Source organism: Nerophis lumbriciformis, linkage group LG13 (assembly GCF_033978685.3).
Source record: "Nerophis lumbriciformis linkage group LG13, RoL_Nlum_v2.1, whole genome shotgun sequence".
Classification (NCBI taxonomy): Eukaryota; Metazoa; Chordata; class Actinopteri; order Syngnathiformes; family Syngnathidae; genus Nerophis; species Nerophis lumbriciformis.
The window spans coordinates 27,598,425-27,665,420 of NC_084560.2; the positions used below are offsets into that span (position 1 = coordinate 27,598,425).

Genomic DNA, 66,996 nt, shown 5'->3' on the forward strand with positions numbered 1-66,996 from the left:
ATCACAACATCCTTTATAAATTCAGGAAATATGTCCCTGGACACATGAGGACTTTGAATATAACCAATGTATGATCCTGTAACTACTTGGTATCGGATTGATACCTAAATTTATGGTATCATCCAAAACTAATGTAAAGTATCAAACAACAGAAGAATAAGTGATTATTACATTTTAACAGAAGTATAGATAGAACATGTTAAAAGAGAAAATAAGCAGATATTAACAGTAAATGAACAAGTAGATTAAAAATTCATTTTCTTCCACTTGTCCTTAATAATGTTGACAAAATAATATAATAGAAAATGACACAATATGTTACTGCATATGTCAGCAGACTAAATTAGGAGCCTTTGTTTGTTTACTTACTACTAGAAGACAAGTTGCCTTGTATGTTCGCTATGTTATTTAAGGACAAACTTGCAATAAGAAACATGTTTAAAGTACCCTAAGATTTTTTGTAAAAAAATAAAGCCAATAATGCAATTTTTTGTGGTCCCCTTTATTTAGAAAAGTACCAAAATACTGTTTTTTAGACAACACTAGACTAGTGTCACTCGCTGTTATGTTATTGTTTTTATGAATCAGATTGACTCGCTGACATTGCAGTGCACATGCTCTGATGTCGTCTGGAACAGTCAAGATGTCACATGATATGCAGCCTGTTGCTATGCTTCGAAAAATGACATTTTAAAAAGGAAAGACATGCAACAGCAATGAAAGGCTGAGAAGTCAGGATGTGTGTGTGGTGTTACTGGTGCAGGTCTGTTCCTCATTATGGAGGTATAGAAAGGATTCAGAGAGGAGTACAAGTCTGCCAGTTCACTTTATCTCCCCTGACTCCCTAAACCATCATCCAAAGACGCTTCTGGACCTCCCAGCCACACCGTCCATCTCTGCCTGTAAATATGAAGGCTTGCATCAGGCTGCATGTAGCAGTCACTCCATACATCAGAGCCTAAGTGGAGCCCAGGCAGGCATCATGTCCATCTATCAAAACTAAAGCGGCAGGCCTTCCTTGCCTGGATCCTATCAGAGCCAGTCGACCTGAGTCAAGTGCCTGTTATGGGAAGTTGGGGTGTGGGGGGGGGGGGGCTGACTTGTGGAACTGCTTGGGGGTGTGGAACATGCCTCCACTGCACACTGAAAACTCTAATGAGCAAAAAGTGTGTGAAAAGCCTGCTCGTGGAAAAAGGTTTCCTGTGTATTTTCAAACAAAAGAAGGATGGAGACGAGGATGAAAAGGCTTGAAAGACACATCCTGCGCCAGTGAGTGGAAGAAGAAAAAAAAAGGGAAGGAGGCTGTGATTGTTGTTATTTTTTTTTCACACACTGTGGAACTTGTATTTGTAGACCTGTTCCTCCGCAGCTGCCGAAACATGTTTTTTTTTTGGTATCATTATTCTATCCAGCTGTTAAGTTTGCCATCACAATATCTTATCATCACATCCTTTTCCACATGCAATGTGTCAACATGGGGATTTGGTGAAAAAAAATAAAGCCATTAACATGTGTTACATCCTTTCCCACCAAAAACATGTATCAAACTGTATCAAATGTTCCAATGCCTTCTTTTTAGCTTTCTGAACGGGGACACTTTTCTTCCTGTTAAATATCTGTGCTGAAAGTTACGGTTTTCATCAAACAATTGCGGCACTAAAGCAGTGTTTTTCAACAACTTCGCCATGGGATGCAGTCTGGTGTGCCGTGGGAGATTATGCAATTTCACCTATTTGGGTTAAAAATATATTTTGCAAACCAGTAATTATAGTCTGCAAATGATGTGTTGTTGTTGAGTGTCTGTGCTGTCTAGAGCTCGGCAGACTAACCGTGTAATACTCTTCCATGTTAGTAGGTGGCAGCCGCTAGCTAATTGCTTTGTAGATGTCGGAAACAGCGGGAGGCAGGGTGCAGGTAAAAAGGTGTCTAATGCTTAAATCAAAAATATACAAAAAGGTGAGTGCCCCTAAGAAAAGGCATTGAAGCTTAGGGAAGGCTATGCAGAACAAAACTAAAATTGAACTGGCTACAAAGTAAACAAAAACAGAATACTGGACGACAGCAAAGACTTATTCACTACCATGAATTGATTTACTTGGACCCCGACTTAAACAAGTTTAAAAACGTATTCGGGTGTTACCATTTAGTGGTCAATTGTACGGAATATGTACTATACTGTGCAATCTACTAATAAAAGTTTCAATCAATCAATCAATACTGTGGAGCAAAGACAATGTACATCCGAACATGACATGACAATCAATGTCCCCACAAAGAAGGATAAAAACAACTGAAATATTCTTGATTGCTAAAACAAAGTAGATGCCGGAAATATAACTCAAAGGAAGACATGAAACTGCTACAGGAAAATACCAAAAAAAGAAAGAGCCACCAAAATAGGAGCGCAAGACAAGAAGTAAAACACTACACACAGGAAAACAGCTATAAGTCAGGGCGTGATGTGACAGGTGGTGACACTACACCTACTTTGAGACAAGAGCTATATTAATGCATGGTTGGTTATGCTTTAAAGTCATATCCAACAATTGTGACGACGACTTTTTACTGTCAACTGAGTTTTGTTTTTTAAAGATTTCTGCTGGTGGTGTGCCTCCCGGATTTTTTCAAGGCAAAAAATGTGCCTTGGTTTAAAAAAGGTGGAAAAACACTGCACTAAAGCAGTGGTTCTCAACCTTTTTTCAGTAATGTACCCCCTGTGAAAATGTTTTTAATTCAAGAACCCCCTAATCAGAGCAAAGCATTTTTGGTTGGAAAAAAAGAGATAAAGAGGTAAAATACAGCACTATGTCATCAGTTTCTGATTTATTAAATTGTATAACAGTGCAAAATATTGCTCATTTGTAGTGGTCTTTCTTGAACTATTTGGAAAAAAAGATATAAAAATAATTAAAGACTTGTTAAAAAATAAACAAGCGATTCAATTATAAATAAAGATTTCTACACATAGAAGTAATCATCAACTTAAAGTGCCCTCTTTGGGGATTGTAATAGAGATCCATCTGGATTCATTAACTTAATTCTAAACATTTCTTCACAAAAAAAGAAATCTTTAACATCAATATTTATGGAACATGTCCACAAAAAATCTTGCTGTCAACACTGAATATTGCATTGTTGCATTGTAATGAATGGAATAGCCTACTTGATTTGATGTTCAGTTTATGAACTTACATTCCTATTTTGTTGAAGTATTATTCAATAAATATATTTATAAAGGATTTTTGAATTGTTGCTATTTTTAGAATATTCAAAAAAAAATCTCACGTACCCCTTGGCATACCTTCAAGTACCCCCAGGGGTACGCGTACCCCCATTTGAGAACCACTGCACTAAAGGACAGATACAAAGATCTTCTGTTATGGCTCTGTGCAACCATTGAGTTGAATGATACAAAAACACAGGTGGACCAGAGATGGTGCCTTGGTGCATACCAAAATTAATAACCCCTTTCATACTGTCTGTATAAGACATCATTTTCCTCCTTTTATCCGTTCTCCTTCCATTGTTGTTCTTCACAAACATTGCTGACATGGAATGGGGAGACAGATTATCCCAGCACAGTGCACACGCACTGTTTGTAGATCACCTGCAACACGCCCACTCGTAGTACACGCAATTTTATTTTTTGCACATGCTTTCTAGCGCATGGTATTTAGATCTTAGTTAAACAAGCCCTAAATGTTCTATTTTCATCAGAAATGTTCTTTTTTGATCTGTCCAGTGTTAGCTCACCAAGGGTGGACCGCTCAAAACAATACAATTGCTTGGCAGCAAAAGATGACGCATAAGGGATGTGACGTACATTTCCATCAGCAAAATATTAAAATATGTTTTATTTTTATATTACAAGATGAGAGAACTCTGCAAAATAACAACTGTTACATCAAAATAAAAAACTAACTACCGTATTTTCCGGACTGTAAGGCGCACTTAAAATCCTTTTTTTCCCCCTCAAAACTCGACAGTGCGCCTTAAAGCTCGGTGCGCCTAATGTACGAATTAATTCTGGTTTTGCTTACCGACCTCAAAGCAATTTTATTTGGTACATGGTGTAATAACTGTGACCAGTAGATGGCAGTCAAACATAAGACATACGTGTAGACTGCACTATGATGGCAATATGACTCAAGTAAACACCACCAACATTTTATATGTTCCATTAAAATATAGAACATTACACACGGCTCTCAAAAATCTATCAAAATGTTTTAGTGCGACTTTGGTAGGCTATGAAGCTGCACCGCTTGATGTGCTTCAACATACGAGTATTATTATGGCGTGTGTATAAGGTAAGACATTATCTGGCATTTTGTTTCACAATATTATGCAAAAGAAACTTTTCTTACCTTCTGGTACCTGCTGATCTGCATTTGGGGTCTGCATAAATCCTGAAAAATTGCGCAAGTCCGCCTTTGTAGTCCGTGACGACTCCGTAGTCGATAAGCTTCTTCTTTTTCTCTATCTTCTTGTTATGTGACATTCATCCTCCGCTGTTGCCATTTCTAATATAAAGTAGTGTAAAGTTCTTACTTATATCGGTCAGTAAACTCACCATGAAAGCACTAAAACATACCGGTGTAGTGAGTTTACATTATTCACGCAAGGAACTTTAGTTATTAGAGTTACGGTCGGACAGTTTTTCACGGGACACATGTCCGGTGTTTCCGGGTGAGAAGTTGCTGCTCCGTTATTGATTTAAGTAAAGTCTGAATGTCATTAAAATAGTTAGCTCCATCTTTTGACACTTCTTCCACATCCGTCCTTGCACGCTACACCGCTACAACAAAGATGACGGGGACAAGACGCTGCCGAAGGTGAGCCACGTAAATAAGACCGCCCACAAAACGGCGCATCCGGAAGCGACTGTCAGAAAGCAGCTTGAAGATGATCTGTAAAACATAATCTATGCAACATTTTGAGCAAAGAACAACCATTACATGTTATGTAGACCACAAGGAAGTGTTTTACATTTAGAAAAAAATAACATGACTCCTTTAATGCGCCCTATAATCCGGTGTGCCTTATATATGAAAAAATATCAAAAATAGACCATTCATCGGCCCTATATGCCCTATGGTCCGGAAAATACAATAAATGCAATTAAATTAATTCAAATTAAATAGCCAATGTTTTTTGACATTTTCGTTTCAAAGGCAAGCCAAAGGGAACCAGGGCGGAGGCATGAAAGAGCCGCATGCGACTTCAGAGCCGCAGGTTGCAGACCCCTGTTGATTAACTCTCACCAGCTAACAGGGGAAGCAGCAGCTCACCGGCTCAATATGTCAATATAGCAGCATAAGCTAGTTAGCTCTCTGTGATTACGGCGCCACTAAAAATAGGTAGTCTGCGTTAGAGCCTATAATAACAATATCGCTCATACTTGGTTAATATTCAGGTCATGACATGGTAATGGAGTATTATTGGCAGTTTTTAGATTTTTTTTAATTTTTTTTTTTTAAAGGGGTTGTGGACGCAAAAGAGTATTCCTGGTGAGCCAACTCATACTTGCCGTATTTTACAATATAAAATGCATTCATTAAGTACATTTTATTTATAAAGCGCTTTTCACAGATAAAATCACAAAGCGCTGTACAAAACAAAGGTTAAGTAAAACAACAATTCAATTTAAATAGGGGCAACATAAAAATGATAAAGTGGATTAAAAATTATAGTTAAAAAGGTGCATTAACTAAAAGCTTTACTAAAAAGAGAAGTTTTTAAATGTTTCTTAAAAGTTTCAACACAGTCAAGACCACGGAGGGACTGGTGCAAATTGTTCCAGAGTCTGGGAGCTATAGCCCGGAATGCCAGGTCTCCACGGGTTTTAAAATGAGTTTTTGGGATCTTTAGAAGACCCTGGCCTGAAGACCGGAGGCTGCATCCTGAAGAGTAGGGGCATAGCAAGTCAGTGATGTACTGAGGGGCCCCACCATGCAACGCACGGAAGGTCAGGACTAAAATCTTAAACTCAATGCGGAATTTAACCGGAAGCCAATGAAGACTGAATAAAACGGGGGTGATATGGGCTGTTCTGGTTGCACCGGTCAAAAGTCTGGCAGCCGCATTTTGTACCGTCTGAAGTCTCTTTAGCGTTGACTTGTTGAAGAGAATGAAAAGAGAATTGCAATAGTCAATGCAAGACAAAATGAACGCGTGAATGATCATTTTGAGATTAAAAAAATACATACAAATGTATTCTTGTCTTGCAGAGGGATTGTAAATTATAGGCAAAATTCCAAAAAAAAAGTGCAGTTGCACTTTAAAGGTTAAAAGCACAAAGACACAAAGGTTGCAGTGACATTTGGGGGCATTTGCTTTTTGCCAAAAGGTAAACAAGGAGCTCAGCAACGGTGTTAAATACAAGCTACAGGTGGCTTGGAAATGAGTAAAAAAATAGTACATTTTACGAGAAAATAAGAGCCCCAAATCGCATTTTCCAATATTTCTTAATGTGACATGTGCGTCGTTTCAATTGTATCATTTGAAAAGAATACATCTATTACAAAGTACAGAAACTGAGAGGTGAGGTGAGGTCTGACTAATCGATTTCATCACGTCGAGCAGAGCCAGATGTGTTCTGAGCTGGTGGTAAATGGGTCTCTGTGTTTGCGCCACATGTCACAAGGTTAACAACAGACCGGCCATTAAACAGCGAGACCCGCAGCCGGGAGAAAGTGTGACTGAGATGCTAAAATGAAGGGGGAACCAGAGGTCGGCTAAAAAAAATGAAGTGAATTATGTCCTATGGTCTATCGTCGCCGTCTCGTAAACCTAATCTATTACAACTTGGGGTTATATTAAGACTGGCGGCAAGAAAGGTTTAGAATAAAGCACCACAGTGGTGCTCCTAACACCACTTTATGTTTACTGAAATGCCCCCCTTTTACCGCCGTGTCACAGTGCGACCATTGTGTGCTCGCCATCATTACGGAACTGAGGAATTCACTCTGACATCTGAGCACAGTGCTCCCCCCCGAAAACCACACCATTTGCCGTAGCCTCTCCAGTCAAGTTTATCCCTTAGCCTGCGGAACCACCGTCCTCATTTCAAGTCTGTACCCTGCAGCAAGTAACTACCGCCTCTTTGACAGCGAGGTCATACACATCCGACAAAATTCACTAATATGGCCTTACAAATACTAATGATTCTACATACTGTATGTAAAATATTCCTTCAAAAAAGGTATGCACAGTTGACGGCTCGAAAGTTTAAAACATGTTTGTTTACATTTGGTGGCGGTCCATATCAGAATCAGAAGTATTAATCCCCGAGGGGAAATTAAGATTTTCAGCAAAATTCCATTCAAGAGCAGACAAACATTACAGGGAGACAGAACAGGATCGCTGACGGGTCTGCCAACTTCCGGTGGCCCTTACAAAAAAGGTGAGAAACAAGTAAACGCTGGGGAGGGGGGCCGAGAAAAAAAAAAGTTCCGTCTAAGCCTGGGCCTCTGGAGAGGGGGTCCATACTGAGGCCAATGGAGGGGAAAAAAAAACTCAGAGCCATAGCACACATAAACATGTGTGTAAGTGGGAAACATCAAAGAACACAAAGGACATTAAAGACATTAAAAGAGCAGAACTGATGCAACCAGTTGCCACTCCAGCAGTGCCACTTCTACACACAGCCACATAAGTAAAACAACCACCAAAAAAAAAAAAAAAAGATAGGGAGCATGGCCAGAGACAGGAGCAGACCCAACAAAGCAACCAAGAGATAATAATAAAAGAACGGAGATAATCCATTATGATTGGTTGGTTTAGAAATGATGAGTCACGATTGGTTAAGGTTAGGGCGAAACATTACGGACTGGCCAATCAAAGGCGAGATAGGGCGGGTCATGAAACCAGGAAGCAAATTCATAACAGACACACGACAATGAGTGAGTCAGATACAGAGGAAGGCTTTAAACTGACGATTGTTGTTTACGAGTGGCGTGTTTTCCCCAATATAACTATCGATGTCAACATTGTATGTGCTGAAAGCTTCATTTATGATTGTTGCATTTGGTAAAAGCTTAACTGTTTCAGGTTTTGCTGACATTTGCTTTCTTTTATCGAGACTCGCCAAGTTGGTGCTTTTCGAAACACTCGTAACAAAAGTGAGTTTAATAAATACAAATAATATCAAGATAATACTCAAATGGTACATCAAACATACCTTTAACGAAGTGATCACTGCAAACTCATGCATTCTTTGACTCTGCTCCCTTGGACTGAAGTGAAGTGAAGTGAAGTGAATTATATTTATATAGCGCTTTTCTCAAGTGACTCAAAGCGCTTTACATTGTGAAACCCAATATCTAAGTTACATTTAAACCAGTGTGGGTGGCACTGGGAGCAGGTGGGTAAAGTGTCTTGCCCAAGGACACAACAGCAGTGACTAGGATGGCGGCAGCGGGGATCGAACCTGCAACCCTGAAGTTGCTGGCACGGCCGCTCTACCAACCAAGCTATACCGCCCCAAGCTGCATGCTTTTCTCGTCGTCGTTTTTTAAAATCTTGCACTCTTCTGCCCTTTTTGATTACCTGTCGAGGAACTCTGAAGAAACGTTTACTTTTTTTGGTGATTTGAATGATTCGTACAGGCGAAAACAACATTAGCGTAGGGTATTATTCAGAGGTGTGGACTCGAGTCACATGACTTGGACTCGAGTCAGACTCGAGTCATGAATTTGATGACTTTAGACTCGACTTGACAAAATGTAAAAAGACTTGCAACTCGACTTAGACTTTAACATCAATGACTTGTGACTTCACTTGGACTTGAGCCTTTTGAATTGACATGACTTGACATGACTTGCTACTTTCCCAAAAACCCAAAGATGAAAAAGTTTTTCGGGAGCGCTCCGTATTTTTCATTGTGTACTTGTCTATCAGCGTTGCGTGTGTCAGCTGGTGTGGTCTCAGTACAACAGCCAATCAAATTAGATCTACTTTGTTTTCATCACACAGCATTCATCCAATCAAATTGCAAGACAACCAACGAAGAAGACATGTCCAAACCACACGCCAGTGAACAAAAAATGATACCTAAAATAATTTTGTTTGGGTATAAAAATTACGAGGTGGTCAACACAAAACGGTTTGCAGTATGCAACACATGCGGTTCGAAAATTACTGATGGAGAGGCAACAACTTCCAACTTCGTCCGGCATTTGAAGTTGCACAAAGAACGGTAAATTTTGAATGTAAGATAACGTTTATTGGCTAAGTAACGTGACTTTTATTTGCTGTGTAGTTAAATCAGTGAGGCTGTAAACTCACTGCTAACGTTATAACGTTATTGCAAACACGGGAATCTGTTGCAGTTCACTACCTTATTCATACTTTTTGTTCAGTGATTTTTTTTAAGCAGGGTTACGTTAGTCAATATATCACACGTAACGTTAGACGGCGGTCAGCAGCACCGCGTATTTTAGCCACCTAAAAAAAGACAAAAATAGTAAAATAAAGGTCAGTTAAAATGTATACTATATTATGAATATGTGTACCGTTTTAGCTAGCTTTCTGACATACTGTTGGTTGTTTACCTCAGTGGTCCCCAACCACCGGACCGCGGCCCGGTACTGGTCCGTGGATCGATTGGTATCGGGCCGCACAAGAAATGTTTTTTTTTTTCTTTTTTTAATTAAATCATCATAAAAAAACACAAGATACACTTACAAGTAGTGCACCAACCCAAAACAACTCTCTCCCCCCTTTTGTTCTGGGCATTGAACATGAAGACTCTTCCTTCACTGTTCCGAGTGGCCATGAGAGTCTTGGCAGTGCCTGCCTCCAGTGCTCCAGTGGAGCGAGTTTTCAGCCATGGTGGCATCATACTACGCCCCCATCGTGCACAAATGACTGACAGACTCTTGGCTAATTTGGTCTTTTGCAAATGCAATGCAGCCCTGACATATAAAAAGTACAACTTTTTTGTTATGTTCACGTATATGTCATGTTTTTTCAATGTTAACACTTTTGTACAAATAAGTACATTTGCACTTTATTTTTCAATGTGTTTGTTCTATAAAAGGAATGAGTTAATGTTTAAAATGACTGGTTAATAGTGCTATTATAAAGTGCAATGTCAGCACAATTTTCTTTCCTGCAATTTAAAATGCACTTGTTTTAATAAATAAATACAGCGTTTGAAAAGCATACACAATCTGTGTTAATATATTAGTCTGTGGTTAAAAGGACTTGAAAGGACTCGAAACTCAAAATGCAGGACTTAGGACTTGACTTGAGACTTTCCAGTCTTGACTCGGGGCTTGCCTGTCTTGACACGGGACTTGACTCGGACTTGAGGGCAAAGACTTGAGACTTACTTGTGACTTGCAAAACAATGACTTGGTCCCACCTCTGGTATTATTTCTTCGAAAAAGGCTAAATGGCGCCTAATACCCATTGAGAACAGAGCTAGCTTGACTACTACCACGCATATTTAATGGAAGGGGCGTGAGCCGGACGTGACGTCATTAAAATCCAAGCAATTAACAATTTCATTTTATAATTTTATAGCTGCTAGAGAGAGGACTTAAGGGGCTGATTAAAACAAATTAAATTGATGTTCTGTTTTTTTTTTACACGTAGAATATACATTAAAATATTTCTAATATGAAAACATTTCCTAATGTATGCATTTTTTTTTCATCTTATGCGGAATAAGTGCATGTGAGCACTGTAAAAAAAAAAAAAAAGTGGTTTCAATGTACAAAACCCAAAACCAGTTAAGTTGTCACGTTTTGTAAATTGTAAATAAAAACAGAATACAATGATTTGCAAATCCTTTTCAAACAATATATATTCAATTGAATAGACTGCAAAGACAAGATACTTAACGTTCGAACTGGAAAACTGTTACTTTTTGCAAATATTAGCTCAATTGGAATTTGATGCCTGCAACATGTTTCAAAAAAGCTGGCACGAGTGGCAAAAAAGACTGAGAAAGTTGAGGAATGCTCATCAAACACTTATTTGGAACCTGGCACAGGTGAACAGGCTAATTGGGAACAGGTGGGTGCCATGATTGGGTATAAAAGCCGCTTCCATGAAATGCTTAGTCATTCACAAACAAGGATGGGGCGAGGGTCACCACTTTGTGAACAAATGTGTGAGCAAATTGTTTAAGAACAACATTTCTCAACCAGCTTTTGCAAGGAATTTAGGGATTTCACCATCTACCGTCCGTAATATCATCAAAAGGTTCAGAGAATCTGGAGAAATCACTGCACGTAAGCAGCAAGGCTGATAACCAACATTGAATGCCTGTGACCTTCAATCCCTCAGGAGGTACTGCATCAACAAGCGACATCAGTGTGTAAAGGATATCACCGCATGGGCTTTGGAACACTTCCAAAAACCACTGTCAGTAACTACAGTTTGTCGCTACATCTGTAAGTGCAAGTTAAAACTCTACTATGCAAAGTGAAAGCCATTCATCAACAACACCCAGAAACGCCACCGGCTTCGCTGGGCCCGAGCTCATCTAAGATGGACTGATGCAAAGTGGAAAAGTGTTCTGTGGTCTGACGAGTCCACATTTCAAATTGTTTTCGGAAACTGTGAAATGTTGTGTCCTCCGAAACAAAGAGGAAAAGAACCATCCAGATTGTTGTATGCGCAAAGTTGAAAAGCCAGCATCTGTGATGGTATGGGGGTGTATTAGTGCCCAAGGCATGGTAACTTACACATCTGTGAAGGCACCATTAATGCTGAAAGGTACATACAGGTTTTGGAGCAACATATGATGCCATCCAAGCAACGTTATCATGGACGCCCCTGCTTATTTCAGCAAGACAATGCCAAGCCACGTGTTACAACAGTGTGGCTTCATAGTAAAGGACTGCAGGTACTAGACTGGCCTGCCTGTAGTCCAGACCTGCCTCCCATTGAAAATGTATGGTGCAATATGAAGCCTAAAATACCACAAGGGAGACCCCGGACTGTTGAACAACTTAAGCTGTACATCAAGCAAGAATGGGAACGAATTCCACCTGAAAAGCTTCAAAAATGGGTCTCCTCAGTTCCTAAACGTTTACAGAGTGTTAAAAAGAAAGGCCATGTAACAGTGGTAAAAATGCCCCTGTGCCAACTTTTTTACCATTCAATTCTAAGTTAATGATTATAAATTCTAAGTTAATGATTATTTGCCCTAAAAAAACAAGTTTCTCAGTTCGAACATTAAATATCTTGTCTTTGCAGTCTATTCAATTGAATATAAGTTGAAAAGGATTTGCGAATCATCGTATTCTGTTTTTATTTACGATTTACACAACATGCCAACTTCACTGGTTTTGTGTTTTGTAGATGCAATGCAGCACGGTGTCTAAAATGCCCATAAAAAGTGGTACATGTCTCCTGCAAGTTTGAAAACAGCAAAATGTCACAGGTAGGAGCATGATAACATGAATGTGCAGTAAATGAGTGTCTCCTTGGTGATGCACCGTATAGTACACGCAAAATCCTCATTTAAATAATGCTGCCTACACCATTTTACAATTGCACACGCAGTGTTAGTAGATCACACACACAACACGCCCACTAACAGTACACGCTATTTTATAGATTGCACATGCTGTTTAGTGTGTGGTGTTTGGATCTGAGTAAATCAGGCCCTAAGAATCTTGGAAATAATGAGCTTTTTCTGTAAAGAATAGTGTGAATGGGAAGAATTGTAAACACGACTCCCTGCGTCGCAGTGACCATTATGTGGCTCAGTTGTGTTTGAGTGTGTGTATTTGGGTTTCCAAAAAGAACAGGACTGACCTTTCCGGAGTGGTAAACCGATGCCCATTTCCTGCCATTGAAACATCTGAAAATGGCTCTGCATTGCCCGGCTGGTGGGAGAAGTAGATGGACAAAGGGAGAACAAAACAGACAATAGCTCAGAGACTGTCGACTACAGTCGTCACAAGTAAACACTCTGCACTTCAAAACCCGGCCATTCTAAGACCATGTCTACATTAAGCCGGATAACCCCTTAAACTAATAATTATTTAGCCTAAGCCCTGTGTCAGCCACACTAAACAATCATTTAAGGTCCCCCTCCTTGGATAATTTTTTACACGGGTGAAGTATTTTTCATGATTCTACGGCTCTTAGCTTTGTATGGACTCTTTGATCGTTTACAAACTGAGTCCGGAGTGGAAGTGAAGTCAGAAAGACCGCGCCCCACACAGGAAGTGACATCAGAAAGAACGCACCAAAACCAGCTTCATAACAACCGGAGCTAACCACTGGAAAGATGGAGGCGAGTCATCCAGACATGTCCGTGTTTCTCCTTCTTCTACATGTACAGACGCTTGTGGAAATCACACATGAATAACTTAAGAGAAGGAAACTCGTAATTGCAGCTATTTGAGATACAACACATCCCAGACGGCAAGAGAACTTCTGAATGTCCAGGTCAGCTGTGATTCTACTTTGCCGAAAAACTTCGTCCATTTGTCGAAGGAGAGACAACGAGAATGCGGGCTCCCGTGGATGTGATAAAAAAGGTAGCCTGGCCGTCGAGGGAAAACTACGGAAAACAGCGAATACTTTTGGACTGGCAAAGCAGACTGTATCAGTTATTGTCCGCCATGTATGTCGCGGACTCAACGTCTAGGTCCAGAGTATATAAAGTCACCATAAACGTAAAGAGTGAGGAGTGTCCTGACCAGATATCTAGATCCCTAGATTAATTGTTGTAAAATGTTATATATCACATTGTTTACTTGCACCTGTTCATTAAAGATTTGATTAATTTATGATAACTCAGCTGTGATTCACTACAACAGGGCACCACAGCACACTGTATTCCAGTTAATTGAAATACCACAACACTGGATATTGTTCAGATAAGTTACATTTAAGAACTTGCACACAAAGCAACACTGGAGGTGACTATGATGGGGGGGGGGGGGTCTTAAACGACCATTGTGTGTGTGTGGACAAGGATAAGGTTAGGTGGGATTTACCCTGGATAACCTTCGTGTAGAAGGGGCCTAAATCCAAAAAGCATTAGACAATGTTGTAACGTTCATCATGATTAATGCTTTTTAGCAACATACTGTATCAAAAAAGCGAGGCATTTTGTAAAGGTGTGATTCATGACAATAGAAGCACGAGGCTAAAACAAAACACTGACTCACAATAAAGTCTTGTCATGTTGCTGCACGTCTCATTTCTTCCATACCAAAATAAAAGCGTCTCCTCACTCGTCCACTTTTGATTTGTTGAGGAACACCGCCAAGCCACTTAACAACACACTCTCTGCCTGCAAACGAGGAAAGGACGCTTGAAACCAGATGGCGAGAGAAGATGATTTGTTCAAAGTGAAGCGCCAACATGAATTTGACTCATTCCGACGTTCAACTTGAGGCCCGGAAAATGAATTACAGGCGCCTGCCTCGCTGTGGGTTTCGGAGGACCAAGAGAGCTTTGTTCACCATGTCCTGCAGCTTTTGGTTCCTAATGAAGATCAAACTTTGTTCCTATCGGCTGTTAAAGTGTTCCCCAGGGCAGCCATTGCAAGTGTTATGACTCACTGAAGTTCACAAAGTGAACTTGGGCAGTCTGTTGATTGACATCCGAGTCCTTATACGAGTTTATTACATCAACTAAAATAAAACAAAACAAAAATAAAACAGAAATCGTCGTATTTGGTCAAACAAACCCGCTGCAAGGACATGACAATGCTATTGGTCCTCTGTCCTTACATTGCCACGTATCAGCAAAGAGTCTTGGACTTATTTTTGACTGATTGCTTAAGCTGGACAAACAAATTAGCTCTGTCATTAAATCGAGCTTCTTTCAGCTATGACTCCTTGCAAAAATAAAACAGTTTCTTCCCCAGGCAGACTTTGAAAGAGCTATCCATGCACTTGTGACGTCACGCCTGGATTACTGTCATTCTTTGTACTACAGTTGTACAGTATACCGGTATTAGTATAGTATCGAGATACTAATGAATCATATTCGGTACTATACCGCCTCTAAAAAGTACTGGTCCCCCACCCGTCGTCACGTCGTGTCATGCAGACGAGCATGTTTGGCAGTGCACAATCACAGAGTACTTACAAACAGACAGTGTTTAGACAGAAAAGGGACGCATTTTGACTTAAAAACTAACAATATAGGTGAAGTTATAACACAGAAACGCCCCCAAGAAGAGGTGCTTTAAGACATGGCTAGTTAGCTAGCTAGCGGCTAATGTCTATCCGTAGTGTTACAACTACTTCTAAATCACTAATCTTTGTCTCCTAGGCAACAAATATAGTACATTTATTTCAAGCATCATCCCTGTAGGACGAGTGATAGCTATTCATACTTCACTACAAACCACAGTTCAACAGGGTCATAGTATTTGATGTGCTAAAAAAATAAAATATGCCCGCAACAAAAACTTTCCATCATAAGTGAGCATCTTCAAATCGTTTTTTTCTTTGGCTTGTTTTGTGACATCACCACAGAAAACTGCCAGGATGGCAAAGAAAAGACAGAAAAAAAATAGCATGGTGATGACAGTACAGGGAAAACTGTCCGGGCTGCTCAGTAAAATATGGCCAAAATAACAATACTTTGTTTCGATACCAACGGGTCCCCCCAAAACACGTAAAAAGGCTTTACCTAGTGCAAACCACAGGTCAAAGATGTCACGGTTGGGTCTCATGTTTATGCGTGGGTCGTTTTCCCAGGATGCAAACGGAAACTCCGGAGGAAAAATGCAGGTAAGGAAAATGATTTATTCCTCATAAATCACCCAGGATACAAAAATACAAGATACAAAACAAAAGAGACGCGTGCCGATCGCAAAAAAACTTAGCACGGGAATACAGAGCAAAGAAGCAGCAATTCATCCAAATAAGAACGCCAGACTGAGTGTGGCAAACAACGGAAATAAATAGCTCTCTGATTAGTGCCCAGGAGCAGGTGAGCGCCGGAACACTAATCAGAGGCAGGTGAAAACAATCTGCATTCATGGCAACTAAAACACAAACTCAGGGGTGCTCAGAACGGGAACTGAGGGAATCCAAAACTAAACAAAACATGATCCTCTATATCAGGGGTCCCCAACCTTTTTTGCACCACGGACCGGTTTAATGTAGGCATTATTTTCAGGGACTTGTGAAAAATACAACTCGCTATAACGCTGAATTAGTGGGAGCCCTGGACTTGTTTCTTTGCAATGACATGCTGATGGAAATGAGCCTTTGGCTACAATATGTCACATTTATATTTGATATGTTCATTAATGTGCATTGTATCATGTCACAAAGTTATAACAAATGACAACTTCCCATGAGGAGTTTTATTGTACATCTATAAACAAGCTTAATGGTGTGTCTAGTGCACAGGTGTCAAACTCAAGGCCCGCGGGCCAGATCTGGCCCTCTACGTCATTTTATATGGCCCGCAAAAGCCTGGAAATAATATGTGTCAATAAAATACCTTATATTTTCTTTCTTTGATTTCTTATTTTCTTACTGAAGGTAATAGGGTTTTTTTTCTAGTTTGACAGGGGAAAAAAATAGTGTCCAATATTGCAAGAAATATTATATTATCTAACTTTGTTGGTCAAAATCCAAATAAAAACTGAAATATCTGCTTAAATTATTGTTTTGAAGCAAGTTATCCATCAAATTGTACATTATAAAAATGACCAATAGAATTTACTGTAAAATTTAGGATGTTTTTTACTACTGTAAGTTGTTTTTTTACAGTAAAATTCTGTCGACTGAGCTGTCAGGTTTTTTTTGTTGGTTTTTTTAAATCCACGGTAGATGATTTTATGGTACCACATTTTATTATGGTAAAAAACTGGCAGCTGAGTTGCCAAAATAAAATTAAACAGCGGTACTGTATTTCTATTTACAGTAATATCTTGTAAAAAATAAAAAATAATAATAATAAAATAACACCATATATTTTACAGTAAAAGTCTGGCAACTAAGCTGCCAGTTTAATTCTGTTTAAAAACAGTGGTCAAATCCACAGATTTTTTTTTACTCTTTACGTACATTTTTTTGAAAATATTTCAATTCATAGACACATTCATTAATTATTTACTGCTACAAGCGGCCCTCTATTGGCAGCCATGACTGCAGTGTGGCCCTCAATGAAAACAAGTTTGACAACTCTGGTCTAGCGGGACAGGCCAAAGTTAAGTCGGAGAAAATGCAGTCCTTTATAAATTATTTAGTGCTTCTCTACGGCCCGGTAGCAAAAGCTTCACGGATTGGTACCGGTCCCCGCACCGGCGGTTGGGGACCTCTGCTCTATATGACAGGAGAACTCTATTTGGAGTGTGGCCATTCATGGGGTCACCAGCATGGAACTACTTTAGAGGCACAGTTTGACTTTGGAACAGATTTATTTTTTTAAAGATCTTTGTTTTGGGAAATGTTACTTCTGAAAATCCCAGTTGAATGAAACCTAAAAGATAATACAGAATAACAGATATAAGAATCATACAAGGAGTTTTTGTGCACACTGTCGAACAACAAGGAGACAGGCCCAAAGAAATGGCACATTTTCGTCATAAATCCATTTGAAAAAGTCTAAATGTATTAATTACTTTAAATTAGTTGGACAAGCGGTAGAAAATGAATGAATTTAATGAAATTATAAATCAAACTTTTTTTTTTAAAGAAATCCAACTCAAACATTCTTTTAATTTTCAAAAAAACAATAACATTATTTTGGAATTATTATTATTATTAATTGAGTATATCAGTATGTGGGATTAAATTATGGAACGGATTAAGCAAAGAAATCTAACAAAGCACCAATATGATTCAGTTTAAGAGACTGTTCAAACTACAAGCATACAAACTTGTTTTCCTCTTTTTTTTATTGAGACAAAGATTATTTATGTATTTGATATTTGTATGCTTACTATGGTATATTATTTATTTATTATTTATTTGTTCACTGTTCTGTTACATAGAACAAGGAAATGGGATAAAATTGCTATGGTAAGAGGTAGGATTAAATAAGCTCTGCTTCTTCCTACTCCTTTTCGGACGTGCTGCAATGAAACAACTGGAAATATGTGAAGCATTACATTGTATCGTATGCATGTTACAAATAAACTGAAACTGAAATGAACTGAAAATTATTCTTATTTGTTATTAGTGAATAAATAATGAATGGTAAAAAAATATATATATAGATAAAAAAATTAATTTATTTAGTTTTTCTCCTACTATATTTAACAATATTGTATGTTATGTGCATACACATTTGATTGGTCTAATGTGGTTTATGAAGAAATAGTTCAACATTTTTATAATCATTTCATTTTTTTCAGTATTTGGCCCCCAGGTACAAAAAGTTTGGACACCCCTAATCATAGAGTCATCTGATTGGCGGATGGCCTTAATTGCTGGCTGCAGGCACCTGTGCGACAACCAATGAACACATGAGGTTTCCTGTATAAAACTACTTTCCAGTTTGTATTAAGCACCTCAGCTACAACATCATTGCGTGCTTTATTTGTGTGCTGACTTCAGAAATGAGTAAGTTGTATCCTGCAAACCTCCCACTGTGTCTTGTTGCTTGCACTAATGTTGTGTCTTCTCCTTCTCCTGTGTTGGCAGCAAAGAAAGTGCTCATCGTGTACGCCCACCAGAGCCCTGGCTCCTTCAATTGTGCGGCCAAAGATGTCGCCGAGAAGGCTTTGACCGCTCAGGACTGCACGGTGCAAGTGTCTGATCTTTATGCCATGAAGTTTAAAGCCACTGCAACAGCTGAGGACATCAATGGTGAAATATATATGTGCACTTATACCACACAACTTAAATGACCCTACGGGTTATGCTCGATTATGCTGTGGAAGGCATGTTTTGTATCATATTTGTACATATAAATTAAAGTACCATGATAGTCACACACACACACACACACTAGGTGTGGTGAAATTACTCCCTGCGTTTGGCCCATCCCCTTGTTCCAGGTGAGGAGAGCAGTGAGCAGCAGTGTTTGCTGCTCCTGGGAATAATTTTTGGCGATTTAACCCCCAATTCCAACCCTTGATGCTGAGTGCCAAGCAGGGAGGTAATGGGTCCCATTTTTATAGTCTTTGGTATGACTCGGCCGGGGTTTGAACTCGCAACCTACCGATCTCAGGGTGGACAACCACTGTACATCAACAATAGGAGTGGCTGAACAAGACAAAAGGCATGTGAGCGTACATAAAATTTTATTTTTAATTCACACAAATGATCAGATTTAAACAATTAGTTTCTATCTCATGCCTGTGCCCTTACAAAGATGGCTGTCATCAAGCAAAACAATGTTTTTCAATTAATTTGTAGAAACTTTACATGCGCTTGCAGTTAAACACGTGTACCAAAAGGAAGTCTTTTGTTAAATGAAGTAAAATTGGTGGTACGGCGTCATCGCCAATGTCGTGTTTTTAGGTGCGGTCAAGAATCCTGAACACTTCTGTTATGCCGAGGAGACCAAAGTGGCGTGGGAGGAAGGAAAACTGTCGGCGGACATCGTAGAGGAGCAACGTAAACTGACCGAGGCTGATCTCGTCATCTTTCAGGTGTAGTTTGAAGGTCATCGGTAATGTTTTAACAAAGATGTCTTGACTAAATCCAATGCTTTCAGTTCCCCATGTACTGGTTCAGCCTTCCTGCGATCCTGAAGGGCTGGATGGACCGTGTGCTCACGCTTGGATACGCCTACTCTGATGACAAGCGATACAGCCAGGGACTCTTCAAGGTGAGCTTAAACTTGAAGAAAAGCAACAATTTGTAACGTATGTTGTAAAAATACCACTGTTCTTCAGACCAAGAAGGTTGTGCTGTCTTTCACCACTGGCTCCCATGAGTCCATGTTCAGTGCTGATGGCATCAATGGAGACATGAACATCACCCTCTGGCCACTTCAGGTATGACACCAACATGTCGTGTTCAATGACCACCTAGAAACACTAAACATGTATATTTCTGCAGAATGGCATCCTGCACTACTGTGGCTTCCAAGTGCTGGCACCTCAGATCTTCTGGGCTCCGTCTCGCGTCTCCCAGGAGGAGCGCGCCGCCATGCTGGAGGCGTGGCGTGCACGACTTCAAGGTCTCCGGGATGAGGCCCCGCTAGCCTTCACTCCCATGGACTGTTTTGATGGCGACAAGGGCTTCCAGCTGAAGCCTGAGGTCCAGGAGAAACATGCATGCCAGGAGTTTGGCCTCACTGTAGGAACCCACCAGGGGAAACGTGTGCCACCCAACCAGATGAGGGCTGGAGTTTGAACTTTGATACCCTGTCTCTACTGAATAAAAGCAGCCTGCCTCTTTAAGATGACTCTGGAAGTCTGTACTGAAGTATTGCAAGATGAAATTGGTACCTTCTGTTTAAACCTTGGTACTTTGTTCTCGTCATGAAAATTCTGGAGTAATTTAATTCGGGTTTGTATACTTGAAAATGATTTAATGTGCAATTATAAGCTTTGTCTGAGGAGAAAATTGTCTTGGACATCAGTTGTTTCAAAAACAAATGTGATGTTTCTTTAAATGCAGGTAATTCCACTCTGGTCTCTCCTTGAATGACCATAACATGCACAATTATCTTGGACTAATTTACAACTCAAAGTTGAGGGTACAATTTACCTTCTGGGTGAAATGTACATAAAATCTGTTGTATTACAGGTAACTTAATTTGAACTTTAGATTCAAACTGCTCTGTTCCAACATTTTAAGCATACATTTATGTATAAGTATTGGAAGGAATTCAAAGTACTGTATTTAAAGTGTTTGACAGACCAGGTCAACAATTGAAGTACTGTAAGGCCATTCAAATGTCAGTGTTTTATAAAACAAATCACAAAAAAATATTGTATGCTTTTGTGGAATACTATTTTATTCAGCTCTTTGTAAGAGAATAGGCTGTGAAAGTGTTGAAACATTGAATAGTATTGAAGTTTTAGCAACTTATTTTTACTGTCAAACAAGACAATTTGATTTTACAAGGGGGAAATATGCAAATAGAACAGGGAACGGGAATGAAAAGTAGCAAACATTCCCTGATCATAAACTAGTTTAAGCCACTCCTGGAAATCACCCATAAAGCAAAACCAGAAATCTCTGCAAAAAGTGTATTAGCCAAGCTACTTTAAAAACAAAGACAGTGTAGTCGCTTGCAAAAAAATAATTTACATTTCCAAAATTTAACAGCATATTCAAAAGTTTTGGCTCAGAATCAGATACAAGAGATTTGGCTCATGATATTGCTGTTTTACACTGCCTACAGAAAAATTAATTTCGAGACACCAAATATCGGTTAACCAGTATACGGATCTAGCTTAAAAAAAATAAAACTGCTGAATTTTAAGCAACCATTATCAAAGTTTACTTATATAGCCCTAAATCACAAGTGTCTCAAAGGGCTGCACAAGCCACAACGACATCCTAAGCTCCCTTATAATTGGTTTGGTCTGAACAGAAGGCACCATGGGCTTTAACTCGCAGTAATTCAGTACAGAGTCATCTTAAAGAGGCAGGCTGCTTTTATTCAGTAGAGACAGAGTATCAAAGATCAAACTCCAGCCCTCATCTGGTTGGGTGGCACACGTTTCCCCAGGTGGGTTCCTACAGTGAGGCCAAACTCCTGGCATGCATGTTTCTCCTGGACCTCAGGCTTCAGCTGGAAGCCCTTGTCGCCATCAAAACAGTCCATGGGAGTGAAGGCTAGCGGGGCCTCATCCCGGATACCTTGAAGTCGTGCACGCCACGCCTCCAGCACGGCGGTGCGCTCTTCCTGGGAGACGCGAGACGGAGCCCAGAAGATCTGAGGTGCCAGCACTTGGAAGCCGCAGTAGTGCAGGATGCCATTCTGCAGAAATACACAGGTTTAGTGTTTCTAGGTGGTCATTGAACACGACACGGTGTCATACCTGAAGTGGCCAGAGGGTGACGTTCATGTCTCCATTGATGCCATCAGCACTGAACATGGACTCATGGGAGCCAGTGGTGAAAGACAGCACAACCTTCTTGGTCTGAAGAACAGTGGTTATTTTACACCATAAGTTAAAAATTGTTGCTTTTCTTCAAGTTTAAGCTCACCTTGAAGAGTCCCTGGCTGTATCGCTTGTCATCAGAGTAGGCGTATCCAAGCGTGAGCACACGGTCCATCCAGCCCTTCAGGATCGCAGGAAGGCTGAACCAGTACATGGGGAACTGAAAGCATTGGATTTAGTCAGGTTAACAGACACTTAAGATGTCACTGATTGCTTTCAAACTATACCTGAAAGATGACGAGATCAGCCTCGGTGAGTTTACGTTGCTCCTCTACGAGGTCATCCGACAGTTTTCCTTCCTCCCACGCCACTTTGGTCTCCTCAGCATAACAGAAGTGTTCAGGATTCTTGACCGCACCTAAAACACAACATTACTGATTACAAGAAGAGGCAAAGGGAGACCATACCATTTCTACCTTATTCAACATTTTATAGTCGATGCGGAGTATAGTGACAAAATTCCAAAATTAGTTTATATTTAGACTTAGCTGAATCACTTTGGTACACCAGGTGACCGACAAGCACAAGCGTAACAAGAAGGAAAAAAAAGTAATGTTAACATGTTTTGCTTAATGGCAGCCATCTTTGTAAGATTTGATAAATTGTATGAAAATGAGGCCAAACCCATTGGGGGCAACACTGATATCTAGAGATGTCCGATAATAATCGGCCTGCCGATAATATCGGCCTATAAATGCGTTAAAATGTAATATCGGAAATTATCGTTTTTTTATTATCGGAATAGTTTTGTTTTTTATTAAATCAACATAAAAAACAAGATACACTTACAATTAGTGCACCAACCCAAAAAACCTCCCTCCCCCATTTACACTCATTCACACAAAAGGGTTGTTTCTTTCTGTTATTAATATTCTGGTTCCTACATTATATATCAATATATATATCAATACAGTCTGCAAGGGATACAGTCTGTAAGCACACATGATTGTGCGTGCTGCTGGTCCACTAATATTACTAACATTTAATTTTACTCATTTTCATTAATTACTAGTTTCTATGTAACTGTTTTTATATTGTTTTACTTTTTTTAATTCAAGAAAATGTTAATTTATTTATCTTATTTTTTTTAATTAGTACCTTATCTTCACCAAACCTGGTTGTCCAAATTAGGCATAAGAACGTGTTAATTCCACGACTAATGAATAAATAAATAAATAAATAAATAAGTAATTAAAGAGTTGGACAATATCGGCAAAAAGCCATTATCGGACATCCCTACTAATATCATTTAAGTGCCTCAGACTGGAAATCTCTGTAGAGATTGGTGAGGACGGCGGAAAAGATCAGGACTCCTCATCCTTCTTTCCCGGAAATCGCAAAAAGCCGCTGCCTGACCAGGGCTCAGAAAATCTGTAGAGACTCCTCCCACCCCCACCAAGGACTGTTTTCACTGCTGGACTCTGGAAAGAGGTTCTTCAGCCCCCGTAGCAGAACCTCCAGGTTCTGTAACAGCTTCTTCTCTCAAGCCATAACATTCTTGAACGCAGGCCCGGCCCTAACCAATCTGGCGCCCTAGGCAAAATTTTAGGTGGCGCCCCCCCACATCGGCATTGAAGTGTATATACTCAGAAGAAACCGAATAGCTTTGTCTTTGACCTTTTTTTTTTACTTACTATACCTAATATATAAAGGGGTGGAAAAGTGACTATTACCTGCAGGGCAAACATTAGCTAACCAGAAGGCAATAACAATATAAACAAAAAACACCTGCTTAAAAGATCTAATACAAATGTCCCTGAGGAATGTAAGGTGGGAGTACTGTAATTACCTAACGTTACATTATTATTTTCCATAACAATTTAGCCCCCTCCACAATATTAACCCGACGTTAAAACAGAACTAGCTATTTATTGATTAGCAATTGCCGAATCATGTAACATTAGCTTAATGCTAAAAAGCCAGGTTACTATCACATTCTGTAACAGACAAATAATTTCATGTAGGCTAACGTTACCTACCTGCTACCTCTGTCTTTTCTTGTTTCTCCTTCTCTTTTCTCTTTTTTCTTCCCTGGGCACCTGACAGTTTTGGCCGTTTTGACATGTTGATTTTTTGATGTGGTGACGTCCAAAAAGAGTCATGATATGGGAAGGGAGGGGGCGCACCGTGCGGGGGTGGGGGGGGGCCGTAATGTTGTAACAAATAATATTTCTATTAAATAGGCTTTACTTTGCATTTTAATTAACGTGGGATTATTTTTTTGTATTTAGAAATAATAGTATCAACTTTTTTTTTTTTCTCCAACATTTGTGGCACTGGCGTGTAGCCCCCTGATGGACGGCGCCCTTAGCATTTGCCTATACGGCCTATGCCACGGGCCGGCCCTGCTTGAACGCATCACAATCTCTCAATTACCCCCAAAACAGAAACTCACTGGAATATAAAGACAATATAACATACATCCATAGACGTGGATGCATATGAAAAAGTGTAATATATTTATCCGTACAGTAATATATTTATTTATATCTGCACCTTATTGCTATTTTATCCTGCACTACAATGAGCTAATGCAACAAAATGTTCTTATCTGTACTGTAGAGTTCAAATTTGAATGACAATAAATGGAAGTTTAAGTCTCTTAAGTTGTGTGGTATAAGTGCACATAGATGTTTCACCATTGATGTCCTCAGCTGTTGCAGTGGCTTTAAACTTCATGGCATAAAGGTCAGACACTTGCACCGTGCAGCCCTGAGCGGTCAAAGCCTTCTCGGCGACATCTTTGGCCGCACAATTGAAGGAGCCAGGGCTCTGGTGGGCGTACACGATGAGCACCTTTGATGCTGTCAACACAAGAAAGGGAGAAGACGCAGTAGGAAGGTTGTAAGTAGCGACAAGACGTGACACAAACAACTTACCCATTTCTGAAGTCAGCACACAAAGTACACAACGATGTTGGGGCTGAGGTGAGTTGAGGAACAAACTGGGAGGTAACTTTATACCAAACAGCCTCATTAGTTCATTGGTTGTCACACAGGTGCCTGCAATTAGCAAATAAGACCATTGGCCAATCAGATTACTCTATGATTGGGGTGTCCAAACTTTTTCCACCTGGGGTCACATACTGAAAAATGAAATTATTTTGATATCTTTGAGCTATTTGTTCATAAACCAATCAAAAGTGTATGTAAATTATAGGGCTGTGAATCTTTAGGCACCCCATGATTCCATTCGATTCTTGGAGGTAGCGATTTGTTTCTGAATCGATTCTCGATTTAAAACGATTCCCAGTTCAAAATCAATACTATTTTAATAACACTTGGTGCCAGTTCTATGATTAACTACATTCCTCCATGAAATAGATAATCAGCTCTGATTTTTTCAGTATTACCTCAAAGAAAACTGGTTTTGTTTAATAAAATTCTACCCAAACATTTAATAAAGTCAAATATCAATAAGGCAGCAAGAGAAGTATCCCACATTGCACAGCAAATATGGGCATCTACATCAACATACAATTTACCCAAGTGTCTGGACAGGACTAATAAAAAATATATAAATATGTATGTATATGATCAAGTTTGTTTTCATTATATACTGTATGACAACTTATAAATAATACAATAATCAACATTGAATTACTGACAACTGGCCACCTAATAAAAATGAACCTTTTTTAGGTGAACTTTAGACCATCTCTAAACATTTGATCATGGATATTCAAATGTTCAACGTTGCACAACTTGTTCTCTAACGAGGGTCTAAGTGGCAAAATTTACAAAATGTCTTTAATTTTCTGCGACATCTCCAGCAACCTCAAAAGGGACAAGCAGTAAAAAAATGGATGTATTTCCAGTCTCTATCTCTGTTGCAACCTACAAACAGGGGCGTTGATGTGGGGCGGTAAGTAGGGATGTGGTACTAGGCCCCCCTACCGCTGGACTTTTGTCAAGTTTGAAGAGTTTCTCCTTAAAATTGTACACGCACCTGTGGACAGGCTGATTAGCAACACTAAATGGGCCCTTGTGTGTGAATGTTGTCTGTGTTGGCCCTAAAATGAGGTGGTGACTTGTCCAGAGTGCAGCTAGGATAGGGTCCAAAACTTGATCAAGTTAATCTTGACAAGTTTTATCTAAATTCATATTCGGACCACTTTATTGGCAGGTTTTTTTTTTTAAACACAAAATCCAGGTTTGCGTACGTTTTAGAGTGCTAGTTGTGTTTCCAATTGCACAAAAGTTCCAAAACAAAGTACTAAGGCTTAGAGAATTAGGCACTAGTGTTGGGATCTGAACACCAAGGCACCAACAGCTTCAACTTGCAATAATTGAGTACAGATTTCCAGAGTCATCTTAAAGAGGCAGGCTGCTTTTATTCAGTAGAAACAGGGTATCAAAGTTCAAACACCAGCCCTCATCTGGTTGGGTGGCACACGTTTCCCCTGGTGGGTTCCTACAGTGAGGCCAAACTCCTGGCATGCATGTTTCTCCTGGACCTCAGGCTTCAGCTGGAAGCCCTTGTCGCCATCAAAACAGTCCATGGGAGTGAAGGCTAGCGGGGCCTCATCCCGGAGACCTTGAAGTCGTGCACGCCACACCTCCAGCATGGCTGCGCGCTCCTCCTGGGAGACGTGAGACGGAGCCCAGAAGATCTGAGGTGCCAGCACTTGGAAGCCACAGTAGTGCAGGATGCCATTCTGCAGAAATATACATGTTTAGTGTTTCTAGGTGGTCATTGAACACGACATGTTGGTGTCATACCTGAAGTGGCCAGAGGGTGACGTTCATGTCTCCATTGATGCCATCAGCACTGAACATGGACTCATGGGAGCCAGTGGTGAAAGACAGCACAACCTTCTTGGTCTAAAGAACAGTGGTTATTTTTACACCATAAGTTAAAAATTGTTGCTTTTCTTCAAGTTTAAGCTCACCTTGAAGAGTCCCTGGCTGTATCGCTTGTCATCAGAGTAGGCGTATCCAAGCGTGAGCACACGGTCCATCCAGCCCTTCAGGATAGCAGGAAGGCTGAACCAGTACATGGGGAACTGAAAGCATTGAATTTAGTCAAGACTAAATCTTAAAACATTACTGATGGCACTTCAAACTATACCTGAAAGATGACGAGATCAGCCTCAGTGAGTTTACGTTGCTCCTCTACGAGGTCATCTGACAGTTTTCCTTCCTCCCACGCCACTTTGGTCTCCTCAGCATAACAGAAGTGTTCAGGATTCTTGACCGCACCTAAAACACATTACTGATTACAAGAGGCAAAAAGGGAGACAATACCATTTCTACCTTATTCAACATTTTATGGTCAATGCAGAGTAGTGACAAAATTCCAGAATTAGTTTATATTTAGACTTAGCTGAATCACTTTGGTACACCAGTCTTAGAACACATGCGTAACAAGAAAAAAAAAAAAAAAAAAGTAATGTTAACATGTTTTGCTTAATGGCAGTCATCTTTGTAGGATTTGATAATTTGTATGAATGAAAAAAAGGTCAAACCCTTTGGGGGCAACACTGATATCATTTAAGTGCCTCAGACTGGAAGTCTCCGCAGAGATTGGAGAGAACGGCGGAAAAGATAATCAGGACTCCTCTTCCTCCTGTCTGGGAAATCGCAAAAGTCGCTGCCTGACCAGGGCTCAGAAAATCTGTAGAGACTCTTCCCACCAAGGACTGTTTTCACTGCTGGACTCTGGAAAGAGGTTCTGCAGCCCCTGTAGCAGGTTCTGTAACAGCTTCTTCTCTCAAGCCATAAGACTCTTGAACGCATCATAATCCCTCAATTACCCCCAAAACAGATCAACTCGCTGGAATATAAAGACAATATTACATACATCCATAAACGTGGATGCATATGAAAAAGTGCAATATATTTATCCATACAGTAAACTATTTATATCTGCACCTTATTGCTCTTTTAATCCTGCACTACAACGAGCAAATGCAACAAAAAGTTGTTCTTATCTGTACTGTAGAGTTCAAATTTGAATGACAATAAATGGAAGTCTAAGTCTCTTAAGTTGTGTGGTATAAGTGCACATAGATGTTTCACCATTGATGTCCTCAGCTGTTGCAGTGGCTTTAAACTTCATGGCATAAAGATCAGACACTTGCACCGTGCAGCCCTGAGCGGTCAAAGCCTTCTCGGCGACATCTTTGGCCGCACAATTGAAGGAGCCAGGGCTCTGGTGGGCGTACACGATGAGCACCTTTGATGCTGTCAACACAAGAAAGGGAGAAGACGCAGTAGGAAGGTTGTAAGTAGCGACAAGACGTGACACAAACAACTTACTCATTTCTGAAGTCAGCACACAAAGTACACAACAATGTTGGTGCTGAGGTGAGTTGAGGAACAAACTGGGAGGTAACTTTATACCAAACAGCCTCATTAGTTCATTGGTTGTCACACAGGTGCCTGCAATTAGCAAATAAGGCTATTGGCCAATCAGATTACTCTATGATTGGGGTGTCCAAACTTTTTCCACCTGGGGTCACATACTGAAAAATGAAATTATTTTGATATCTTTGAGCTATTTGTTCATAAACCAATCAAAAGTGTATGTAAAAAATGGGGCTGTGAATCTTTAGGCACCCCATGTTACGATTCGATTCTTGGAGGTAGCGATTAAAAATGATTCCCAGTTCAAAATCAATACTATTTTAATAACACTTGGTGCCAGTTCTATGATTAACTACATTCCTCCTTGAAATAGATAATCAGCTCTGATTTTTTTCAGTATTACCTCAAAGAAAACTGGTTTTGTTTAATAAAATTCTACCCAAACATTTAATAAAGTCAAATATCAATAAGGCAGCAAGAGAAGTATCCCACATTGCACAGCAAATATGGGCATCTACATCAACATACGATTTACCCAAGTGTCTGGACAGGACTAATAAAAAATATATAAATATGTATATGATCAAGTTTATGTTTTCATTATATACTGTATGACAACATATATAGATAATACAATAATCTACATTGAATTACTGACAACTGGCCACCAAATAAAAATGAACCTTTTTTAGGTGAACTTTAGACCATCTCTAAACATTTGATCGTGGATATTCAAATGTTCAACGTTGCACAACTCGTTCTAAGGGTCTAAATGGCAAAATTTACAAAATGTCTTTAATTTTCTGTGACATCTCCAGCAACCTCAAAAGGGACAAGCAGTAAAAAAATGGATGGATTTCCAGTCTCTTTATCTCTGTTGCAACCTACAAACAGGGGCGTTGACTGGGCTGGGCTTTTGTCAAGTTTGAAGAGTTTCTCTTTAAAATTGTACACGCACCTGTGGACAGGCTGATTAGTAACACTAAATGGGCCCTTGTGTGTGAATGTTGTCTGTGTTGGCCCTAAAATTAGGTGGTGACTTGTCCAGAGTGCAGCTGGGATAGGGTCCAAAACTTGATCAAGTTAATCTTGACAAGTTTTATCTAAATTCATATTCGGACCACGATTGGCAGTTTGTTTGTTTTTTAAACACAAAATCCCATGTTTAAAAGTCAAAATCCAGGTTTGCGTATGTTTTAAAGTGCTAGTTGTGTTTCCAATTGCACAAAAGTTCCAAAACAAAGTACTAAGGCTTAGAGAATTAGGCCCTGGTGTTGGGATCTGAACAGAAGGCACCAATAGCTTCAATTTACAATAATTCAGTACAGATTTCCAGAGTCATCTTAAAGAGGCAGGCTGCTTTTATTCAGTAGAGACAGGGTATCAAAGTTCAAACTCCAGCCCTCATCTGGTTGGGTGGCACACGTTTCCCCAGGTGGGTTCCTACAGTGAGGCCAAACTCCTGGCATGCATGTTTCTCCTGGACCTCAGGCTTCAGCTGGAAGCCCTTGTCGCCCTCAAAACAGTCCATGGGAGTGAAGGCTAGCGGGGCTTCATCCCGGAGACCTTGGCCAGCACTTGGAAGCCACAGTAGTGCAGGATGCCATTCTGCAGAAATATACATGTTTAGTGTTTCTAGGTGGTCATTGAACACGACATGTTGGTGTCATACCTGAAGTGGCCAGAGGGTGACGTTCATGTCTCCATTGATGCCATCAGCACTGAACATGGACTCATGGGAGCCAGTGGTGAAAGACAGCACAACCTTCTTGGTCTAAAGAACAGTGGTTATTTTTACACCATAAGTTAAAAATTGTTGCTTTTCTTCAAGTTTAAGCTCACCTTGAAGAGTCCCTGGCTGTATCGCTTGTCATCAGAGTAGGCGTATCCAAGTGTGAGCACACGGTCCATCCAGCCCTTCAGGATAGCACAAAGGCTGAACCAGTACATGGGGAACTGAAAACATTGAATTTAGTCAAGACTAAATGTTAAAACATTACTGATGGCACTTCAAACTATACCTGAAAGATGACGAGATCAGCCTCAGTGAGTTTACGTTGCTCCTCTACGAGGTCATCAGACAGTTTTCCTTCCTCCCACGCCACTTTGGTCTCCTCAGCATAACAGAAGTGTTCAGGATTCTTGACCGCACCTAAAACACAACATTACTGATTACAAGAGGCAAAAAGGGAGACAATACCATTTCTACCTTATTCAACATTTTATGGTCAATGCAGAGTAGTGACAAAATTCCAGAATTAGTTTATATTTAGACTTAGCTGAATCACTTTGGTACACCAGTCTTAGAACACGTGCGTAACAAGAAAAATAAAGAAAAAAAAGTAATGTTAACATGTTTTGCTTAATGGCAGTCATCTTTGTAGGATTTGATCATTTGTATGAATGAAAATAAGGTCAAACCCTTTGGGGGCAACACTGATATCATTTAAGTGCCTCAGACTGGAAGTCTCCGCAGAGATTGGAGAGAACGGCGGAAAAGATAATCAGGACTCCTCTTCCTCCTGTCTGGGAAATCGCAAAAGCCGCTGCCTGACCAGGGCTCAGAAAATCTGTAGAGACTCCTCCCACTCCCACCAAGGACTGTTTTCACTGCTGGACTCTGGAAAGAGGTTCTGCAGCCCCTGTAGCAGGTTCTGTAACAGCTTCTTCTCTCAAGCCATAAGACTCTTGAACGCATCATAATCCCTCAATTACCCCCAAAACAGATCAACTCGCTGGAATATAAAGACAATATAACATACATCCATAAACGTGGATGCATATGAAAAATTGCAATATATTTATCCATACAGTAAACTATATCTGCACCTTATTGCTCTTTTATCCTGCACTACAACGAGCAAATGCAAGACAAAGTTGTTCTTATCTGTACTGTAGAGTTCAAATTTGAATGACAATAAATGGAAGTCTAAGTCTCTTAAGTTGTGTGGTATAAGTGCACATAGATGTTTCACCATTGATGTCCTCAGCTGTTGCAGTGGCTTTAAAGTTCATGGCATAAAGATCAGACACTTGCACCGTGCAGCCCTGAGCGGTCAAAACCTTCTCTGCGACATCTTTCGCCGCACAATTGAAGGAGCCAGGGCTCTGGTGGGCGTACACGATGAGCACCTTTGATGCTGTCAACTAGTGATGGGTCCGGCAACACCGATGCATCGGCGCATGCGTCGAGCTCATAGAGTGAAACCCTGTGTCGGTGCGCGTACCGCTTTTTTTTTTTTTTTTTTTTTTTTTTTTTTTTTTTTTTTATGTCCTGTCCAGCTTCTCAGGCAAATCATATAGTTGATGTAGATGCCCATGTCGGCTGTTCAGATTTACTTTACAAAAGAGAAGTGTAGGATACTTCTCTTGTTGCCTTATTTGTATTTGACTTTATTAAATGTATTTATATTATCATTTAGTGCAGCCAGGCCGGAGCAGGAGGGGTTAGAAAGAGAAAAAAACGAAGACAGAGGGGGAAATTGTGGGGACAAGAGGGGGATTAGACAGAGAGACAAAAACAACAACAGCAAACAACAACAACAACAACAATAGAGCAACATCAGCAAATATGACATGTACAAATATGATGGTAAAAGTAATAGCAAATAAGCAGTTAGCGAAAAATAAAAAATAATACAGAAATGACAATGAGCATTATTACACTACAAATGGATCAATACAAATACCAATAGAAATAGCGCTATTGATAATGAACAATACCAATAATTTACCTTTATTATCAACAATACAGTTGTTTAAATGCAACAATACATATACGTAATGATAACTTGAGATACGAAAGAATGCAGAAAAATGGAGGGGGAGAAAGAGAAGCAACCTACATTAACCTTGTAGATTGTTATAGTCACAATAGGTTAAGCTTTGTCAGTGTGCCATGTGTTACACCCAGTTTACCCTAGGGCAACAACGTTAATATATGTTTGATGAAACGTGATTATGTGCATGAGTGTAAGTATGCATATGTACTTGTATATGTACAGAATGTGTATATGTGTTTGTACAATGAATGTATATGTACAGAATGTGTATATGTGTTTGTACAGTGAATGTATATGTACAGTTTGTGTATGTGTATGTTTGTATATTGAATGTGCGTGTGGATGTACGAACATTAGGTAGGTAAATATGTACTGTATTTGTGTATGTATGTGGGAGCGTAGGTACCTATGTACGTATGTGAGCATATGTGAATTTGCATGTACAATACATTCGACTCCCAGAGTGCGTGGGAGCCAGAGCACGGCCCCATCACCCCCGAGAGCCCAACCCACAAACAGGAGGCGTGGTGCCCAGGGAACCAGGGACCACCGCCCCCACGCAGCCAAGCCGGCCAGCGACAGGAACCCCAGAGCCCGACCCACCGTACCGCCCACAAGGGCCAGCAGCAGGCCGCAGACAGACGCACCCGGCAGAGGACAGGGCACGAGAAAAGCAGGGGACAGCCAGACCCCAAGCCAGCGAGAGACCACACCCCACACGGGCAGAAAGGCGAGACGCCCCGCCCGAGGGACCCAGAGACTCCCCGCAACCGGACGGGAAGACCGCCCCCGCCCCACCGGCAACCGGGCCCCCACGAGCCCACCCCCCACCCCCGGAGAGCGCGGCGAGGCCAGCCCCCGGCCACCCCACCCAAACCGGCCGCCGCAGGACCACCCAGGCACAGGGCCACGGGAACCACCCACCCCACCCGCAGGGACCCCAACGATGGAGATGGAACAACCAGCAACCGCCCCGCCAAGCCCCCCCCCCTGAGGGAGGGGAAAATTAAAAAATAATATTAATAAAATATATTAAAAAATAAATAAATTAATTAATTAATTAATTAATTAATTTAAAAAAAAAGAATTAAAAGAAGATCACAGACATGCTGACAAACAAGGTCACTACCCCAGCAACTGGCCGACTCGCAGCACCTCGGAATACCTTGCAGCACCAAGCTACCACAATAGACGCAGGGACTAGGCCCAACAGGCCCCAACCAAGACGGGCACCCGGAAGGGATGGACAGCGGGACCCAGGAGCTCCAGACACGCAGTTCGGATGCAGTAGCCTGAGGCGTCGACCCCCGTCTGACAGGCAGGCCCAAACCCTGTGTCGGTGCGCGTACCGCTTTTAGAAAGTCACGTGACCGATCATGAGCTGTTTTGGTCACGTGACCGATACGCGAACTGTGTCGCACTGACGCCTCCTCTGTGCCCTGTGAGCGGGTCTTTTCTACAGCTGGAGAAATAATAACTAAGAAGAAAAAGTGTCTAAAATTGAATACGTTGGAAAAACTTTTTTTTTTTTTTATAAAAATGTGTAAAAAAAATAATAATAATAATTTCCAGATCCACAAGCATCCTCATTCACAACACGTTCTCTTAGATTTCCATGTTATGATACATGTTCACATTATTTATTGACTGTATCTAAAAAAGACAAAAAATATATTTTTATTTAAATGAAGTTATGAAATAATCCTAAATGAAATACAATGACTTGGTTTATATTATTGTATATACTAGGTCAGTGGTTCTCAACCTTTTTTCAGCAATGTACCCCCTGTGAATTTTGTTTTAATTCAAGTACGCCCTAATCAGAGCAAAGCATTTTTGGTTGAAAAAAAAAAGATAAAGAAGTAAAATACAGCACTATGTCATCAGTTTCTGATTTATTAAATTGTATAACAGTGCAAAATATTGCTCATTTGTAGTGGTCTTTCTTGAACTATTTGGAAAAAAAGATATACAAATAACTAAAAACTTGTTGAAAAATAAACAAGTTATTCAATTATAAATAAAGATTTCTACACATAGAAGTAATCATCAACTTAAAGTGCCCTCTTTGGGGATTGTATTAGAGATCCATCTGGATTCATGAACTTAATTCTAAACATTTCTTCACAAAAAAAAAATCTTTAACATCAATATTTATGGAACATGTCCACAAAAAATCTAGCTGCCAACACTGAATATTGCATTGTTGCATTTCTTTTCACAGTTCTTTTTGACAGACATTTTAGTGACAAACCTGAGCTTGTGCTTCACTGAGTTTATGAACTTACATTCATATTTTGTTGAAGTATTATTCAATAAATATATTTATAAAGGATTTTTGAATTGTTGCTATTTATAGAATATTTTTTATAAATCTCACGTACCCCTTGGCATACCTTCAAGTACCCCCAGGGGTACGCGTACCCCCATTTGAGAACCACTGTACTAGGTCATAAAATCAGTGTCAGTTGAGTCGGTCCATAGGTTGCCTGTGGGGATTTTTAATGTCCAGCAGATGTCAGTATTTAGTGACACAGTATCAATACAGTTTTGCAATGTGTCGAAACGCTTCATGACGCCTCATTAACCCATCACTACTGTCAACACAAGAAAGGGAGAAGACGCAGTAGGAAGGTTGTAAGTAGCGACAAGACGTGACACAAACAACTTACTCATTTCTGAAGTCAGCACACAAAGTACACAACAATGTTGGGGCTGAGGTGAGTTGAGGAACAAACTGGGAGGTAACTTTATACCAAACAGCCTCATTAGTTCATTGGTTGTCACACAGGTGCCTGCAATTAGCAAATAAGACCATTGGCCAATCAGATTACTCTATGATTGGGGTGTCCAAACTTTTTCCACCTGGGGGCCACATACTGAAAAATTAAATTATTTTGATATCTTTGAGCTATTTGTTCATAAACCAATCAAAAGTGTATGTAAATTATAGGGCTGTGAATCTTTGGGCACCCCATGATTCCATTCAATTCTTGGAGGTAGCGATTGGTTTCCGAATCGATTCTCGATTCAAAATGATTCCCTGTTCAAAATCAATACTGTTATAATAACACTTGGTGCCAGTTCTATGATTGACTACATTCCTCCATGAAATAGATAATAAGCTCTGATTCATTTCAGTATTACTTCAAAGAAAACTGGTTTTGTTTAATACAACTCTACATAAACATTTAATAAAGTCAAATACGAATAAGGCAACAAGAGAAGTATTACACATTGTGGGCATCTACATCAACAATACGATTTGCCCAAGTGTCTGGACAGGACTAATACAATTATATTTTTATTTATTTTTTTTTATTTTTTTATCTATTTTTGTTTTTTTTAATTGATTAGGAATTAATACAAAGAAGAATTGCTATTCATTCGAAAACTTTTTTTTTGACACCCCCAGTAAATGATGCATAATACTGGTAAATATAGTAAAACTAGATATGTAAAATAGAGGTCAATAAACTTTTTGTTCACTTTTCTTTAAATCACAAAGCAGTTTTGGAGACATTCGATGGCTTATTTTTTTTTTTTTTCGGGAAGGGTGGGTGTTCAGGCATATTTTCATGAAAATTGTGATCATATGGTAAATTATATGATCAAGTTTATAAAGTTTTCATTATATACTGTATGATAACATATATAGATAATACAATAAACATTGAATTACTGACAACTGCCTAATTGATAAAAATGAACCTTTTTTAGGTTAACTTTAATTTGGCCATCTCTAAACTGTTGATCATGGATATTCAAATGTTAATTTTTGCACAACTTGCTAAGGGTCTAAATGGCAAAATGTTCAAAATCTCTTAATTTTCTGTGACATCTCGAGCACCCCCCGCGACCTTAAAAGGGACAAGCGGTAGAAAACGGATGGATTTTTAGTCGCTCTTTTGCAACCTACAAACAGGTACCTGGCCCCCTACCGCTGGGCTTTTGTCAAGTTTATAGAGTTCCTATTTAAATATATACACGCACCTGTGGATAGGCTGATTGGCAACACTACGTGGGCCCTCGTGTGTGAATGTTGTCTGGGTTGGCACTAAAATGAGCTGGTGACTCGTCCAGTGTGCAGCTGGGATATGCTCCAGAACTTGATCAAGTGAATATTGACAAGTTGTATCTAAATTCAAATTCAGAGCACTTTATTTTATTGGCAGTTTTAAAAAAGAAAAATAAATCCCATGTTTAAGAGTAAAAATCCAGGTTTGTGCATGTTTTAAAGTGCTAGTTGTGTTTCCAATTGCACAAAAGTTCCAAAACAAAAGTACTAAGGTTTAGAGAATTAGGCCCTGGTGTTGGGATCTGAACAGAAGGCACCAATAGCTTCAATTTACAATAATTCAGTACATATTTCCAGAGTCATCTTAAAGAGGCAGGCTGCTTTTATTCAGTAGAGACAGGGTATCAAAGTTCAAACTCCAGCCCTCATCTGGTTGGGTGGCACACGTTTCCCCAGGTGGGTTCCTACAGTGAGGCCAAACTCCTGGCATGCATGTTTCTCCTGGACCTCAGGCTTCAGCTGGAAGCCCTTGTCGCCATCAAAACAGTCCATGGGAGTGAAGGCTAGCGGGGCCTCATCCCGGAGACCTTGAAGTCGTGCACGCCATGCCTCCAGCATGGCGGCGCGCTCCTCCTGGGAGACGCGAGACGGAGCCCAGAAGATCTGAGGTGCCAGCACTTGGAAGCCACAGTAGTGCAGGATGCCATTCTGCAGAAATACAGGTTTAATGTTTCTAGGTGGTCATAGAACGACATGTTGGTGTCATACCTGAAGTGGCCAGAGGGTGACGTTCATGTCTCCATTGATGCCATCAGCACTGAACATGGACTCATGGGAGCCAGTGGTGAAAGACAGCACTACCTTCTTGGTCTAAAGAACAGTGGTTATTTTTACAACATAAGTTAAAAATGGTTTTTCTTCAAGTTTAAGCTCACCTTGAAGAGTCCCTGGCTGTATCGCTTGTCATCAGAGTAGGCGTATCCAAGTGTGAGCACACGGTCCATCCAGCCCTTCAGGATAGCAGGAAGGCTGAACCAGTACATGGGGAACTGAAAGCATTGGATTTAGTCAGGTTAACAGACACTTGTTAACATGTCACTGATTGCCTTCAAACTACACCTGAAAGATGACGAGATCAGCCTCGGTGAGTTTACGTTGCTCCTCTACGAGGTCCTCCGAGAGTTTTTCTTCCTCCCACGCCACTTTGGTCTCCTCAGCATAACAGAAGTGTTCAGGATTCTTGACCTCACCTAAAACACATTACTGATTACAAGAAGAGGCAAAGGGAGACCATACCATTTCTACCTTATTCAACATTTGTATGGTCAATGTAGTGACAAAATTCCAGAATTAGTTTATATTTACACTTAGCTGAATCACTTTGGTACACCAGGTGACCGACAAGCACACGTGCGTAAGAAGAAAAAAAAAAGTAAGTGTTAAAATGTTTTGCTTAATGGCAGCCATCTTTGTAAGATTTGATCATTTGTATGAGTGAAAATAAGGTCAAACCCATTGGGGGCAACACTAATATCATTTAAGTGCCTCAGACTGGAAGTCTCTGCAGAGAGTGGTGAGGACAGTGAAAAAGATCATCAGGACTCCTCTTCCTCCTGTCCGGGAAATCACAAAAAGCCACTGCCTGACCAGGGCTCAGAAAATCTGTAGAGACTCCTCCCACCCCCACCAAGGACTGTTTTCACTGCTGGACTCTGGAAAGAGGTTCTGCAGCCTCTGTAGCAGAACCTCCAGGTTCTGCAACAGCTTATTCCCTCAAGCCATAAGACTTTTGAACGCATCATAATCCCTCAATTCCCCCTAAAACAGAAACTCGCTGGAATATAAAGACAATATAACATACATCCATAAACGTGGATGCATATGAAAAAGTGCAATATATTTATTTATATCTGCACCTCATTGCCCTTGTATCCTGCATTACAACGAGCTAATGCAACAAAATTCTCTCATCTGCACTGTAGAGTTCAAATCTGAATGACAATAAATGGAAGTTTAAGTCTCTTAAGTTGTGTGGCATAAGTGCACAAAGATGTTTCACCATTGATGTCCTCAGTTGTTGCAGTGGCTTTAAACTTCATGGCATGAAGATCAAACACTTGCACCGTGCAGCCCTGAGCGGTCAAAGCCTTCTCGGCGACATCTTTGGCCGCACAATTGAAGGAGCCAGGGCTCTGGTGGGCGTACACGATGAGCACCTTTGATGCTGTCAACTAGTGATGGGTCCGGCAACACCGATGCATCGGCGCATGCGTCGAGCTCATAGAACGAAACCCTGTGTCGGTGCGCGTACCGCTTTTAGAAAGTCACGTGACCGATCATGAGCTGTTTTGGTCACGTGACCGATACGCGAACTGTGTCGCACTGACGCCTCCTCTGTGCCCTATGAGCGGGTCTTTTCTACAGCCGGAGAAATAATAACTAAGAAGAGAAAGCGTCTAAAATTGAATACGTTGGAAAAACTGTTTTTTAAAAAAAATAAAAATGTGTAAAAAAAAAAATAATTTCCAGGTCCACAAGCATCCTCATTCACAACACGTTCTCTTAGATTTCCATGTTATGATACATGTTCACATTATTTATTGACTGTATCTAAAAAAGACAAAAAATATATTTTTATTCAAATGAATTTATGAAATAATCCTAAATGAAATACAATGACTTGGTTTATATTATTGTATATACTAGGTCAGTGGTTCTCAACCTTTTTTCAGCAATGTACCCTCTGTGATTTTTTTTAATTCAAGTACCCCCTAATCAGAGCAAAGCATTTTTGGTTGAAAAAAAAAAAGATAAAGAAGTAAAATACAGCACTATGTCATCAGTTTCTGATTTATTAAATTGTATAACAGTGCAAAATATTGCTCATTTGTAGTGGTCTTTCTTGAACTATTTGTAAAAAAAGATATAAAAATAACTAAAAACTTGTTGAAAAATAAACAAGTGATTCAATTATAAATAAAGATTTCTACACATAGAAGTAATCATCAACTTCAAGTGCCCGCTTTGGGGATTGTATTAGAGAGCCATCTGGATTCATGAACGTAATTCTAAACATTTCTTCACAAAAAAAAATAAAAATCTTTAACATCAATATTTATGGAACATGTCCACAAAAAATCTAGCTGTCAACACTGAATATTGCATTGTTGCATTTCTTTTCACAGTTCTTTTTGACAGACATTTTAGTGACAAACCTGAGCTTGTGCTTCACTGAGTTTATGAACCTACATTCATATTTTGTTGAAGTCTTATTCAATAAATATATTTATAAAGGATTTTTTAATTGTTGCTATTTTTAGAATATTTTTTTAAAATCTCACGTACCCCTTGGCATACCTTCAAGTACCCCCAGGGGTACGCGTACCCCCATTTGAGAACCACTGTACTAGGTCATAAAATCAGTGTCAGTTGAGTCGGTCCATAGGTTGCCTGTAGGGATTTTTAATGTCCAGCAGATGTCAGTATTTAGTGACACAGTATCGACACAGTATCAATACAGTTTTGCAATGTGTCGAAACGCTTCATGAGGCCTCATCAACCCATCACTAGCGTACACGATGAGCACTTTTGATGCTGTCAACACAAGAAAGGGAGAAGACGCAGTAGGAAGGTTGTAAGTAGCAACAAGACGTGACACAAACATCTTACTCATTTCTGAAGTCAGCACACAAAGTACACAACGATGTTGGGGCTGTGGTGAGTTGAGGAACAAACTGGGAGGTAACTTTATACCAAACAGCCTCATTAGTTCATTGGTTGTCACACAGGTGCCTGCAATTAGCAAATAAGACCATTGGCCAATCAGATTACTCTGATTGGGGTGTCCAAACTTTTTCCACCTGGGGTCACATACTGAAAAATGAAATTATTTTGATATCTTTGAGCTATTTGTTCATAAACCAATCAAAAGTGTATGTAAATTATAGGGCTGTGAATCTTTGGGCACCCCATGATTCCATTCGATTCTTGGATGTAATGATTGGTTTCCGAATCGATTCTCGATTTAAAACGATTCCCAGTTCTAAATCAATACTGTTATAACACTTGGTGCCAGTTCTATGATTAACTACATTCCTCCATGAAATAGATAATCAGCTCTGATTTTTTTCAGTATTACCTCAAAGAAAACTGGTTTTGTTTAATAAAATTCTACCCAAACATTTAATAAAGTCAAATATGAATAAGGCAGCAAGAGAAGTATCACACGTTGCTCAGCAAATATGGGCATCTACATCAACATACAATTTACCCAAGTGTCTGGACAGGACTAATAAAAAATATATACATATATGTATGTATATGATCAAGTTTATGTTTTCATTATATACTGTATGACAACATATATAAATACAATCAACATTGAATTACTGACAACTGGCCACCTAATAAAAATGAACCTTTTTTAGGTGAATTTTAGACCATCTCTAAGCATTTGATCTTGGATATTCAAATGTTCGTTGCACAACTTGTTCTCTAACGAGGGTCTAAGTGGCAAAATTTACAAAATGTCTTTAATTTTCTGTGACATCTCCAGCAACCTCAAAAGGGACAAGCAGTAAAAAAATGGATGAATGGATTTCCAGTCTCTTTATCTCTGTTGTAACCTACAAACAGGGGCGTTGACGTGGGGGGGTAAGTAGGGATGTGGTACCAGGCCCCCCTACCGCTGGGCTTTTGTCAAGTTTGAAGAGTTTCTCTTTAAAATTGTACACACTTGTGGACAGGCTGATTAGCAACACTAAATGGGCCCTCATGTGTGAATGTTGTATGTGTTGGCCCTAAAATGAGGTGGTGACTTGTCCAGAGTGCAGCTGGGATAGGGTCCAAAACGTGATCAAGTGAATATTGACAAGTTTTATCTGAATTCATATTCGGACCACTTTATTTTATTGGCAGTTTTTTTTTTTTTAAAGAAAATCCCATGTTTAAAAGTCAAAATCCAGGTTTGTGCATGTTTAAAAGTGCTAGTTGTGGTTCCAATTGCGCAAAAGTTCCAAAACAAAAGTACTAAGGCTTAGAGAATTAGGCCCTGGTGTTGGGATCTGAACAAAAAGCACCAATAGATTCAATTGACAATAATTCAGTACAGATTTCCAGAGTCATCTTAAAGAGGCAGGCTGCTTTTATTCAGTAGAGACAGGGTATCAAAGTTCAAACACCAGCCCTCATCTGGTTGGGTGGCACACGTTTTCCCAGGTGGGTTCCTACAGTGAGGCCAAACTCCTGGCATGCATGTTTCTCCTGGACCTCAGGCTTCAGCTGGAAGCCCTTGTCGCCATCAAAACAGTCCATGGGAGTGAAGGCTAGCGGGGCCTCATCCCGGAGACCTTGAAGTCGTACACGCCACGCCTCCAGCATGGCAGCACGCTCCTCCTGGGAGACGCGAGACGGAGCCCAGAAGATCTGAGGTGCCAGCACTTGGAAGCCACAGTAGTGCAGGATGCCATTCTGCAGAAATATACATGTTTAGTGTTTCTAGGTGGTCATTGAACACGACATGTTGGTGTCATACCTGAAGTGGCCAGAGGGTGACGTTCATGTCTCCATTGATGCCATCAGCACTGAACATGGACTCATGGGAGCCTGTGGTGAAAGACAGCACAACCTTCTTGGTCTAAAGAACAGTGGTTTTTACACCATAAGTTAAAAATTGTTGCTTTTCTTCAAGTTTAAGCTCACCTTGAAGAGTCCCTGGCTGTATCGCTTGTCATCAGAGTAGGCGTATCCAAGTGTGAGCACACGGTCCATCCAGCCCTTCAGGATAGCAGGAAGGCTGAACCAGTACATGGGGAACTGAAAGCATTGAATTTAGTCAAGACTAAATATTAAAACATTACTGATGGCACTTCAAACTATACCTGAAAGATGACGAGATCAGCCTCAGTGAGTTTACGTTGCTCCTCTACGAGGTCATCTGACAGTTTTCCTTCCTCCCACGCCACTTTGGTCTCCTCAGCATAACAGAAGTGTTCAGGATTCTTGACCGCACCTAAAACACAACTTTACTGATTACAAGAGGCAAAAAGGGAGACTATACCATTTCTACCTTATTCAACATTTTATGGTCAATGCAGAGTAGTGACAAAATTCCAGAATTAGTTTATATTTAGACTTAGCTGAATCACTTTGGTACACCAGTCTTAGAACACATGCGTAACAAGAAAAAAAAAAAAAAGTAATGTTAACATGTTTTGCTTAATGGCAGTCATCTTTGTAGGATTTGATAATTTGTATGAATGAAAATAAGGTCAAACCCATTGGGGGCAACACAATTATTATTTAAGTGCCTCAGACTGGAAGTCTCTGCAGAGATTGGAGAGAACGGCGGAAAAGATAATCAGGACTCCTCTTCCTCCTGTCTGGGAAATCGCAAAAGCCGCTGCCTGACCAGGGCTCAGAAAATCTGTAGAGACTCCTCCCACCCACGCCAAGGACTGTTTTCACTGCTGGACTCTGGAAAGAGGTTCTGCAGCCCCTGTAGCAGGTTCTGTAACAGCTTCTTCTCTCAAGCCATAAGACTCTTGAACGCATCATAATCCCTCAATTACCCCCAAAACAGATCAACTCGCTGGAATATAAAGACAATATAACATACATCCATAAACGTGGATGCATATGAAAAAGTGCAATATATTTATCCGTACAGTCAACTATTTATATCTGCACCTTATTGCTCTTTTATCTTGCACTACAACGAGCAAATGCAACAAAAAGTTGTTCTTATCGGTACTGTAGAGTTCAAATTTGAATGACAATAAATGGAAGTCTAAGTCTCTTAAGTTGTGTGGTATAAGTGCACATAGATGTTTCACCATTGATGTCCTCAGCTGTTGCAGTGGCTTTAAACTTCATGGCATAAAGATCAGACACTTGCACCGTGCAGCCCTGAGCGGTCAAAGCCTTCTCGGTGACATCTTTGGCCGCACAATTGAAGGAGCCAGGGCTCTGGTGGGCGTTAGTGATGGGTCCGGCAACACCGATGCATCGGCGCATGCGTCGAGCTCATAGAGCGAAACCCTGTGTCGGTGCGCGTATCGCTTTTAGAAAGTCACGTGACCGATCATGAGCTGTTTTGGTCACGTGACCGATACGCGAACTGTGTCGCACTGACGCCTCCTCTGTGCCCTGTGAGCGGGTCTTTTCAACAGCCGGAGAAATAATAACTAAGAGAAATCGTCTAAAATGTAATACGTTTTTTTTTTTTTAAATAAAAATGTGTAAAAAACTTAAATTAAAAAAATTCCCAGTCCACAATCATCCACAACACGTTCTCTTAGATTTCCATGTTATGATACATGTTCACATTATTTATTGACTGTATCTAAAAAAGATAAAACTATATTTTTATTTAAATGAAGATATGAAATAATCCTAAATCAAATACAATGACTTGGTTTATATTATTGTATATACTAGGGCAGGGGTCACCAACGCGGTGCCCGCGGTCACCAGGTAGCCCGTAAGGACCAGATCAGTCGCCCGCTGGCCTGTTCTAAAAATAGCTCAAAGAGCAGCACTTACCAGTGAGCTGCCTCTATTTTTTAAATTGTATTTATTTACTAGCAAGCTGGTCTCGCTTTGCTCGACATTTTTAATTCTAAAAGAGACAAAACTCAAATAGAATTTGAAAATCCAAGAAAATATTTTAAAGACTTGGTCTTCACTTGGAATAAGCGGTAGAAAATGGATGGATGGATGGGTCTTCACTTGTTTAAATAAATTCATTTATTTTTTACTTTGCTTCTTATTACTTTTAGAAATACAATTTTAGAGAAAAAATATAACCTTAAAAATGATTTTAGGATTTTTAAACAAATATACCTTTTTACCTTTTAAATTTCTTCCTCTTCTTTCCTGACAATTTAAATCAATGTTCAAGTTAAAAAAATTTATTTTTTATTGTAAAGAATAATAAATATTTTAGCTTCTATTTTTTCGACGAAGAATATTTGTGAAATATTTCTTCAAACTTACTATGATTAAAATTCAAAAAAATTATTCTGGCAAATCTAGAAAATCTGTAGAATCAAATTTAAATCTTATTTCAAAGTATTTTGAATTTCTTTTAAAAATTTTGTTCTGGAAAATCTAGAAGAAATACTGATTTGTCTTTGTTAGAAATATAGCTTGGTCCAATTCGTTAAATATTCTAACAAAGTGCAGATTGGATTTTAACCAATTTAAAACATGTCATCAAAATTCTAAAATTCATCTTAATCAGGAAAAATTACTAATGATGTTCCATAAATTCTTTTTTTAATTTTTTCAAAAAGATTCAAATAAGCTAGTTTTTCTCTTCTTTTTGTCGGTTGAATTTTGAATGATAAAGATCAAATATGTTTCAAAATTTTATTTTAAATTTTTTCTTGTTTTCTCCTCTTTTAAACCGTTCAATTAAGTGCTTTTTTCATCATTTATTCTCTACAAAAAACCTTCCGTAAAAGGAAAAAAAAATGTACGACGGAATGACAGACAGAAATACCCATTTTTTTTATATATATAAATTTATTTATTTAGCTATTCTTGTGTAACTTACAAATGACAATATATTTATTTATTTAAGTGTGTATCAAACTGGTAGCCCTTCGCATTAATCAGTACCCAAGAAGTAGTTGTTGGTTTCAAAAAGGTTGGTGACCCCTGATTTTATGCCCTAGTAACTAGGGCATAAAATCAGTGTCAGTTGAATCGGTCCATAGGTTGCCTGTAGGGATTTTTAATGTCCAGCAGATGTCAGTATTTAGTGACACAGTATCGACACAGTATCAATACAGTTTTGCAATGTGTCGAAACGCTTCATGAGGCCTCATCAACCCATCACTAGTGGGCGTACACGATGAGCACCTTTGATGCTGTCAACACAAGAAAGGGAGAAGACGCAGTAGGAAGGTTGTAAGTAGCGACAAGACGTGACACAAACAACTTACTCATTTCTGAAGTCAGCACACAAAGTACACAACGATGTTGGGGCTGTGGTGAGTTGAGGAACAAACTGGGAGGTAACTTTATACCAAACAGCCTCATTAGTTCATTGGTTGTCACACAGGTGCCTGCAATTAGCAAATAAGGCCATTGGCCAATCAGATTACTCTATGATTGGGGTGTCCAAACTTTTTCCACCTGGGGGCCACATACTGAAAAAATGAAATTATTTTGATATCTTTGAGCTATTTATTCATAAACCAATCAAAAGTCTATGTAAATTATAGGGCTGTGAATCTTTAGGCACCCCATGATTCCATTCGATTCTTGGAAGTAGCGATTCAAAACGATTCCCAGTTCAAAATCAATACTATTTTAATAACACTTGGTGCCAGTTCTATGATTAACTACATCCCTCCATGCAACAGATAAACAGCTCTGATTAATTTCAATATTACTTCAAAGAAAACTGGTTTTGTTTAATAAAATTCTACCCAAACATTTAATAAAGTCAAATATGAATAAGGCAACAAGAGAAGTATCCCACATTGCACAGCAGATATGGGCATCTACATCAATAATATGATTTGCCCAAGTGGCTGGACAAAAAAAAAAAAAAATACATATATCGATTTAAAAAAAAAAATATATATATATATTTCTTTATATTTCTTTATTTTTTTATTTTTTTTATTCAATTTTTGTTTATTTAATCGATTAGGAATTGATACAAAGAATAATTGCTATTAATTTGTAAAAAAAATTAATGTTGACACCCCCAGTAAATGATACATAATACTGGTAACTAGATACATAAAATAGAGGTCAATACTTTTTTTTCTTTTTACTTTTCTTTACATCACAAAAGCACTTTTGGAGACGCTCTCTAGATTTTATTTTACTTTCAGGGAAGGCTGGGTGTTCAGGCATATTTTCATGAAAATTGTGATCATATGGTAAATTATATGATCAAGTTTTTATTATATACTGTATGACAACATATATAATACAATAATCAACATTGAATTACTGACAACTGGCTAATTGATTAAAATGAACTTTTTTTAGGTGAACTTTAATTAGACCATCTCTAAACTGTTGATCGTGGATATTCAAATGTTCAATGTTGCACAACTTGCTCTCTAACTTCAAAATGTATTTTTCTTTTAATTTGCTGTGACATTCAGCACACCCCGTGACCTTAAAAGGGTCAAGTAGTAGAAAATGGATGGATTTCCAGTCTCTTTAGCTCTGTTGCAACCTACAAACAGGGCCGTTGACATGAGGGGGTAAGTAAGGGTGTGGTACCAGGTCCCCCATACCGCTGGGCTTTTGTCAAGTTTATAGAGTTCCTATTTAAATATGTACATGCACCTGGGGATAGGCTGACTAAATGGGCCCTCGTGTGTGAATGTTGTCTGTGTTGGCCCTAAAATGAGGTGGTGACTTGTCCAGAGTGCAGTTGGGATAGGCTCCTAAACTTGAGTATTGACAAGTTTTGACTTCATATTCAGACCACTATATTTTATTAGCAGTTTATAAAAAAAAATTTTTTTTGAAATACCATGTTTGAAAGCCAAAGTCCTAATTCAGGTTTGCGCATGTTTTAAAGTGCTAGTTATTTTAATTGCATGGAAATTTGTGTGTGGCAGCAAATATGAGTTTAGGGTGGGAGGCTTTCAAGAGTTGTTTATGGGACCCCAGAAATAAAATTACACCCTGCCTAAATATAATTGTAATTTGCATGGCTAGAGTATATCATGCAGTAACTTTCCAGAAGAAATCTTCAGTTCAGCCTACAATGACTTAATTTCCAACAAAAGTAAACCTGATGCAGTAAGTTTAAGGTTGTTTTTGCTGTAAATATCCTAACATTAGCACTAATATATAAAGTGACTAAAACATGCATTTCCAATTGCATTGCACAGAATTAGGTCCGGGTGTAGGGATCTGAACAGAAGGCACCAATAACTCCAAATTGCAATAATTTAGTAGAGACTTCCAGAGTCATCTTAAAGAGGCAGGCTGCTTTTATTCAGTAGAGACAGGGTATCAAAGTTCAAACTCCAGCCCTCATCTGGTTGGGTGGGACACGTTTCCCCAGGTGGGTTCCTACAGTGAGGCCAAACTCCTGGCATGCATGTTTCTCCTGGACCTCAGGCTTCAGCTGGAAGCCCTTGTCACCATCAAAACAGTCCATGGGAGTGAAGGCTAGCGGTGCCTCATCCCGGAGACCTTGAAGTCGTGCACGCCACACCTCCAGCATGGCTGCGCGCTCCTCCTGGGAGACGCGAGACGGAGCCCAGAAGATCTGAGGTGCCAGCACTTGGAAGCCGCAGTAGTGCAGGATGCCATTCTGCAGAAATATACATGTTTAGTGTTTCTAGGTGGTCATTGAACACGACATGTTGGTGTCATACCTGAAGTGGCCAGAGGGTGACGTTCATGTCTCCATTGATGCCATCAGCACTGAACATGGACTCATGGGAGCCAGTGGTGAAAGACAGCACAACCTTCTTGGTCTGAAGAACAGTGGTTATTTTTACAACATGCGTTACAAATTGTTGCTTTTCTTCAAGTTTAAGCTCACCTTGAAGAGTCCCTGGCTGTATCGCTTGTCATCAGAGTAGGCGTATCCAAGTGTGAGCACACGGTCCATCCAGCCCTTCAGGATAGCAGGAAGGCTGAACCAGTACATGGGGAACTGAAAACGTCGGATTTAGTCAAGACTTCATGTTAAAACATTACTAATGGCCTTCAAACTACACCTGAAAGATGACGAGATCAGCCTCGGTGAGTTTACGTTGCTCCTCTACGATGTCGGCCGACAGTTTTCCTTCCTCCCACGCCACTTTGGTCTCCTCAGCATAACAGAAGTGTTCAGGATTCTTGACCGCACCTAAAACGACATTGTAATTAAACTACAGTTTTACTTCATTCAACATTTCTACAGGCAATACACAGTAGTGATTGAATTGCAGAATTAGAGTATAAATAAACTTAGCTAAATCACTTGGTGCACATGTTTAGGTGACTGACAAGCACATGCGCGTAAACTATGAGGTGTAAATTGGAAACATCCATCCATCAATTTCTACCGCTTATTCCCTTTGGGGTCGCTGGAGCCTATCTCAGCTACAATCGGGCAGAAGGCGGGGTACACCCTGGACAAGTCGCCACCTCATCGCAGGGCCAACACAGATAGACAGAAAACATTCACACACTAGGGCCAATTTAGTGTTGCCAATCAACTTATCCCCAGGTGCATGTCTTTGGAGGTGGGAGGAAGCCGGAGTACCCGGAGGGAACCCACGCAGTCATGGGGGAGGACATGCAAACGCCACACAGAAAGATCCCGAGGCCGGGATTGAACCCAAGACTACTCAGGACTTTCGTATTGTGAGGCAGATGCACTAACCCAGGGGTCGGCGACCCAAAATGTTGAAAGAGCCATATTGGACCAAAAATACAAAAACAAATCTGTCTGGAGCCGCAAAAAATTAAAAGCCATATTACATACAGATAGTGTGTCATGAGATATAAATTGAATTAAGAGGACTTAAAGGAAACTAAATGACCTCGAATATAGCTACAAATGAGGCATAATGATGCAATATGTACATATAGCTAGCCTAAATAGCATGTTAGCATCAATTAGCACTCCACACAAGTAAACAACAACAAAACTCACCTTTCATGCACAACGTTAGTTTTGTGGACAAAATGAGACAGAAAAAGAAGTGGCATTAAACACATCCTAGAAAGTTATACATGTAAACAAACTACACCTACGGTGAGTTCAAAGATTGCCAAAATTAGTAGGACAAAACAGCGCTCGCCAAATACTCTTATCAGTGAAGCATGTTTAATATAAACAGTGTGCTTTGTAACAATTAGAGAGGCTTGTGTCATGTTTGTCCTACAGAAACTATATTAAAATAGATTTTTTTTTTTTTCTTTTTCCACTTTTCAAAAAGCTCCAGAGAGCCACTAGGGCGGCGCTAAAGAGCCGCATGCGGCTCTAGAGCCGCTGGTTGCCGACCCCTGCACTAACCCTCTACCACCCTGCTGCCAATTGGAAACATGTTTTGCTTAAATTGTAGGAACACAAGATAGACTATTTTTTTCTATTATATGGATGACATGGTAGTCCATGTCATCCATAGACTTTTAAACCCATTCCATTGGGGACACCACATTTAGCCCATCCGTCCATTTTGTACCACGCAGCCCTTTCAGGGTGGGGGAAGACTATCCCAGCTGCACTCGGGCAGAAAGCACAGTGTGGTATAAGTGCACATAGATGTTTCACCATTGATGTCCTCAGCTGTTGCAGTGGCTTTAAACTTCATGGCATAAAGATCAGACACTTGCACCGTGCAGTCCTGAGCAGCCAAAGCCTTCTCGGCGACATCTTTGGCCGCACAATTGAAGGAGCCAGGGCTCTGGTGGGCGTACACAATGAGCACTTTCTTTGCTGCCAACACAAGAAAAGGAGAAGACACAACATTAGTGCAAGCAACAAGACAGTGGGAGGTTTGCAGGATACAACTTACTCATTTCTGAAGTCAGCACACAAATAAAGCACAGAACGATGTTGTAGCTGAGGTGAGGATCACAAACTATGAGGTACTTTTATACAGAAAACATGCGTTTCATTGGTTGTCACACAGGTGCATGCAGTCAGCAATTAAGGCCATCAGCCAATCAGATGACTCTATGACAGGGGTCGGCAACCCAAAATGTTGAAAGAGCCACATTGGTCCAAAAATACCTCCCAAAAAATCTGTCTGGAGTCACAAAAAATTAAGAGCCTTAAATAATAAGTGTTATACTGAAGACAACACATGATGTATGTGTCTATATTAACTATATTAGCCTACTATCAAAGGCTGACGCAAATGTTTGTCGACAGAAATTTAAATGTTTAATCTACACATTTTTGCAACATTAGAAATCATTAGTAAAGTGGAGGCTTCTTACAGGATGAGATAACTTCTTAAAATTACTGTCTTGGAATGGCCAAAGGTATAAATGTGTGTGTCCAAGTTTAAGGAAACTTCTAATGGATTTATTACAATCTTTGCAAATTGGGTAACGTTTGCAGTGGTCTGGAACAACATGGCACACAAACAACTATGAGAAATGCAGCCTATATTACATACAGATAATTTATCATGAGACATGCAAATATAAATTAAATACACAGAGGACATAAGTAAAGGAAATTAAATGAGCTCAAATATAAATACAAACGAGGCATAATGATGCAATATGAACATACAGCTAGCCCTAAATAGCATGTTAGCGTCAATTAGCTTGCAGTCATGCACTGACCAAATATGCCTGATAAGCACTCCAGCAAATCAATAATATCAACAAAGCTCATCTTTGTGCATTCACGCACAGCATAAAACGTTTGGTGGACAAAATGAGACAAAAAAAGAGTGGCATAAAACACGTCTTCTGTGGCAGCATCGGAGAAAGTTGTACATTTAAACAAACTACGATGAGTTCAAGGATCGATGAAATTAGTAGGACAAAACGGTGCTTGCCAAATACTCTCATCAGTGAAGCATGTTTAATATAAACAGTGGGATTTATAACAATTAGGAAGGTTTGTGTCATGTTTGTCCTTATACAGAAAATATTTTAAAACAATATTTTTTTTTTCCATTTTCACACATCTCTGAAAGAGGTCCATTGAGCCACTAGGGCGGCGCTAAAGAGTTGCGGGTTGCTGACCCCCTCTCTATGATTAGGGGTGTCCAAACTTTTTCAACCCGGGGCCGCATACTGAAAAACTTAATTATTTTGGTATCCTTGAACTATTTGTGCTTAAACCAATAAAATGTGTATGTACATGTAAATGATATAAAATAGTGTTACATATAATACATACATACGTAAAATAGAGACCAATACATTTGTGATTTTTTTTTTTTTACATCACAAAGCACTTTTGGAGATGCTAGCTGGATGTGTTCAGGCATATTTTCATGAAAATTGTGTTCATGTGGTAAATTATATGATCAAGTTTTGAATATAAATGTTGCACTACATCGTGTATGACAAGAACTGATATAGATAATTAAATAATTCACAATGAATTACTGACAATTGGCCACTTAATAAAAATGAACCTTTTGCAGTGAAGTTTAATTTGACCATCTCTAAACTTTTGATTGTGGGTATTCAAATGTTCCGTGTTGCACAACTTGTTCTTTAACGAGGGTCTATTCGGCAAAATTCACACCATGTCTTTTTTTGTCTTTTAATTCTCTGTGACTTTTCCAGTCTCTCTTTATCTCGTTTGCAACCTACAAAGAGGGGCCTGGATGTGGGGGGGTAAGTAGGGATGAGGCACCGGGCCCCCCTACCACTGGGCTTTTGTCAAGTTTGAAGATTTTCTGCTGTTTAAAAATGTAAGTTATAAAAAAAGGCGACATAAATTGTAAAATGAAATTAATATAGCCATGAAAGTTAAATTATTTGTTGCTTGAAGCAAATGAAGAATGACTAAGACTACACGCCCTATCAGAAATCCGAAATGGTTTGTTCCACCTGGAACTTTGAACACTTCATGCGACGCAGACGCCCTAAAGTCATCAAAGGATGGGGTGATGGTGGATAAATAGAAATATAATACATTTATTTGGGGCAGGAAAGAAGAACGTTATGTACAAGTTTCCATTTTGCGTTTCATCGCCCATAACTGTGGTGCGTTCAAAGACCCTCGAGTAACGTTACAAACAGATGCATCACTAGGTTTTAAAGGTCTTTTAACCCCCAGGAGGTGCACTAATAACATAATCATAATAATTTGTATTATCCACTGATAATAATCCTGTGTATCAGATGATCTTTACTTTATACTAAGAAATAAAGGGAAACTTGACAGATTTATAATCATGACAAGCTATATTTAAATTCATATTGTAGCCACTTTATATTAAATTTTTTGACAAAAAAAGATCTCATTTTTAAAGTGCTTTTAATTTTTCTAAAAGCTTTTTTTTTCAGTGCATAAAAACAAAGTATGTGAATGGGCAGCAAAGTTGGGTTTAGGGTGGGGGGGCCTTCAGGAGTCCTGTGTATAGGGACCGGAATTAAGCATGCCACCCTGCCTAAAAATGACACTGAGTTGTAGTCTGCACTGTCATTTGTCAGTGGAAATCAGCCTACATTTCCAACTTGTGAAAACAGATTGCATTAAGTAGAGCAGGGATGTCCAAACTTTTATACTTGGGCTAAAAAAAATTTGGCCAAAGACCGAAAGACTGCATGTAAAGTATATACACCAGGGTTAAAACAATTTGGCAGGCCTGTATGTATATATATATATATATATATATATATATTCCTCACGCACTAATAGACTGAAAGAGCGTGGTGATATCACTATCGATGGGAAAATGCATCTTTTAATATTTGCCTTAGCGGGTAGGAGACACGGAGAGTAACAAGCGGTTTAAAAGGGATTAGAAAGGACAGATTTTAAATATATATTTTTTTTAAACTTGAGACTTCACCCGGGCCTGCTTTTGGACGCTGGTGGGCCGTATCCCCTAATATACACCGTGATTGAATGTTAAGAGTATGTGAAAGTAAGACTCCTATCTTGTTTACTTCCATGAGTTTTGTAATCAGAAATATCAGCAGCTAAAATCAGCCACACATACAAAATGTGGAGAGTTTTACATTTAAATGGGTGCAATTTAGAATTTTATGGTGTTTAGACATTTTTAATATACACAAAGTTCAGTAAGTAGGTCGTGTGATCATGTTATATTCGTTTTATGCACCATGACAAAGGAAGGTTTGGAATGTGTCATAAATGCCGTGCTTCTTTCCAAACTATTCAAGAGTCATTGATCTGATTTACTCATCATCCACATAATGGCAGCAATTTGTAGCATTCAGGGACAGCCTTTCATTATAAGATCAATATGAAAGCATTCTGCGATGCTTTATTGAACTCAGGACATCTCACGGGCCAAATTAAAGATGCTAGTGGGCTGTAGTTGGTTTTTGCTGAGCATATGCACCAATATATCAAGTGACTAAAATGTGCAGAGATTTTCATACATGCTGTAGCAGGGTGCCTCGTACCCCACTCAAACTACATGTGTTGTTTCCAATTGCAAACATTCCAAAACAAAGTACTAAGGTTTAGAGAATTAGGTCCTGGTGTTGGGATCTGAACAGAAGGCACCGATTGCTTCAATTTACAATAATTCAGAACAGATTTCCAGAGTCATCTTAAAGAGGCAGGCTGCTTTTATTCAGTAGAGACAGGGTATCAAAGTTCAAACTCCAGCCCTCATCTGGTTGGGTGGGACACGTTTCCCCAGGTGGGTTCCTACAGTGAGGCCAAACTCCTGGCATGCATGTTTCTCCTGGACCTCAGGCTTCAGCTGGAAGCCCTTGTCACCATCAAAACAGTCCATGGGAGTGAAGGCTAGCGGGGCCTCATCCCGGAGACCTTGAAGTCGTGCACGCCACGCCTCCAGCATGGCGGCGCGCTCCTCCTGGGAGACGCGAGACGGAGCCCAGAAGATCTGAGGTGCCAGCACTTGGAAGCCGCAGTAGTGCAGGATGCCATTCTGCAGAAATATACATGTTTAGTGTTTCTAGGTGGTCATTGAACACGACATGTTGGTGTCATACCTGAAGTGGCTAGAGGGTGACGTTCATGTCTCCATTGATGCCATCAGCACTGAACATGGACTCATGGGAGCCAGTGGTGAAAGACAGCACAACCTTCTTGGTCTGAAGAACAGTGGTTATTTTTAAGACACAAGTTAAAAATTGATTTTCTTCAAGTTTAAGCTCACCTTGAAGAGTCCCTGGCTATCGCTTGTCATCAGAGTAGGCGTATCCAAGCGTGAGCACACGGTCCATCCAGCCCTTCAGGATAGCAGGAAGGCTGAACCAGTACATGGGGAACTGAAAGCATTGGATTTAGTCAGGTCAAGACATCTTTGTTAAAACCAGGCACACATTTATCATTGAGTCTTCAAAACTTAAATACAGGGTACTTTACCATTCATTGTGTACCATGTTAGATGCGTAATAAAACTTGACGAGCCACACAATGTGCCACTACACCCAATTACTGTAATTGATGGGAACATTAAAGTTTTAATCATGAATTTAGACAACACACTTAAGTAATGGTGTTTTTTTTGGTCCACATTTTGCATAGACCGAGATCAGCAACCCACGGCGCTCGAGCCACATGCGTCTCTTTAGCACTACTGTAGTGGCTCCCTGGAGCTTTATCAAAAATATGTTTTAATAAACGTTTCTGTAGAAGGACAAACATGACACAAACCTTCCTAATTGTTAGAAAGCCCACTATTTAATAGGTTTGTGTTTATGCTTCACTGACTGCACAGTTTTATCCTACTAATTTCAGTGGTCTTTGAACTCACCGTTTACATGTACAACTTTCTCCGTCGCTGCCACAGAAAGACGTTTTAAGCCACTCTTGTCTCATTTTGTCCACCAAACATTTTATGCTGTGAGTGAATGCACAAAAGGTGACCTTTGATGTTATGGACTTGCATGGAGTGCTAATAATCCATGCCAAGATGCTATTTAGGCTCATACTTGCCAACCCTCCCGGATTTTCCGGGAGACTCCCGAAATTCAGCGCCTCTCCCGAAAACCTCCCGGGACAAATTTTCTCCCGAAAAACTCCCGAAATTCTGGCGGAACTGGAGGCCACGCCCCCTCCAGGTTTATTGTTAGGCAGTTTTATTAATGTCCTCCCAGCGCGGCAACAACACATAACAGCAGTCACGTTTTGTCTACCGTAAAGCAGTTAGTCTGCCGTAAACAGCAATGTTGTGACACTCTTAAACAGGACAATACTGCCCTCTACTGTACATGCATATGTGACAACATGTACAGTTTTTAGAAAGTGCAATGCACAACTGCTCACACAAGGAGACGAAGCGGAATGCATCATCAGAGAGGGTGTTCAGCATGGTTAGAAAAATAGTGACAGAATAGAACAAGGATGGACAATTCAACCCTTAACAATGAGTAGATGAGTTGTGTGTGTATATGTGTAAATAAATGAACACTGAACGTCAAGTATTTCTTATATATAATAAAATATATACTGTGTGTGTGTAATATATATATATGTGTGTGTGTGTGTGTGTGTGTGTGTGTGTGTGTGTGTGTGTGTGAGAAATACTTGACTTGGTGATTTCTAGCTGTAAATATACTCCTCCCCTCTTAACCACGCCCCCCCCCCCGAAATCAGAGGTCTCAAGGTTGGCAAGTATGTTTAGGCTACTTGTGTGTACATATTGCATCATTATGCCTCGTTTGTAGGTATATTTGAGTTCATTAAATTTCCTTTATGTCCTCTATTTAATTTATACTTGCATGTAATATTCACTGCATTTCTGATTGTGTGACATGTTGTTCCAGATCTCAGCAAACGTTACCCAGCTTGCAAATTTTGTAATAAATCCATTAAAAGACAGCCTTGTCCTTTCACTTGGGCACACATCTATACCTTTGGCAGTTTTAAGCCAGTAATTTCTAGTTATCTAACTTACTGAGACACTTAATGTGTTGCCTTCGTTATAACACTTACATAAGGTTTTTAACTTTTTGCAGCTCTAGATTTTTTTAAGTTGGTCCAATATGGCTCTTTCAACATGTTGGGTTGCCGACCCCTGGCATAGACCATAAACAAGCTTCTTTTGACTGCCTCTTCAAAAAGGTGACATTTTGTGCCAAGTTCCTCCTCATGGACACACCCCCTGCATCTTCACCACCACCCTGTCAGTCATGTTGTACTCTTAAGCTGCACACTTACAGTAGATACAGTTAGTCTATTGACAAAGTTAGAACTACATCCTACTTTTGAATTATAACGGCAGATTGTTGCACACGTGCGAGCCAGTTTGCCCCACAACTAGATGAAGATAGATAATTTCAGAACTGTATAAGGCTTCTCAAAAGGTTTGTAATTTGTCCATAAAGCTTCAAGTATACAGGCTTTTTACTAGCATAATGTCTGTCTCTGCATTTCAAACAAGTGTTGACATTATGGGAGAATATAGCATTACAAGCAGCCGGTTGATAGCTTTATTATACACGTATTAGTAGTCAACTACTAGGCCGATTAAGTCAATGCTACATTTAACGATTAAAAGACTTACCGCTTCATTGGATGCACTGTTGCCATAAATTGTGGTTACTCTGTAATTAAATGTAGTTCTAGATATGCTTTTGTCATTGCACATTAATACAATTGTGGGAAATCTGCAAGCTGCAAAGACATTTATGCTGGTTGAAAATTTATGTACCATATTTTTTGGACTATAAGTCGTTTTTTTTTTTCCATAGTTTGGCCGGGGGTGCGACTTATACTCAGGAGCGACTTATGTGTGAAATTAACACATTACCGTAAAATATCAAATATTATTTAGCTCATTCACATAAGAGACTAGATGTATAAGATTTCATGGGATTTAGCGATTAGGAGTGACCGATTGTTTGGTAAACGTATAGCATGTTCTATATGTTAGTTATTTGAATGACTCTTACCATAATATGTTACGTTAACATACCAGGCACGTTCTCAGTTGGTTATTTATGAGTCATATAACACTTATTCAGCCTGTTCACTATTCTTTATTTTAAATTACCTTTGAAATGTCTATTCTTGGTGTTACGTTTTATCAAATAAATTTCCCCCCAAAATGCGACTAACACTCCAGTGAGACATGTTTTTTCCCTTCATTATGCATTTTCGGCCGGTGCAACTTTTAGTCCGAAAAATACGGTATACAAAAAGATATTTCTTAATATGTTGGGTAAATCTTTCTGTACAAGGTCTAACCGAGAAAATACCACTTTAGCCAGGCTCTCTGCTTCATGTCCCGGTGGAATTCTTACTGGGCCATAAGTCAGATACTACAAGTAAGTAAATTGTCACAAAACAAATTAAACTGAGACTTTCTCACTTCTTCAGATTACAGTATGCAACACTGCATTTGCCTCACTTGTGATAATCCTGCATGTGGCTGAAGCATGCTCAACCATCCACCAGATATACAATACTGTATCATTTGTCACTTATCGGGTCAGTAGTGCAATCTTCACTCATGCTTAAAAGTGAAAGATGAGAAAAGAACTGTAAGCATGAAAACACTTCAGGTTGTCATTGGCAGGTGTACCAAAGCAGAGAGGACTCCTGCTCCCCCAAAAGCTGGACACACATTTTGTCTCTTGTGTAGTGACCTGAGCTGGTTAAGAGCATTTTTACACTTCCATGTATGACATATCCACTAATGTAATCATGGCAAATCCCCAAGATACAAGTAAGTTGGTTGTGCATAAATACCTATTTCAGTTGGGGCTGTCAGTCACTTTTTAAAATCAGATCACACCAATTAATGAGTTTGCTTGCATAAATACTTTTTGGTTACAAATGCAATTTAGTAGTCAAAATGTCAAGGAACATTTAAAAAAGTTTACTGAACTGAAAGTAATTGATTTTCTGAAAACTTGGTGACTGTCAGGATAGTAAGAATTGCAACAAAGCAAACAAGATATGGATGTACATCAAAATAATCTACAGTAGTAAACACTCAAACTTAACCATTTAAATCTGCATTTAGTTTAGCCAGTTGAGGTTGTTTACCTCTTATGGACATTGATCATTTTTTGGTCCAATGTTCTCCAGAAAGAAAAAAAATATAGCCAGTATTTGCAACTTGGCGCTCTTGTTTGTGTAGTACAGTTAATTTATCCTTGCTGCAATTGTGCCTGTTGAGGTATTATGAAGGACTTCGTTGTTTAGTGGTTTATATGCGGTGGCTGTTTAGCAAAGGTTTAACTTGACTGAGGTTCTTGTGTTAACATTGACACAGGTAAACCACCAGCGTACAGTTCTCTGGTCGTCGATGTAGCATTCATGTTACCTGCGCCATCCTCAAGGGTTCGCTTTCAGGTTGTATTTTAGACTGTGCCGATGACAAGAATGTTTGTCGCTGCAATACCAACAAGTTACCCCAGTTTCATCTAAAGTTCTGTTTTGAAATTTGCCACATCTCATCGTGATCAGACCGCATGACAATGTGCACGTCTTAATGCTGATGAATCTTCACTTTAACAGTAACGTGATTTTTTTTACCAATCAAGTGAATTAACGTTGACAGCTTTACTTTAAATACAAGATCAACATGGTTTCTAGGGGACACTTGGAATTATCAAGGCCCCAGAAAACTGCCCGTTTACCCAATGGTAAGCCTTTAAAACCTTACTGATGGTGTTCTCACTACACCTGAAAGATGACGAGATCAGCCTCTGTGAGTTTGCGTTGCTCCTCAACGATGTCCGCCGATAGTTTTCCTTCCTCCCACGCCACTTTGGTGTCCTCGGCATAACAGAAGTGTTCAGGATTCTTGACCGCACCTAAAAAAAAAACAGGACATTGGTGATTACACAGTAGAGGCAAAGGCTACCAGTTCTATAGTCCATCCAGAGTAGTGATGGAATTGTATACAAAAGGGACTTCGCTGATTCACTTTGGTAAACATTTAGGTGACTGACAAACATGTTTAAAATAAGAAAAACATTGGTTCAACATGTTTTGCTTAATGGACGCCATTTTGTAGAGACATAGGCAGGACTAATTGTCATTAATCATGTGTACACATTAAAAACACAAGAGGATATCTGCATTTAATATATGCTAGTGTGTCTTTCACAGCACATCATTTAAGTTGTGTGGTATAAGTGCACATAGATATTTCACCATTGATGTCCTCAGCTGTTGCAGTGGCTTTAAACTTCATGGCATAAAGATCAGACACTTGCACCGTGCAGTCCTGAGCGGCCAAAGCCTTCTCGGCGACATCTTTGGCCGCACAATTGAAGGAGCCAGGGCTCTGGTGGGCGTACACGATGAGCACTTTCTTTGCTGCCAACACAAGAGAAGGAGAAGACACAATATTAGTGAAAGCAACAAGACACTGTAGGAAGTGTGCAGGATACAACTTACTCATTTCTGAAGTCAGCACACAAATAAAGCACGCAATGATGTTGTAGCTGAGGTGATTAATACAAACTGGGAGGTAGTTTTATACAGGAAGCCTCACGTGTTCATTGGTTTTCACACAGGTGCCTGCAGTCAGCAATTAAGGCCATCAGCCAATCAGATGACTCTATGATTAGTGGCGTCCAAACTTTTTTATATTGTGAAAAAAATTCACTGATTTTGACATTCTTCAACTATTTGTCCATAAACCACATTAAACCAATCAAATGTGTGAGTAAATTATATACACTACTGTTAGTTATAGAAGAAGAAAAAATAAATAAATACATAAATAGGGGACACTAAATGTATTTTTTACTTCTACAGTCCAATATGATCTTTTAAACTGCAATCATAATGTATTATTTACAAACCACTATCAAATAATTTCAAATTAATGTTGTTATTAAATTTTCCATCTTTGTTGATTTTTTCAAAATATGTCATCCACATTATTTATATTATCTAAATACTACATATATTAATTAAGTCATATATTAATCTGCAATTTCGACTAATTATTACAATCGTAAGATAATATTACGTATAATAAAAATAAAATTTTAACATTTCCAAAAGCACTATAAACATGAAATAATATGCACACATAGTCACTTTTAAACTCTTTTAATCCAATATAGTATATATATATATATATATATATATATATATATATATATATATATATATATATATATATATATATATATATATATAGATGGATAGATAGATAGATATTAATAATAATGATAATAATAAAATAATAATAAATGAAAATTGTAATATATATATATATATATATACCGGTACATACATATATATATGTGTATATATATATATATATATATATATATATATATATATATATATATATATATATACATATATATATATATATATATATATATATATATATATATATATATATATATATATATACGCATATATAGTACTGATTTTAGGATACATAGTTTCATCGACTTGCGAATACTACTCTAGTATTGATATTTTTTGTTCATTGAGCCATTTTCTTGCTTCTAAATGCTTAATTTTGGCAAACATTTTATAAAAAAAATTGTTAAGAAAAAAAATTGCAATACAGTGAAGCGACAAACTTGTGATCATAATGATATCTGCTATTGTTTTCCTTTTTTTTAATCTCAAATTGTATTAGATTAACAAATAACAATAAACAAATACTTTTCTGCTTGATTGATTGATTGATTGATTGATTGATTGATTGATTGATTGATTGAAACTTTTATTAGTAGATTGCAAAGGACGAGAATACATTATATGAAACAGTACAGTTTACTCTCCTGAAGGAATCAATAAAGTACTATCTACATATTCCGCACAAAATGGTAACACCCGAATAAGTTTTTCAACTTGTTTAAGTCGGGGTCATGGTACAATGTTTGTTTTTGAAAGTTTTTAAAAAAAAAGAAACAAGTGTAGATTTATTATAATTTTTATTTCTTAAACATAGTCCTTGTATTTATTTTGTCATCTACGAGTCAGTTTTCTGTGATTATTTAAATCTAAAAATAAACACACGAATAACAGCAAATAATATATACATTTTATAAATCATAATTAATGATTATATTGTGCTAATATGATCAATACATTATATTAAATAAATCAGAATATAATAATGACAATATGTTATTTCAAAATATGCCAAATATGATGAATTGTGGTCAGCAAATGGCCCACATGCCCGACTTTGGACAACACTGTCCGAGATAGACGGATAAGGAAGCAGGAAGCCTCTAATTGTTTCTGCTTGTCAATGCGAAAAGAAAACATGTCAACTTCATAGCCTCCGTTTGTTTTAATCACACGGTGAAATCACTGCTCAGATCTCTGCACAAGCGAAGATGATTATTAAGTATATGTGGTTCTTTTACAGAGCATATTTAAGCCACATGGCTGCAGCCAGGACTCTGCTATTGTATGGAAGACAGTTATTAAGTTGGAGGGTGCATCAAAGGCAAATACGAGCTGGCACACATCTGGTACTAAAAAAATCCTTTGCATGTCAAATCCAGGCTGAAGCAACTGCTTCATATTAAAACAATGTTTGTTGGGGGGAAAAAAGCTGTTGTTTATGAGGCCTAGTTTTTGGGTAGTTGTTTTTGTTTTTACAACACACTCCAACGTCACTCTTCACATTCCCTCACTGAGATCATGTGTTTTGCTCCAAGCTATGTTTTCACCACATGGTTAGAGGTTTGCATATGTTTAGCACAAAGTGTACACTGGAGGTGTTGTGTTGTGCGTTTTATTCATTCAGGATGAGATGAAAGACAAAGAAGAAAGTGGCCTGAAGGGGATCTGTTACCTGCAAACACAACTACATATGTCAAAGCCAATGTCTTTGGTAGTAAAGGGATTAAAAAGGGAACACACTGGCTTGGTTCACACTTCCTTGACTGGGCTTTGGTGAGAAGCTGAAATGTTGCCTATAGTGACATCATGTGGCTATTATACAAACTACAATAAATAGCTGCTTTTTTGTTTCTATTTTATTTTATTGCAATATTTATGATTGCACGACATCATCATCATTATTATTATTATTGTTGTTGTTGTTGTTGTTATCATATTGTTAGCATTATTATTATAATTGTAATGCAGTATTATTCAAATAAAAGCAGTTGGAAAAAAAACTTTAAAATGTTATGCAAGAGCTTAAAAAAGGTTTTAAAAAGGTTTTAAAAAAGTTTTGTATTACTTTATTGTCCTATACTATACTGAGTCTTTGATTTATTTTGTATAATTTCCCATTTTGTTTATTATTTGTGCACTTTAATTTTTTTGAAGTTGTTCTTGATTTATTGTATCAATTGACCACAGCTTCCTGTTAAAAAAAATTGCACACTGAAGAAGACCTTGTCGAAACCGGTCTGTGTTTGGTAAGCGCCTGTGCAGTATATATTAAAATGATAAGAAGGAGACAAGTGTTGCTGGCCTTTCTTTTTCTTTCTGTATCAAAACATACCTTGATTTTGTGTGTACGTTACATTGATTTGTAATATACGCGTTTCTTGTTATTATTATTATCATTTCAAATTGTTCTAGTTTTCCACTGGCTATCTTTTAGCACACAGGCATAGTACTACACAATGTTCATTTTAAGATATAAGACTTGTATTATTAGTCTGCCTGATGCAGTACAAATGAAGCAGTTTTGACTAACAGGCGTATTTATTAGTATTGTTGTTGACATTTGGAAAATACATGTATATATTATAAAGAAGCAGGTGTCATTCATTATGTTGCCGTGCAGCTGTACATCACTGCATTTTCCAAACACAATAACAAACACGTTGGTAAATCATTTTATTTTATTTTATTTCATTTTGGGAGTTAGATATCTCCTCAATATAAAGTGTGCATGTAATATTTAAAGTATAAAATATTTAAAAAAGAAATGTATGTTTAAACTTATGTTTAAAATATATTTTTATTTTAAATATTTTTTAAATATTTGTATTAAGGTTTTTTACCTAATTTTAACTAGTTTTTCTTAATCGGTGGAGAGAGAGAGAGAGAGAGAGAGAGAGAGAGAGAGAGAGAGAGAGAGAGAGAGAGAGAGAGAGAGAGAGAGAGAGAGAGAGAGAGAGAGAGAGAGAGAGAGATTTCCATTATGCCAATTATCATATGTACTAAATTAATTTTATTTTTAATTTTATGTGTTTATTCTATCTTGTTTTATTTGTGTCAAAAAGAGAAGTCATGGCCTTTTTCCCAAATCAGTGCATGTGTTTCGGTACATGTTGTTGCTACGGTGACTCGTGTTCTGGCTATTTGTTCATAGGCCGAATAAACATAAACCAAACAACAACCTTTGAAAGCCAAATATCGCATGTAAACAGAGCATTAGCATTCACTTTAAGACTACATGTCTTCCATTAAAGGGCATGTGAGTCATAAAAATGGTCAATAATCTGTCTTTTTGAATCGGTCCCTATTAGGTAACAAAACTTTTTCTAACAGATGTGGCAGTTTCATCTCTTCACATCGCCGGTGTGTGTTTGTATCTGAGAGTGACAGAAAGAAAAGCTCCGATTTGCTGAGATATACATCTTTTGTGTCATATATTTAATTTGGGATTGATGGTCTTTTCTAGGGGGTAAATAGTGTCTTATAGTCAAAAGAGTAACATTAGTATTTCTGAGTGTTTTATTTGACAACAAATAGGAAACACACAATGGAAGAATGGTACTTTTGAATAACATCATACTAATAAATCAAATAATCGTCTACTTTAATGAGTAAATGGGTACCAAATTTGGTACTTTTAAAGGCGCCTACCGAATTCCGTGGGTACTACCAGGTATCAATTCAAGTAAAATCAAACGGTGCCATATTTCGATACCTTTGTTGTACGTGACGTCACGTCCGGTTGCAGACTCGTCACCGTTTGCAGACTAAACACAGTAATGTTGCATTTTTAACACCAACAAAGCAAGTATGCTTGGAAGAAAACACTGGAACGTTAAGTAGGGCTCCACTCTTCCAAAATGTGCTAGCTTGATGCTATTTTACATTGGATTTGCCATAGACAGGCTACTGTTAGCATTAGAAATTTTACATGGCGATTTCAACACCTCCAAATTTGGTAAGGAAAACTACAACTAAGATGGATGTTACAATCAAACAGCTGTCGTGTAATAAGCATAATACTTACAGTCTTACCACTATGTAGGGTGCAACATAACACATTCAGCTTCCTGGAAAAAGTAACTTCCTATTTAGACAGCATACCATAAATAGACCACTGTCCTCTAATATTTTGGAAGTGCAACTGCATTGCAAATTATACTCAAATCTAATAAGATAACACAACTGGACAGCAGTAAACATAATCAGCTCATTTGTAAATTTGACATGAAAAAATAAAATGTTATTATCAAACAATTACCATTATTAATGCTCACAAAAGTATAAAAAATGAGTATTGTTGAGTACCAGTATCGATTCCCAGGTACCATAATTGGTACCGTATTGGTCCAAATGTGAACGGTACCCATCCCTAACCTTAATAGACACCACACCTCAAATTGATGACTCCGCTTTTTTACCTCCATACATAAAAATATTATACAAAAATAATGAACACAGTTAGCTGTAGTGAGTATTACAATGACAACAGACGTCTTTACCGCCACGCACGCAGACGTGGCATCTGTAAAGCTGACGTACAGTCTGGAGTTCGACGGTAAGCGAGGAGTTGGACACAAAGGTTTTGCGGTAGATTGAAAGAAAAACAAACCGAGTAGTCAATATTGCAATGTAAAATGCTACTAACTACTAATTCAGAATATTCAAATGCATCTTAATTGTAAGTCATAATTATGTGTGGAAAAGTTACTTAAAACATGTATTAAATATTATTGCCAAAACTAAAATGAAGTCTCCCCTTTAGAAAATCGCCATGCTCTCAAATAGACGACTGGTACTCTCTGCAGTTGAGTTACTGATTAGACTACAGTATGAATAAATGTGACGTATAGATACCAATATACAAAACCCAAACCAGTGAAGTTGGCACGTTGTGTAAATCATAAATAAAAACAGAATACAATGGTTTGCAAATTTTAATTTTTTATTTTTTTCATTTTCTTTTTATTGACATCCAGCATCAGACATTCCTATCCATTACATCATATTCACATAAACCATATATCTATTGTCTGCCCTAAATGTCAAAATATTTTTGTTTATATCCCACCCATACCACCACCCCCCAAAAAAAGAAAGAAACAACAACAAAAAAATTGTAATATCTACAAATTCTTTTCAACTTATATTCAATTGAAAAGACTGCAAAGACAAGATATTTAATGTTCGAACTGAGAAACTTTTTTTTTTTTTTGGAAATAATCATAAACTTAGAATTTAATGGCAGCAACACATTGCAAAAAAGTTGGCACAGGGGCATTTTTACCACTGTGTTACATGGCCTTTCCTTTTAACAACACTCAGTAAACGTTTGGGAACTGAGGAGACCAATTTTTGAAGCTTTTCAGGTGGAATTATTTCCCATTCTTGCTTGATGTACAGCTTAAGTTGTTCAACAGTCCGGGGTCTCCGTTGTGGTATTTTAGGCTTCATAATGCGCCACACATTTTCAATGGGAGACAGGTCTGGACTACAGGCAGGCCAGTCTAGTACCTTCACTCTTTTACTATGAAGCCACCGTGTTGTGACACGGGGCTTGGCATTGTCTTGCTGAAATAAGCAGGGGTGTCCATGATAAAGTTGCTTTGATGGCTTTAGTTTTGCATAATAGAGTTTTAACTTTCACTTACAGATGTTGCGACGAACTGTAGTTACTGACAGTGGTTTTCTGAAGTGTTCCTGAGCCCATGTGGTGATATCCTTTACACACTGATGTCAATTTTTGTTGCAGTACCGCCTGAAGGATGGAAGGTCATGGGCATTCAATGTTGGTTTTCAGCCTTGCTGCTTACGTGCAGTGATTTCTCCAGATTCTCTGAACTTTTTGATGATATAACAGACCGTAGATGGTGAAATCCCTAAATTCCTTGCAATAGCTCCTTGAGAAAGGTTGTTCTTAAAATGTCAATTTGCTCACAAATTTGTTCACAAAGTGGTGACCCTCGCCCCATCCTTGTTTGTGAATGACTGAGCATTTCACGGAAGCTGCTTTTATACCCAATCATGGCACCCACCTGTTCCCAATTAGCCTGTTCACCTGTGGGATGTTCCAAATAAGTGTTTGATGAGCATTCCTCAACTTTCTCGGTCTTTTTTGCCACTTATGCCAGCTTTTTTGAAACATGTTGCAGGCATCAAATTCCGAATGTGCTAATATTTGCAAAAAATAGCAATGTTTTCCAGTTCGAACGTTAAGTATCTTGTCTTTGCAGTCTATTCAGTTGAATATAAGTTAAAAGGGGTTTTCAAATCATTGTATTCTGTTTTTATTTACAATTTACACAATTTCACTGGTTTTGGGTTTTGTAGATGTCCACAGTACCAGACGTTTGGAGACATTGTCATGGTATTTAATGAGAACTTTTGACCGTCACTGTAAAATATGTGACATGCAACACATAACAATAACACGTAATGTTACCATGCAGGTAACATGTTTGACACAAAGACAGGAAAGATGGTGGCTTGCATTTCCATCCCTTCCTCCCGCTCTTTCCTCACATGCAATGAATCAAGCCCTTACATGTTTGTCAGCTGCGTGAGCCTTTCCGCAGCCAAAAAAAAAAATAGATCTTCCAGGCAAAGAAGTGATGAAGTGATGTTCACTGAACTGAAACACTCAAGTTTCATTGTCAGCGCTGAACTTCGTCCTTCCAAAGTCCAAACTCAGCTTGGACTGCAAGACACGCTTGAGCGCTTCACAAGCAAACGAAAGTGAGAGTTACACAGCAAGAGGTGGAAATGCTACTGTTAGTGATTCTCCTGTCTGAATCTGGTCTACACACACAGATTGAACAAGGCTTTGGTACCAGCCAGGTCTACTAGTCATGAAGTGCACTTTACCTTTTGTAAGCAAGCACAACACAACAAGACAATGAATGCCCAAATGCTAAACACCAACAGATGTCTTCAAGTGACCATTTTAGCCTTACACACAACAAGCAACTGCCCTAGTGGTGTCCTGGCTGGTCCACATATATTGTAGACCGCAAAAGCAAAGAATCTGGGATCATTATAGCAACAACAGAGATGCTTTTTTATACTTTAAAAAAAAAAGTTTTATTGCAAGCCAGTATGCCATGTAAATCATTTTTAAGCTCATAGTTTAAGATACAAATCATACAATTGTTACATAGTGTGGCTTAAATTTAAGTACACGT

At 38.9% G+C, this 66,996-nt stretch overlaps 6 protein-coding genes and 2 pseudogenes across 6 annotated transcripts; 1 reads left to right on the forward strand and 7 right to left on the reverse strand.

Annotated features, from left to right (window-relative positions):
* The first annotated feature begins 18,369 nt into the window (after positions 1–18,369).
* LOC133613183 (ribosyldihydronicotinamide dehydrogenase [quinone]-like) lies at positions 18,370–20,307 on the forward strand. Its single transcript, XM_061970579.1, has 6 exons — positions 18,370–18,512; positions 18,594–18,758; positions 19,416–19,546; positions 19,612–19,725; positions 19,793–19,894; positions 19,959–20,307. Exons 1-6 carry the CDS (start codon positions 18,509–18,511, stop codon positions 20,253–20,255), a joined length of 813 nt encoding a protein of 270 aa, XP_061826563.1. The 5' UTR covers positions 18,370–18,508; the 3' UTR covers positions 20,256–20,307.
* A 1,183-nt stretch (positions 20,308–21,490) lies between these two features.
* Positions 21,491–25,027, reverse strand: LOC133613182 (ribosyldihydronicotinamide dehydrogenase [quinone]-like). The gene is made up of 6 exons (XM_061970578.1): positions 24,898–25,027; positions 24,658–24,822; positions 22,246–22,376; positions 22,065–22,178; positions 21,896–21,997; positions 21,491–21,834 (listed from the first exon to the last, which is right to left on the reverse strand). Exons 1-6 carry the CDS (start codon positions 24,992–24,994, stop codon positions 21,538–21,540), a joined length of 906 nt encoding a protein of 301 aa, XP_061826562.1. The 5' UTR covers positions 24,995–25,027; the 3' UTR covers positions 21,491–21,537.
* Positions 25,028–26,331: 1,304 nt separating this feature from the next.
* LOC133613181 (ribosyldihydronicotinamide dehydrogenase [quinone]-like) lies at positions 26,332–28,375 on the reverse strand. Its single transcript, XM_061970577.2, has 6 exons — positions 28,279–28,375; positions 28,039–28,203; positions 27,089–27,219; positions 26,910–27,023; positions 26,740–26,841; positions 26,332–26,675 (listed from the first exon to the last, which is right to left on the reverse strand). Exons 1-6 carry the CDS (start codon positions 28,373–28,375, stop codon positions 26,379–26,381), a joined length of 906 nt encoding a protein of 301 aa, XP_061826561.2. The 3' UTR covers positions 26,332–26,378.
* A 1,294-nt stretch (positions 28,376–29,669) lies between these two features.
* LOC133613979 (NAD(P)H dehydrogenase [quinone] 1-like) lies at positions 29,670–34,872 on the reverse strand (annotated as a pseudogene).
* Positions 34,873–36,490: 1,618 nt separating this feature from the next.
* On the reverse strand, positions 36,491–39,848 carry LOC133613180 (NAD(P)H dehydrogenase [quinone] 1-like). Its single transcript, XM_061970576.1, has 5 exons — positions 39,796–39,848; positions 37,246–37,376; positions 37,062–37,175; positions 36,895–36,996; positions 36,491–36,834 (listed from the first exon to the last, which is right to left on the reverse strand). The coding sequence occupies exons 1-5, from the start codon at positions 39,797–39,799 to the stop codon at positions 36,538–36,540; spliced, it is 648 nt and encodes a 215-aa protein (XP_061826560.1). The 5' UTR covers positions 39,800–39,848; the 3' UTR covers positions 36,491–36,537.
* Positions 39,849–41,251: 1,403 nt separating this feature from the next.
* Positions 41,252–43,140, reverse strand: LOC133613978 (ribosyldihydronicotinamide dehydrogenase [quinone]-like). Its single transcript, XM_061971910.2, has 5 exons — positions 42,960–43,140; positions 42,006–42,136; positions 41,827–41,940; positions 41,660–41,761; positions 41,252–41,595 (listed from the first exon to the last, which is right to left on the reverse strand). Exons 1-5 carry the CDS (start codon positions 43,138–43,140, stop codon positions 41,299–41,301), a joined length of 825 nt encoding a protein of 274 aa, XP_061827894.2. The 3' UTR covers positions 41,252–41,298.
* Positions 43,141–47,076: 3,936 nt separating this feature from the next.
* On the reverse strand, positions 47,077–49,715 carry LOC133613179 (ribosyldihydronicotinamide dehydrogenase [quinone]-like). Its single transcript, XM_061970575.2, has 6 exons — positions 49,626–49,715; positions 49,382–49,546; positions 47,838–47,968; positions 47,660–47,773; positions 47,490–47,591; positions 47,077–47,425 (listed from the first exon to the last, which is right to left on the reverse strand). Exons 1-6 carry the CDS (start codon positions 49,627–49,629, stop codon positions 47,129–47,131), a joined length of 813 nt encoding a protein of 270 aa, XP_061826559.1. The 5' UTR covers positions 49,630–49,715; the 3' UTR covers positions 47,077–47,128.
* A 3,607-nt stretch (positions 49,716–53,322) lies between these two features.
* On the reverse strand, positions 53,323–59,162 carry LOC133613205 (ribosyldihydronicotinamide dehydrogenase [quinone]-like; annotated as a pseudogene).
* Positions 59,163–66,996: the final 7,834 nt, after the last annotated feature.

What these genes read in the sequence shown, in the direction of transcription:
- LOC133613182 (XM_061970578.1), bottom strand. Translation starts at nt 24,994, where the DNA reads ATGAGGCTGTTTGGTATAAAGTTACCTCCCAGTTTGTTCCTCAACTCA. An exon ending in AACAGCTGAGGACATCAATG is followed by an intron (nt 22,377 to 24,657) that starts GTGAAACATCTA and finishes GTTGTGTTTTAG; the next exon opens with GTGCGGTCAAGAATCCTGAA. An exon ending in CTGATCTCGTCATCTTTCAG is followed by an intron (nt 22,179 to 22,245) that starts GTATAGTTTGAA and finishes CAATGCTTTCAG; the next exon opens with TTCCCCATGTACTGGTTCAG.
- LOC133613180 (XM_061970576.1), bottom strand. An exon ending in CTGATCTCGTCATCTTTCAG is followed by an intron (nt 37,176 to 37,245) that starts GTGTAGTTTGAA and finishes CAATGCTTTCAG; the next exon opens with TTCCCCATGTACTGGTTCAG. An exon ending in ACAGCCAGGGACTCTTCAAG is followed by an intron (nt 36,997 to 37,061) that starts GTGAGCTTAAAC and finishes ACTGTTCTTTAG; the next exon opens with ACCAAGAAGGTAGTGCTGTC.
- LOC133613179 (XM_061970575.2), bottom strand. An exon ending in AACAGCTGAGGACATCAATG is followed by an intron (nt 47,969 to 49,381) that starts GTGAAACATCTA and finishes ATGTCGTTTTAG; the next exon opens with GTGCGGTCAAGAATCCTGAA. An exon ending in ACAGCCAGGGACTCTTCAAG is followed by an intron (nt 47,592 to 47,659) that starts GTGAGCTTAAAC and finishes ACTGTTCTTCAG; the next exon opens with ACCAAGAAGGTTGTGCTGTC.
- LOC133613978 (XM_061971910.2), bottom strand. Translation starts at nt 43,140, where the DNA reads ATGCGCCGATGCATCGGTGTTGCCGGACCCATCACTAACGCCCACCAG. An exon ending in CTGATCTCGTCATCTTTCAG is followed by an intron (nt 41,941 to 42,005) that starts GTATAGTTTGAA and finishes CAATGCTTTCAG; the next exon opens with TTCCCCATGTACTGGTTCAG. An exon ending in ACAGCCAGGGACTCTTCAAG is followed by an intron (nt 41,762 to 41,826) that starts GTGAGCTTAAAC and finishes ACTGTTCTTTAG; the next exon opens with ACCAAGAAGGTTGTGCTGTC.
- LOC133613183 (XM_061970579.1), top strand. An exon ending in AACAGCTGAGGACATCAATG is followed by an intron (nt 18,759 to 19,415) that starts GTGAAATATATA and finishes TCGTGTTTTTAG; the next exon opens with GTGCGGTCAAGAATCCTGAA. An exon ending in TCACCCTCTGGCCACTTCAG is followed by an intron (nt 19,895 to 19,958) that starts GTATGACACCAA and finishes ATATTTCTGCAG; the next exon opens with AATGGCATCCTGCACTACTG.
- LOC133613181 (XM_061970577.2), bottom strand. Translation starts at nt 28,375, where the DNA reads ATGAGGCTGTTTGGTATAAAGTTACCTCCCAGTTTGTTCCTCAACTCA. An exon ending in TGTGCTGACTTCAGAAATGA is followed by an intron (nt 28,204 to 28,278) that starts GTAAGTTGTTTG and finishes TTGTGTTGACAG; the next exon opens with CATCAAAGGTGCTCATCGTG. An exon ending in ACAGCCAGGGACTCTTCAAG is followed by an intron (nt 26,842 to 26,909) that starts GTGAGCTTAAAC and finishes ACTGTTCTTTAG; the next exon opens with ACCAAGAAGGTTGTGCTGTC.